The sequence below is a fragment of the Lepidochelys kempii genome, chromosome 14 (genome assembly GCF_965140265.1).
Source record: "Lepidochelys kempii isolate rLepKem1 chromosome 14, rLepKem1.hap2, whole genome shotgun sequence".
Lineage (NCBI taxonomy): Eukaryota > Metazoa > Chordata > Testudines > Cheloniidae > Lepidochelys > Lepidochelys kempii.
Window position 1 is genome coordinate 30,955,551 of NC_133269.1, and position 60,948 is coordinate 31,016,498.

At 53.5% G+C, this 60,948-nt stretch overlaps 2 protein-coding genes across 3 annotated transcripts; both read left to right on the forward strand.

Annotated features, from left to right (window-relative positions):
* Positions 1–9,429: 9,429 nt before the first annotated feature.
* On the forward strand, positions 9,430–14,090 carry LOC140898117 (uncharacterized). Its single transcript, XM_073311566.1, has 5 exons — positions 9,430–9,747; positions 10,382–10,451; positions 10,848–10,940; positions 11,051–11,061; positions 11,497–14,090. The coding sequence occupies exons 1-5, from the start codon at positions 9,664–9,666 to the stop codon at positions 12,319–12,321; spliced, it is 1,083 nt and encodes a 360-aa protein (XP_073167667.1). The 5' UTR covers positions 9,430–9,663; the 3' UTR covers positions 12,322–14,090.
* Positions 14,091–21,280: 7,190 nt separating this feature from the next.
* Positions 21,281–59,077, forward strand: TEKTL1 (tektin like 1). 2 transcript variants are annotated; one of them, XM_073311982.1, is made up of 9 exons: positions 21,281–21,915; positions 34,950–35,220; positions 41,950–42,511; positions 43,982–44,086; positions 45,249–45,447; positions 46,103–46,269; positions 55,058–55,153; positions 57,959–58,072; positions 58,765–59,077. In XM_073311982.1, the coding sequence occupies exons 3-9, from the start codon at positions 41,957–41,959 to the stop codon at positions 58,963–58,965; spliced, it is 1,437 nt and encodes a 478-aa protein (XP_073168083.1). In that variant the 5' UTR covers positions 21,281–21,915; positions 34,950–35,220; positions 41,950–41,956; the 3' UTR covers positions 58,966–59,077. The 2 variants fall into 2 exon arrangements, with proteins under 2 accessions (XP_073168083.1, XP_073168084.1); XM_073311983.1 differs by having other exon boundaries at positions 41,950–42,256.
* The last annotated feature ends 1,871 nt before the right edge of the window (positions 59,078–60,948 follow it).

Genomic DNA, 60,948 nt, shown 5'->3' on the forward strand with positions numbered 1-60,948 from the left:
CTCCTGCTCTTGTAAATGAGCTCAGTCTCAATAGCAAATTTCTCCATGTTGTCATCATCCACCGCTTCCGCTGCAACTCTGCTCTCCTGCTGATGCCATAATACCAAGGCAAGCATGGAGCCTGCTCAGCTCACCACTGCTGTTGTGAGCATTGTAAACATCTCACGCATTATCCTGGAGTATATGCAGAACCGGGCTAAGAGATACCAGCACAAGGATGATTTTGATGAGGACATGGACACAGACGTTCCTGAAAGCATCGGTTATGGCAATTGGGACATCATGGTGGCAATGGGGCTGGTTGATAGAGTGAAATACTGATTCTGGGCCCAGCAAACAAGCACAGACTGGTGAGACTGCATAGTGTTGCAGGTATGGGATGATTCACAGTGGCTGCGAAACTTTTGCATGCATAAGACCACTTTCCTGGACTCTATGAGTTGCTTTCCCACACCCTGAAGTGCAGGAATACCAAGATGAGAGCTGCCCTGACAGTTGAGAAGCGAGTGGCGATAGCCCTGTGGAAGCTTGCAATGCCAGACAGCTACCGGTCAGTCGGGAATCCGTTTGGAGTGGGCAAATCTACTGTTGGGGCTGCTGTGATCCAAGTAGCCAATGCAATCATTGATATTCTGTTATCAAGGGTAATGACTTTGGGAAATGTGCAGGTCATAGTGGATGGCTTTGCTGCAATGGGTTTCCCTAACTGTGATGAGGTGATAGATGGAATGCATATCCCTATCTTGGCACCAGACCACCATGCCAACCAGTACGTAAACCGCAAGGGGTACTTCGTAACCGTGCTGCAAGCACTGGTGGATCACAAGGGACGTTTCACCGACATCAACGTGGGATAGCCGGGAAAGGTGCATGACGCTCACATCTTTAGGAACTCTGGGCAGCTGCAAGAACGGACTTACTTCCCAGACCAGAAAATTACCATTGGGAATGTTGAAATGCCAATAGTTATCCTTGGGGACCCAGCCTACCCCTTGCTCCCATGGCTCATGAAGTCGTACACAGGCGGCCTGGACAGTAGTAAGGAGCAGTTCAACTATAGGCTGAGCAAGTGCAGAATGGTGGTAGAATGTGCATTTGGATGTTTAAAAGCTCGCTGGCGCTATTTGTTGACTAGGTCAGACCTCAGCGCAACCAGCATTTCCATTGTCATTGCTGCTTGCTGTGTGCTCCATAATATCTGTGAGAGTAAGGGGGAGACATTTATGGTGGGGTGGGAGGTTAAGGCAAATCACCTAGGGTCCGATTTTGAGCAGCCAGACACCAGGGCGATTAGAAGAGCACAGCAAGGCGCACTGCGCATCAGAGAGGCTTTGAAAACCAGTTTCATGACTGGCCAGGCTTCGCTGTGATAGTTGTGTGTATATCTCCATGATGCAAACCTGCCCCCTTTGTTGATTTTAATTCCCTGTAAGCCAACCACCCTCTCCCCTTCGAAATAAAGTAACTATTGTTTTGAAACCATGCATTCTTTCTTTATTAATTAAAAAAAAAGGGAGATAACTGACAAGGCAGCCCAGGTTGGGTGGGGTGCAGGAGGAGGAAAGGACAAGGCCACATTGCTTATTATAGCCACACTACAAATCAAACTGTTTCAATGACAGCCTTCTGTTGCTTGGGCCACCCTCTGTAGTGGAGTGGCTGAGTGCCCGGAACCTCCGCCCCCCGCATTCTTGGGCATCTGGGCGAGGAGGATATGGAACTTGGGGAGGAGGTCAGGCAGTTGTACAATGGATGCAGCGGGGTCTGTGCTCTTGTTGGCTTTCCTGCAGCTGCACCAGATGCTTCATCATGTCCGTTTGCTCCCCCATTAGCCTTAGCATCGCCTCCTGCCTCTGCTCTTCGTGCTCACTTAATGCTTTCCTAGCCTCTCACACTGAATGCCTCCATGCATTCAGCTGTGCCCTATTAGTGTGGGAGGACTGCATGAGCTCGGAAAACATGTCATCGCAAGTGCGATTTTTCTCCTTCTAATCTGCGATAACCTCAGGGATGGGAGATGATAGTGGGAGCCTAGAAACATTTGCACCTGGGGGGAGATAAAAAGGGAGAGTAAAATTTAAGATGTTACATTTCTGAGAACAAAAGGGAGACTCTTTCACAGTGAATCAAGCAATTCACAGCAGACAGCATATGTGCTTTAAGTAGAAGGTCACATTTTGCCTCTTATATTGAGCGCCTGCCGGTATGGTGACACATCACACATGGCTGGACAACAGAATTCGGTTTCCAGGCAGCCATGGTAAGGCAAAGGGTACACGGGGTTGGCTTCTTACACGTAACATATGGGAATGGTTTCAAACTGCAATGCCATCCTTTCCCATAGCAAGCAATGGGTTGCGTTTCACATTTAAAAAGAGGGGCTGTGGTTTTTGGGTGGATGTGCAGCACACACCTCCCACCACCCCCGATGAGGCTATTCTCCCTTTTAGCCAAGCGCCAACAGCCCAGCATGACCTTTACTGTTCCATTACAAAAATTCCCCTATTTCAACCAGGTGACCATGAATGATATCTCTCTCCTGAGGCTAACACAGAAAGATATAGACCGAATGTTGCTTGAATGCAACCAAAACCCAGGACCATTCGCTGCCATGCTTTGTGCTGCAATGATTCCAGAATACTTTCGGAGTACCTCCAGGAGAACTTCATGGAGATGTCCCTGGAGGATTCCCGTTCCATCCCCAGACATGTGAACAGATTTTTCCAGTAACTGTACTGGCCGCGAATGCATCCCAATTCTTCAGGGCAAATCAAACATTAAACACTATTGCCTTTAAACCCTGTACTGTAGTTACAAATGTGCACTCACCAGAGGTGCTTTCTCCAGCTTCAGGGACTGGGAACCCACCTTCGGAGGGTATTGACTCCAGTGTGATGAAAAGGTCCTGGCTGCCGGGGAGAACGGATTCACCGCTTGCCTGCTGTGCATTCTCCTCTTCCTCCTCCTCCTCATCCACAAAATCCTCCTCCCTGTTGCGTGAGACTCCCCCCTTGCAGGTGTCCATGAACAGTGGTGGGGTAGTGGTAGGGTCCCTTCCTAGAATGGCATGCAGCTGATCATAGAAATGGCATGTATGGGGCTCTGACCCAGAGCGACCGTTTGCCTCCTTTGTCTTTTGGTAGGCTTGCCTCAGCTCCTTAACTTTCACACAGCACTGCTGTGTGTCCCTGTTGTAGCCTCTCTCCAACATGCCCTGTAAGATTTTGGCAAATATATTTGCATTTCTTCTTTTTGATCAGAGTTCTGCCTACACAGATGCTTCTCCCCATATAGCAATCATAGAATCATAGAATCATAGAATATCAGGGTTGGAAGGGACCCCAGAAGGTCATCTAGTCCAACCCCCTGCTCGAAGCAGGACCAATTCTCAGTTAAATCATCCCAGCCAGGGCTTTGTCAAGCCTGACCTTAAAAACCTCTAAGGAAGGAGATTCTACCACCTCCCTAAGTAACGCATTCCAGTGTTTCACCACCCTCTTAGTGAAAAAGTTTTTCCTAATATCCAATCTAAACCTCCCCCACTGCAACTTGAGACCATTACTCCTCGTTCTGTCATCTGCTACCATTGAGAACAGTCTAGAGCCATCCTCTTTGGAACCCCCTTTCAGGTAGTTGAAAGCAGCTATCAAATCCCCCCTCATTCTTCTCTTCTGCAGGCTAAACAATCCCAGCTCCCTCAGCCTCTCCTCATAACTCATGTGTTCCAGTCCCCTAATCATTTTTGTTGCCCTTCGCTGGACTCTCTCCAATTTATCCACATCCTTCTTGAAGTGTGGGGCCCAAAACTGGACACAGTACTCCAGATGAGGCCTCACCAATGTCGAATAGAGGGGAACGATCACGTCCCTCGATCTGCTCGCTATGCCCCTACTTATACATCCCAAAATGCCATTGGCCTTTTTGGCAACAAGGGCACACTGCTGACTCATATGCAGCTTCTCGTCCACTGTCACCCCTAGGTCCTTTTCCGCAGAACTGCTGCCTAGCCATTCGGTCCCTAGTCTGTAGCTGTGCATTGGGTTCTTCCATCCTAAGTGCAGGACCCTGCACTTATCCTTATTGAACCTCATCAGATTTCTTTTGGCCCAATCCTCCAATTTGTCTAGGTCAGATCCAGTGTCTCCCTTTCAGTCCATGCTGGAGCTCGTTTGCGATTCTGGGGGGACTGCATGGTCACCTGTGCTTCTGAGTTCGCCATGCTGACCAAACAGGAAATGTAATTCAAAAGTTCCCAGGGCTTTTCCTGTGTACCTGGCTAGTGTGTTGGAGTTCAAAGTGCTGTCCAGAGTGGTCACAATGGAGCACTCTGGGATAGCTCCCAGAGGCCAATACCATCGATTTGCATCCCCACTACCCCAAATTCAACCCAGCAAGGTCGATTTTAGCGCTACTCCCCTCACCAGGGAGGAGTACAGAAGTTGATTTTAAGAGCCCTTTAAGTCGACGGAACGGGGTTGGTTGCGTGGACGCATTCATTTTAAAATCTACCTAACGTGGCTAAATTCGACCTAACCCAGTACTGTACACCGGGCCCTACTCTGCCTCGGTGCTCAGCTACCAAAGTGATCAAATTTTGCTGGTGTTGAGTTACAAATCACTTTAGCAGCTGAGCGCAGGGGGAGTGACATGTTGTTATCCTGACTGTAGGAGCAAAGGGTAGCAGAACTGTGTCCTGATTGAGGGGGTCACCCTCACCTGAACCCCACTTGCTAAGCAGATGTCAGATCCCACTGAAAGTGGGAGGGTGGTGTGCTCAGAAGTTCTTCCATGCTGCAGATTCTGCCTGATGAGACTCAGTTGAGAGCCCTCGCTTCTGTTCATAGGTTCCTAGAGCTGCAGTTGCTGAGGAGCAGGTCTAGGGGCTAAGCCTCAGCCCTAGTGTGGGGACAGTGTTGCAAGGAAAGACAACAAAGGGGCAGCAGCACAGAGAAAACCCCCCACACACACCCATTGAAATCGCTAAGAGTTGGGCTGAGTGGGGGGACCTCAGAACGGGGCATCACAGACGTGGCAGCAAGTGGTCAGCAGCAGAGGTGACAGCAAGCGACTGGTGTGACATTCGTTCATGGGACTTTCACACAGGCAGGTGGGCACCTGAGAGGACACTGCCCAACACATCATGGGGTGGAGGGTTGCTTGTGGTCCCATGCTTTTGAATCAGTGGGTGTGATGGTTTCACAAACTAATGCTGGGATCCCTTCCCCTTTTTTGTTTAAAAGTTTCTTTGCTGTGCACAGTTTCAGGACTTAAGTATTGCCTTTTAGGGGTACCCAGAGGTGTGGTTTAGTTTTCCCAGATTACTGGTGGGGGCTCGAGCTGGTTCTGTGTTCTATTGCCAAGAGGAACCCCTAGATATTGAACCTGGCCCTTGTTGCTGCCGCCTCCACCTGGCAGAAGGGTTACACGTGATTTTGCTGAGGAGAGAGAGCACCTATTGGCTGCTTCAGAAGACAGGCAGCTCTCCAAAGCAAAGATCCCTCAGGCCCAGAGGAGTTAGGAGCCTAAATACTTTGGAGGATCTGAGCCTCAGTTGATACAGTGGAGCTGGTTGGCTTTGACAACAGATGAAGGAGATATGGCACAGGCTAACATTTTCCTGAGTCTAGAACCCTTGTGATATTTTGTCACTCAGTGCCAAAGCTTCCCCTGCAGATGAGGTTTGTTGTAACCAGAGCTAAGGGGCATTTTTTGAATTTTGAAATGTTTTATAAGTTGCCACAAGGCCAATGCTGAAATTTCAAATTTTGCTTCAAATAAAAAAAATGGGACAAAACTTTTGTGAAAATATTAAAACAAATGGCATTGAGGGTTTTCTCTGTGCATGTGAAACTGCCAATAAAGTACAATTTAAACTTTTTAATTAGTTTAATTTTTTAAACTATTTAACTTTCTAAAACTATTTTTAAAACTATTTTAACCATTTCAACTTTTGAAAACTATTTTAATAATTTTTACTTAAACTATTTCTGTATGTTTTTATTTTATGTTGACATGTGTATTTTTAAACTATTTTAAACTTTTAACTCTTTCAGTTTATGCCATTTGGTGGATTTCTTTCCTTTTGCAGTCTTGCACAGAGTGGATGTGAACTTTGACTGGCCTGATCTCACTTTACACGGCATGTACATTTTTGTGCTCACGTTACACTACATTGTGAAGAATGGAGAAAAGGGCTTTGAGAAAATCAGTGTTGCCAGCACTTGCAATTTTTTTGCATTTCCTAAAGACTCAGGGCCTGAATCAAAAGACTGCATGAGAATTGCAGAACAGTTGGGCTAATCAGGGATGTATCAGTTCACTAGCAATGCTGAAAAAATAAAATAATAAAAAGTTTGATTTTGAGTTGAATGAATTTTTTCAGAAAAAATTTGACAAATCAAAAAGTGGAAGGAAAATGTTCAGATCAGAACAAAACATTTCACTTGGACATTTCCAAAATATTTCATTTTTTTCTGGCACAATTTTTCAAATAATTTCCAGCTGACAAAAATGCCTGTATTTGATTAAAAAAATCCACCCAGCTCTAAATCTCAGCTCTCACCAATGGGGCTGGAATGTTTTTTATAGTGGGGGTGGTGAAAGCCAACAAAACTATCCCCAAACTTTTTACCTTGCATCTCCCTTACCACTGTCCGCACACCCCCCACTCAGAGCTGAGGCCGGGAGCAGGGCCATGTCTTTGGAAGGGGGGGGGACACAGACAGGGGTAAGGGGGCCAAGGCTGGGGCCACAGCTGGGGGTGGATGCAGGGCCAGGAGTGGAGCCCTGCATGTGGGGCTGAGAGCAGACCTCCAGGCGCAGGGTCGGCAGCCAGGACCCCTCATAAAATCTGGGGGTGCTGCAATACCCCCTGCACCCTTATTTCCCATGCCTATGGCTCTCACTTATGAAAAGCAATTTTCTCACTCTGGAGGCTGTGGGGAAAAGCCTGAAAATGTGACCCCTAAAGGCTTGGAAACAGGAAAGCAAAGAAAAAGAAACCCCCATTTGTTATTTCAGCAAGTGCATGATTTGTAAGTGTAGCTTGTGATTTGGGGCCTCACTCATCATTTTTGAATGCTTAAAGCTGGCCATGCTCAGACTGTGCTAACAATGATTTAAGAAACAGAGGTGTGCATGGATGGTCAGGGAAATGTGTGGGGCAAGGACAGTGGTTTTGTTCCGTGTTTGTACAGCAGCAATGAGGTCCTGGGCCGGGATTGGGGCTGCTCTGTGCTAGACATTATTCATGTTAATAAAAATAATAATAAATAATCCAGCATCCCATATCCTCAGTGCTGCCAGGAGAAATGAGTGCATTGGAGCAGAGCTAGATCCGAGGCAGTGCTTAAAGTGGTCTGAAAAAGGGGAAGGAGTTTCCCTGGGAATAGCAGCTTTGGTAGAACATAAGAACTGCCATCCTGGGTCAGACCAAAGGTCCATCTAGCCCAGTGTCCTGTCTTCCGACAGTGGCTGGTGCCAGTACTTACAGTCCCCTCAGGGACGCGGCTTGACTTTTATTTATGTAGCTGTGACTGGTGCTTCCTGAGAGCCCCCTGGACGCACACACTTTAACCACTGACCTCAGCGAGGGATGCCCAGGAACTAATGATGCCATGTCAGAGGCCAGGGCCCAACTGTGCACCAGGAAGGACTTTCCATGCCTCAGAGCGCTGAACCAATGGGTGCGGCCACATCCATGGTTTGAAGTGGCTTCCATATATACAGTGTTCATAGGCTCTCAGCACCCCTTTTCCAGCCCCAAGCCTCTCTGATTTGGGTGCGCTTCCAGGGCGCTGGAGGATGGAGGGGCTGCAATTAACAAGCTATTTCTGGGGGGGCCTCAGGTGGGACACCCAAGGCCCGATTCACTTCCCATTCAGCAGGGAAGTTTTCTTTTGCTTCCAGGCCTGACCCAGCCAGCTGGGAACCAGTCGGGCTGCTCTGTCTGTGTCCCAGAGGGGTGGCTGAGGATATGGGGCCCAGTGGCAAGCTTGGGAACTGCTCAGCCCCCGGGGCTGGCTTCTAGCTGCAGCGGCCGGGGAGGAGGAGCGGTTGCCACGAGAGGACAGTGGCTGATGTTCGAGGAGGGGAAACTGGCTCCTCCTCTGCCTGCCCTGCTTCCTCTTCCGCCGGGATAGGGCTCAGCTTCCCGGGCAGAGAACCTGCAGCTGGGGCTGAGCCGCTGCCGCTGGCCAGCGGGGTCTGTGCGGGGAGAGACCTGCACTAACCCCGCTCTCTGCCCAGCCAGGGGGACTTTCTGCGGGGGCTGGAACCAGCTCCTGGGACAGCCCCGGGCTCTGCCGACACCAGCCCCTGAGCCGGAGCCTGCAGGTGAGGGGTGAGACCCGGGGAAGGGCCGGGGCCGGGCAGGAAAGTGACTCTGCACCAACGGCCCCTCCTCGCCCCAGCTCTGCTCCCGGGGGCGGGGGTCTGCGAGTCCCGGAGCTGCCGCCCTCCCCCGACCCACCCCGCCCCCCGGCTCTGCCCCCCTGAGCGCCTGCAGAAGCCGAGCCAGCGCCGGGAGAGCGAACGGGCCGGGCCAGGGACCGAGTCTCCCAGCCCGAGGGGAGGGGAGGGGGCAGGAGGGAGACAGGGGCAGAGACTGGCAGGGGCAGCAGGAGCAATCAGTGGGGAGGGAGGTTCCCGCTTCCCAGCCCTGCCCAGCCCCATTCTCTGCAGCACCCCGGGCAGATTGACTTTCCTGGGGAGAAGGGGGGGAGCAGGGAGAGGAAAAGCCAGTTCCTGCCTCTGCCTGGTCCCCACCCTGCTGGAGGGATGCGCTGCCCTGGGGACAGTGTCAGGGGGCTCCCCAGTGCGGCTCCTTTGGTTCTGCACTTGGCTAAGAGGCTCTGTGCCTGGGAGAGGGGGTACTAATGTCTGGGTGGGTTTGGTCCCAGTGGGAGGGGCTGCGCTGGAATAAAGTGAGCCAGGGTTTTCCCAGCATCTGCGGGTCTAATTCGTCTGTCTGCAGGGAAAGGCCCTGGGGGAACCGAAGTGAGAAAATGAGCCAAAGGCCCCTCCTGAAACCTCCTTCTGCTCGCCCTTCCTGGCTGCAGGATAACACTCTGGATCATGTCCTCCTCCTGCAGGCTGGGCCGTGAGATTGAGGGTGGCCCATCCAGGAGGCTGGGGGAGCAGCAGGCAGATGGGGGGAAGGGGGTAAAGCCAGCAATGATGGACCTGTCTAGTATGGCGCTGACATTCCGAGGAGAGGGGTACCAGCTGCCCCCACCCCAGAGGCCCCCACCCCAGCGGCCTGTCATGGCAGTAGCCAAGGCTCCAAGGGCTTCACACTCCGCAGTGGGGAAAGGTGTCTGGGAACCCCTCATCCCAGACAAATGAAGAATGCTAGCTACAGCAACACCTTCCTCGTGGGTGATGGATATGCCCCGGAGTTAAAGGGGAGGGCTGGGTGGGAGAGGAGGAGGGTGAGAATGCTAATAGCATGAGCTCGCCTATCACTATTTCCATCCACAGATCTCCAGGTGCTTTACAAAGGAGCTCAGGGTCATTCTCCCCCCTTCACAGAATGGGGAAACTGAGGCATGAAGTGGCGACATGGCTGGGCTGTGGGCACCAGCGGCAGAGCCGGGGCTAGAACGCCATCCCCTGGGTCGTGCTATCTGTTAGGTAGTGCCGGAAGGTGGGGCAGTGGGGCCCATGGATAAACTGCGGGGGATGGGGGGACAGCAGCTTCTGAGTGAGGGTCTCTGGCTGTTCCAGGGGCTGGCGGTCAGCAAGAAGGCCAGCACCTGCTAGTGGACTTCTGCGTGCCCAGGGCAGCGGAGTTGGAGGTCTGAGTTCCTAGGATGCCCCGGGCTTACGAGAGGAGTGTGGATGAGCTCAGCTTGTTCAGCCTAGCCAGACACAGCCTGAGAGGGGACTGCTTCTTATTGGGGGTGGGGGGGGCCCTTTTCTTTGCCTTCTGGTTTTTGAGCCATTAGCGTCATGCTCAGGGACCCATTTTCAAGGTGTTCTCTGCAGCTCCCTGTTGCGTTCCTGGCTTACATGCAAAGAAGCGAGATAGAAACATAATGCATTCTAGCTGGAAGCAACAGGACTTGCCTGCTTAGAATCCAGAACTGAAATGCAGAAGAACCAAAAACAGAGAGAGAGAAAACAGGCAACTTCCTCAGGCAGTGTGGCACAATTCACCCCAACTTGCTCTATGCTGGGCCTTTGCAGACTGACTGCTGCTAGACCTCGGTCACATGCTTCCCTACAGTGCCCACTAGCCTGCCAACAGGACCAGAAAACCTCCTGAGAATTTAAAGTGATAGCTTGTCAAGGCCCCTCACCACCTGGGCTAGAAATTTACATCTTTCATATCTCTTTTTGTAGTGAACCCTGAGATTCTTGCGCAATCTCATGATTCCAGCTGCCGGGGCTTGACGTCAAATCTCAAATATTGCAAGACTCGCGAGACGATTGCAAGGGCTGGCGACACCGTAGCATAGCTGGTGCTTGGTGCTCTGCAGATGCAGACCTGGCCCTGGGGATAGAGCAAGGCTGGTCAAAGAGGCCCCGGGGGAGTGCCAGCTGCCATTCGGTCAGGGAATAGGGAAACCCGAGCTGTGTGGGGCACACTGTGTGTAGGGACCTGTCCCCCTCTAGTGGCTTAGCCAAATAAATACCTTGGGATAGACATGGCTTCTCTCCATGTGCATCTTATCACACTGAGGGAGTGGGGGAACCCCCATGCAGCCCCCATAGCCTTCCCGGGAGGGGCTGTGGATCAAGGTGATCACAGCCCCGCTGGCAGCGAGCGAGGAGAGGGGGCTGCTGCCTAACGAGCTCTGATTTCCTTCCCCCTCCCCCCCCCCCCGCCTGACTCCCCCATGCAGAATTCCCCTTCCTGAAAGCGGAGGTGATCTCCCGGGTGGAACCGTGTCGCAGAGGCTCCAAGGAGAGGGAGATCCCAGCTGCGTCTGGCACAGGTGAGGGATAATAAACAGACTGGGCAATAAACAGCTGGGGTTCCCACCCAAGCCCTGTCAGCGTCCCCGGCTCTGCTGCTGCTCCCCTGGGTCTGGGCTGTGCCCAGCAGGCATCATCGTGGTGAGTGTCACTCATGGCTTCCCACCTAGCCTGACAACATCTGGCTGTGGCGCCATCCCTGCTGAGGGCTCAGATGGGGTGTGAGGGCAGAATTGGTCCCCTCCTCTGGGCAAGGGTTTGGGGGATTCAGCCCATGATTTTCCAATCTCTCAGGGAGCTATTTTAGTCTGTTTCCCCCCTTTCCGAGGTTCCATCTGCCCAGAGCAGGGAGTGGATTCCAGGCAGGCAGAGTGTCCAACTGGACAGAGCAATGGACAGGGACCAAGGAGACCTGGGGTGCATTCCTGGCTTAGCACTGGCCTGCTGGGTGATCTTGAGCAAGTCACGTTGCCTCAGTTTCCTTATCTGGGGAATGGGGGTTTGTAAAGTGCTTTGAGACCTAGCCATGCAGGAGTGGAGTGTGTGAGTTATTCTCTCTCTGTCACGGCTCACCAGCGGACGCCCCAGGGCCAGAAGCCCTACCGGTGCCAGGACTGTGCCAAGAGCTTCATCTGGGGTTCGCACCTGCAGCGGCATCGGCGTGTTCACACAGGCGAGCGCCCCTACGTCTGCCCTGAGTGCGGCGAGTGCTTCACCCAGAGCTCCCACCTCCAGCAGCACCAGCTGGCCCACGGCGGCGAGCGCCCCTACAAGTGCTGTGACTGTGGCAATCGCTTTGGTGACCCGCAAGCCCTGGCAACCCACCGGCAAGGCCACCTGGAGGACAAACCCTATCGCTGCACCCAGTGCGGCAAAGGCTTCGACTGGAGCTCCCACCTGGAGCGACACCGGCGCATCCACACTGGCGAGCGGCCCTACCGGTGTGGGGAGTGCGGGGAGACCTTCGCCCAGAGCGCCCACCTCACCAAGCATTGCTGGACCCACACCGGCGAGCGGCCCTACGCCTGCCCCCACTGCGGGAAGGGCTTCGTCGAGAGCTCTGACCTGATGCGGCACCGGCGCACCCACACCGGGGAGAAGCCCTACAGGTGCGGGCAGTGCGGGAAAGGCTTCAGCATCCGCCCAGCCCTCACCAAGCATCACAGGGAGCACGCAGTGGGCACGCCACGAGCAGTTGCCACTGAGAGCCTGCCCCAGGCTGCCCCCGTCCCCTCCTCAGGGAGAGGAGAGGAGAACCCGGTACTTCCACTTCACATCACCCGCTTGGGAGAAGGCCCCTGGGATGGCCCGAGGGCCTCTAGACCGAGACTCCCCCAGGACGGCCCGACGGCCTCACTACCTCTGAAAACCCCATGCTGGAAAGCACACTTCCAGCTTTAGTACCGATGTGTTCTAAAAGTGACTCTTCAAACGTGGCCGTTTCGTCACCCTAGAGCGCCCTGCAATCACAGGGGCTCCGTTTCCCAGCAATAAGATCTTTTTTCTCACTGCCAGCTCTGGGATGGAAGAGAAGTGCTGGGTTCTTTCCTTCTCACACATCGTCACCAGGAATAAAGGATTCACAGGGCGAATTTTTGCTTGTGCAGCCCCTGGCACCCTCAACCTCTGCGACCCCCCATGACAGATTTCATAGCCCCGAGGGCCATACATAGGTTGACCTGCACCCCGGTGGAGACGCAGATAGGTCGATAGAAAGATTCTTCCATCCACCTCACTACTGCCTCTCTGAGAAGTGGATTTACTGCATCACTGGAAAATCCCCTTTCGTCCGCGCAGGCAGTGTCTACACTATAGTGCTACAACATCGCAGCTGCAGCGCCGTATATGTGCTGCTGCCATGGCTGTAGAGCAGATGTGGGCTCAGAAGCAGTTCTGTTGTGGTGGCCCAGGGTGGGATGGGGCAGTTGCAGGGTAAACGGGAGATAGAGGCAGCGAGCACTCGAGGCCCGACTCTGCTATGTGCATGAAGCAGGGCAGCGGGGCGGAGAAAAGGGGCCAGTCCTGCGGGATATGTTCTCATATTGCAATCACAAGGGGAAAAATGTGCTCTCTCTACCACCAGCCTACACAGCTGGGACTCCTTTACACCAGGATGACCGAGAGGGGAACCAGCCCCTTTAAACTTTCTTTAAAGAGCATTGAGCGTTAAAGAGGATGGGCCCAGCACTCGCTGGTTGACCCTAAAAGAAAGTGGCAAATAACCAGCCGGGGGATCTGGCTTCAGGGGTTTCAGAGTCTGGCTGGTCCAAATTTTAATTTTTCATTCCATTCCAAGAATGAAATTTTTTTCATGAAAAATCTTTCGTTCCTTTTTTTTCTTTTTAAGGATAAAAAAAAATCTGAAATTCAAAACATTTTCCTCTCCAATTCAAGGGTTCTGTTTTGGAGGAGGATCGCGGGTTGTTGGTGCATGCATGCATCTTTTTCCCACATTCTCTTGCGTTTGAACTTCCCCCCCTTTTTTTCCCCCTCTGGAAGAGGAGAGCAATTTGGAGGCAGGAAAACCACTTTCTCTAACTTTTTTTCCACTGGAAAATTTAAGAAAAAAGAAAGAAAGAAAAGGTGAGGATGGGAAATGCAGACACATGTGAAAAATGAAAATTTTAGAAATAAAACAAAAAATTCAATTCAATTCACTTTACAATTTTGGATTTAAAAAAGGGGTTTCTGGGTTGATCCTCACAAACTGTTTGACGAACAAAATACAGACCTCTGGTTTTTAAAGGGCCACAGAGTGGTACCCTGGTTGGGGGAACTTTCAGAGAGGGTCACCATGATGATACATGTCTTCCTGGACATGCTCTAGGTTAGGTGACGTCATCCCGGCCTGACCTCCTGCCTTTGAATGGAGCAGGCTAGATTGCTCTAAATGCCTAGTGGGGATCTCACCAGCTTTATGTGCTGCATCTGTCACCATGGTGTCTGGGCACGAGGGCAGTGTGGGTAATGGAGTTGGGGGGTTTTCTGGCAATTCTGAAAAATCAAAGGAAAAAAATTGTTTCAGGTCAATCCCAAAATGAGTTTTTAAAAATTTTCAGCAAATTGAAAAGTTGGAAAGAAAAATGCATTTCTGATCAAATGCTGCATTTTATTCCACCCCAGACAAAACCAGTCTGTTTCAATGCTGAGCAACTTTTTATGTTTAAAAAATAATAAAATGAAAAGTAATTCTGATCAAGTGAAGCGTTATTTTGAATCAGAAAAATGGAAACAGTTCCTTTCTAACAGGTCAACACTCAATGTTTCAAGTTTGGGTAGTGGATTAATTTATTCACTGGATCAAAACAATTTTGCAAAATTAACACAGATTTGCAAAATGCTTCTGTCAAGGTTCCTCCCCCACTCTGAACTCTAGGGTACAGATGTGGGGACCTGCATGAAAAACCTCCTAAGCTTATCTTTACCAGCTTAGGTCAAAACTTCCCCAAGGTACAAAATATTACACCCGTTATCCTTGGACTGGCCGCTACCACCACCAAACTAATACTGGTTACTGGGGAAGAGCTGTTTGGACGCGTCCTTCCCCCCAAAATACTTCCCAATACCTTGCACCCCACTTCCTGGACAAGGTTTGGTAAAAAGCCTCACCAATTTGCCTAGGTGACTACAGACCCAGACCCTTGGATCTTAAGAACAATGAACAATCCTCCCAACACTTGCACCCCCCCTTTCCTGGGAAATCTTGGATAAAAAGCCTCACCAATTTGCATAGGTGACCACAGACCCAAACCCTTGGATCTGAGAACAATGAAAAAGCATTCAGTGTTTTACAAGAAGACTTTTAATAAAAAATAGAAGTAAATAGAAATAAAGAAATCCCCCCTGTAAAATCAGGATGGTAGATATCTTACAGGGTAATTAGATTCAAAAACATAGAGAACCCCTCTAGGCAAAACCTTAAGTTACAAAAAAGATACACAGACAGAAATAGTTATTCTATTCAGCACAATTCTTTTCTCAGCCATTTAAAGAAATCACAATCTAACACATACCTAGCTAGATTACTTACTAAAAGTTCTAAGACTCCATTCCTGTTCTGTCCCTGGCAAGAGCAGCATCCAGACAGACACAGACCCTTTGTTTCTCTCCCTCCTCCCAGCTTTTGAAAGTATCTTGTCTCCTCATTGGTCATTTTGGTCAGGTGCCAGCGAGGTTACCTTTAGCTTCTTAACCCTTTACAGGTGAGAGGAGCTTTCCCCTGGCCAGGAGGGATTTCTAAGGGGTTTACCCTTCCCTTTATATTTATGACAGCTTCTGTTGACCCAAATTGGCATTTTTTGCCAAAAAATCACGTGGGGTGTATTCCAAATGGCAGGGAGCTGTCTATACTGGTTTGTTTTGTTTTTGTTTTTTTGATTGATTGATTGATTGAGCAAGTGAATCCATGGGCAGGCAGCCATCTAAATGCCTTCGAAATCAAAGACCTTAGAAAAAGAGTGGGAATTGAATGGAATAAATTTATAACAAATGCCGAGATTCATCAGCAAGTTCAACAACCCCTAATCACTAACGACATCTGGAAAAGAAGATTGAGATATTGGGGACCTGGGTTATGAATGAAATCAGACTGTCTGCCATGGCAGGACTGTCTCAAAAGGGGCTGACCAGAAGACTCTATCAGACAATATTTGTAGAGGGGGGGGAAATTATGGGACATAGAGGCCTCTCCACGAGAGGCTAGACTTTGCATGGTCCCTACCAGCCCTACATTTCTATGATGCTCAAAGAGCAACCCAGGATAGCTGGGGATGGTGGAGCCCTGTTTGTGCCCACAACGACATCTGGAATGAATTCAGATTCACTCATACCCATCTAACTGCTTCAGCGCACAGCTCCAGTACAGACATGTTAAAAGTGACTTGCATGCCCACCCTGATCTTGCTACAACAATGCAAAACCCTAAATTAGCTAACATAGCTTCTCTGCCCCCTCCCCCCATGGCTGGAGCATTGCAGCACCTTGCGCCATAGGCACTGGAACTACAGGTGTGGGAGTACTCCAGCACCCCCTGCCTTGAGATGATTTCTATCATACACAGGGTTTACAGTTTGGTTCAGTGGCTCTCAGCACTACTAAAAATAGTTCCAGCACCCCGCCTTACGCAATCTTTAATAGCAGGGTGGCCTGGTAGATAGAGCACTGCACTGGACTCAGGACACCTGGGTTCTTACTCCTGGCTCTGCCACCAGCTTTGTGGGTGACCTTAGCTGAGTCGCAATTGTCACGGAGTCACCGGGCAATGCTCTGGAACTACTCCATCTGAAGCCACTCAGGACTCTGGGGCAGCCTCCTCTCTCTGAGCAGACTGTCTCCAGGGCAAGAAGCTTACACAGCTTCGACCTTCCTGGATCTGACCTCAGCATATTCAGCATCCCCTTCCACACCATGCACTTCCCACCGCGAGTCTGCCCGGGCGGGGTCCTGGGGAAGCCACAGTCAGCAGTGACTCAACCACTGTTGTAAAATGGAAAGTTTATTAGTCGATTGGGACACAGTAGAACTGAACTTGTTAGCACAGAAAACAGGAACATTCAGTAAAGTCCATCATGGGGGAGGGGAGCCCAGAGCCAGGGCTCTGGTACTTCCCCTGTGCCTCAAGCCAGCTGAGACTGACTCGCTTCCAGCTGTCTGGCCCCTGCCCTGCCTATTGCTCCTCCTCCGGCCTTTGTCTTGCTTTGTGGGACAAGAGTCACCTGATCGCATCCCCCTCCTGGGTCTTGGGTTATGAAGGGCCAGCCATAGCATCCATGCAGGCAGCTGGAGCAGCCCCTGCAAAAGTCACACACCCTTATTCCCACCACCTAGACACCACATACACAGGGAAACTGAGGCACACACAGCATTCAAGCAAAACAGTAAGACTCACATAGGCTCACATACAACATAACAAGGGAAAATCCCCACTACGTCACATCTCTCCCCGCTTCAAGACCGAACTGAGCGGGGTCACTTTAGCCAGTGACCTGGGCAAGTTCAGGCCTCACTCTCCGGGACAAAGCATCAGCTATAACATTTGCACTCCCCTTATTATGGACCACCTCCATCTCATAATCCTGGAAGGACAGACTCCACCTCAGGAGTTTGGCATTGACCCCTCTCATCTGGTGCAGCCACAGCAGGACGAGTGGTCTATGTACACAGTGAAGTGCCACCCAAATAGATCCAGCTGCAGCCTTTTAAGAGCCCACTCCATGGCCAGGCACTCCTTTGCTATGGCTGCATAGCCCTGCTCCCAGGGCAGCAGCTTCCTGCTCAGGTACATGATGGGGTGTTTCTCCCCCTTTGCATTGGCCTGCCCTGTGTTTGGGACATGGGTGAACACCATAAAGGGCTTGTCAAAGTCTGTGTTTCCCAGCACTGCACCCTTGACCAGAGCCTCCTTTGGGCCCTGGCTAGGTTCTCCCTGGCCAGACCCATGAGCTCAGTGAGCTTTTCCCAGAAAGTCAGTACATATTCCACCACTGATTCTCCATCAGGGGAGGCTTTTCCCTCTCATTCATCCCTCAGCAAGTCCAGGGGTCCCTTCACTCCCCTCCCATACAGCAACTGCAAAGGAGAGAACCCCATGGGTTCCTGGGGCACTTCCCTGTATGCGAACAGCAGGTGGGGTAAATACTTGTCCCAGTCCTGCAGATGCTGGCCCAGGAAAGTCCTCAGCATCATCTTCAGGGTCCCATTAAATCTCTCCACCAGCCCATTGGACTGAGGGTGATACGCCGAGGCCTAGGTATGCTGGACCCCACACTTTTCCCAGAAGCACTGGAGCAAGGTTGACAAGAAGCTGGACCTCTGGTCTGTAAGGACCTCCTTGGGGAACCCCACTCTGCTGGAAACGGTCAGCAGCACATCCATCACAGTGTCTGCCTCAACAGTAACAGATACCAAAATCTATGCCCACCAGAATGTATCTTTTCCCTGCCCAGGTCACCTTGCTGAGGGGTCCCACGATGTCCATGGTCACCTTCTGAAAAGGCTCCTCTATGACAGGCAGGTGTCTGAAGGCTGCTTCACCCTTGTCCCAGGTCTTTTGCACCCAGGACCGGCTCTAGGCACCAGCAAAGCAGCACGTGGTCAGGGAGGCACAATTCCAGGTGCGGCATTCTGGCCATCCCCCCTTTTTTTTTCTGCTTGGGCAGTTGTGTTCTCGGAGCTTGGGGCCGCAAATTTTTCGCTTGGGGCGGCAAAAAACCTAGAGCCGGCCCTGTTTGCACCTCTGGGCAAGGCAGCCCTGGTTGGCAGCAGTCCCATCCTGGCTGTGATTCCCCACACTCAGCTGGGGTCTTCGATCACCCTGGGCTCAGCTTTACCCCTGCTGTCCCAGTGAGGGCAGGCAGTGAGCCCCTTGCTTTGCTCACAACATCAGAGCCAGTGTGAGTCACCTCCCCTGGGTGCAGGGGGACAGGGAGTATCTCTCTGTTTCACTTAGCTCCAGGGCTCTGGTTACAGACAGGCAGGTATCCCGAACCTAGCAGCTCCTCCTCTCTGCCAGCCAGGTCATTTGCATTTTCACTGACAGCTTCAGTCTCAGCCGAATGGTTCCCTGGATTCAAATTCAAAACCTCGCCCATTACAGGAGCAGGGCCTGGATCCTGTCCCAAAGAGGCACAGGCATCCCCCAACAGGAGGTCACAGCTGATGTCTTGGAGAACCCCAACTACCAGCCAGCCTGACCCCTCCTGTGTCTGCACAGGGATCTGGGCCATAGGCAGGGCGAGGGGCTTCATCCCTGGGACCTTCACCCAGGTCACACAGCCCCTCAGCATCTGGTGGGTCTGCACCACCCGGGGCCTGACAACAGTTCTTTCTGTCTCAGGATCTTGTCACCCTAGGAATGTCTCCCCATTGACCACTACCTTCCGCTCCCACTGAGGGTCCGAGGGGCCTGAGCCCAGGAGAGTCCTCGCAGACATATATGCTGGGGCCAGGAGTGCCAACCCACCCATCTGGCTAAACAGCTCTATGGCCTTGGGACCCAGGAAGGGGGCTAGACACCGGAGCCTTTCCACAGGGCCAGCCTGGTTCCAATTGCCAGCCTTCCCAAAGGCCCCGAGACAGACATCTATATCTCCTCCCCCCTTAACCTGGGGCAGCAATTCAGTGTCGAGGTTCCTTGCAGAACTGGCACCCCGGGGTCCATCCCCACTCACCCCTGGATGGGTCCTTCTGGCTCTCAGCTCATCCATCACCAGTTCATGCTGCTGCTGTCTTTCCTGCTGTTCTGCTTCATGTCTTCCCTGTCTCTCATGGTTCTCTGACTCCTTGGATCTCAGCTTCAATTCCATCCATCTCAGATGCACAACGGGGAATTCGGTGGAGACCCCCTGCTGGTCGTGATCATGGATCTCTGGGAGGCCCAGCTGTTCCCAGACTCTCTCATGCCCCCAGCTGGGTCAGGAACCAGTTCCTTAGAGTGATCCTCCTCTTCCTCAGTGAACTTTCCAATGTGTAGCCCTCTCTCTCTGCACAGCTCTACAATGTCCTTCTTCAGGAGATGGTTATAGGCCATCTCCAAGCTGTTCCCAAGTGGTTACTGACTCACAGTCCTCTGATCTTTAAGCTCCCCACAGTCCCTGGGAGGAACCCCTTTCGTGCAACAGCCCTTCTCGGGGGTCCACTCATTCTTGGGGTTAAGCCGTAGGCTCCTCCGCCTCCTGGAACTGCACCTCTCTGAGCCTTCAGCACTCCTATGTCTCACCAATCCCCCTTCATTTTACTGCTCCCCAGTCACTTACTGCAGGATGCTATGTCCACAGGGTGCAGTTCAGCCCACCGCTGCCACCAGTTGTCATGGAGTCCCTGGGGCGATGCTCTGGAACTACTCCATTACAAAAGCAGTCCGGACTCTGGGGAAGCATGCCTGCCTCTCTCTGAGCAGACTGTCACCAGGGCAAGAAGCTTACACAGGCTCCACCTTCCTGGGTCTGACCTCGGTGCATTCAGCCTCCCCTTACACACCGTGCACTTCCCGCAGCAAATTTGCCCATGTGGGGCTCCTGGGGAAGCCAGAGGGTCCTGCACCCCAACTCCGCAGTCAGCAGTGATTCTCAGCCAGCATGTAGAACAGAAGTGTTTATTAGTTGACAGGGACACAGCGTAGAACTGAGCTTGTTAACACAGAAAACAGGAACATTCAGTAAAGTCCATCTTGGGAGGAGGGGAGCCCAGAGCAAGGGCTCTGGCCCTCCCCTGCACCCCGAGCCAGCCAAGACTGACTCGCTACCAACTGCCTGGCCCCTGCCCTGCCCGTTGCTCCTACTTCAGCCTTTATCTCGCTTCCAGGGCCAAGAGTCACCTGGCTGCAACCCCCTCCTGGGTCTCAGGTTATGAAGGGGGTGCCCATAGCATTCGTGCCCACAGCCGCCGCAAAAGTCACACACACTTATTCCCATCACCTAGACATTGGTGCAATACACAGGAAAACTGAGGCACACACAGCATTCATGCAAAACAGTAAGCCTCACACAGGCTCACATACAACATAAGGGAAAATCCCTACCTCGTCACTTCAATCCCACTATGTGCCTCAGTTTCCCCACCTGTAAAATGGGGGTAATAATCCAGACCTCCTTTGTAAAGTCTTTGAGATCTGCTGGTGGAGTGTGCTAGATAAGAGGTGGGGATGAGTGTTGTATTGATCCTACAACACCACCACCCCCACTACGCATATGTTATCTCTTTTACAGATGGGGGAACTAAAGCACAGACAGACTAAGGGCTGGTCTACATTAGTCCACAGTGCAGTGGGGTACATTCTCACACACAGCGGTGCGTAGTGCATTAACTGACCCCTGTGCTACACTAACACACACTAAGGCGCCCGAAGGGAGAGAGAGCTGTTTGGGCACAGAGCGCTACCTGGAAAAGCAGATTTGGAAGAGCGAGGAAAGGGATTGTCCCCTGCTGTTTAAACCCTCCTGTGTTCAGGGAAATAGGACTCCATGTATAAGTAAATAACCAAAGAGAATCCCTGGCTTTATCATCCATTTCTCCTAATGGAAGCAACCGGCAGGGCCCCGAACTTTGGCTAGCCCATGCAAAACACGCTGGGGGGGAAGAGGGGACTCCAATTCACTTGGCCCCTGTCCTCAGCAGCTGGGCCTGTATGGGGTTGAGTGACTAAGTGGGGATTTTCCCTTGTTATATTGTATGTGAGCCCACATGAATCTTACTGTTTTGCATTAATGCTGTGTGTGACTTTTGCTGCGGCTGCTCTAGCTGCCTGCTGGGGCTGCTCCTTCGTAACCTGAGACCTAGGAGGAAGATGAGATCAGGTGACTCTTGGCCCATGAAGCGAGACAAAGGCTGGAGGAGGAGCAATGGACAGGGCAGCTGCCAGGCAGCCGGAAGCGAGTCAGTCTCGCCTGGCTTGAGGTGCAGGGGGAGGGCCAGTGCCCTGGCTATGGGCTCCCCTCCCTGCAAGATGGACTTGGCTGAAAGTCACTGATTTCTGTGCTAACAAGTTCTGCCCTACGCTGTATTCCTGCTGTCTAATAAACCTTCTGTTTTACCAGCTGGCTGTGAGTCACGTCTGACTGCAGAGTTGGGGTGCAGGACCCTCTGGCTTCCTCAGGAGCCCCGCCCGGGCAGACTTGCTGTGGGAAGTGCACTGTGTGGAAGGGATGCTGAATACGCCAAGGTTAGATCCAGGAAGGTCAAAGCTGTGTAAGCTTCTTGCCCTGGAAACAGTCTGCTCAGAGAGAGGAGGCTCCCCCAGAGTCCTGACTGGCTTCATATGGAGTAGTTTCAGAGCATCGCCCCAGTGACTCCATGACAGGGTGGCCCACCGTTTTCCCAGCCAGGCTCTCGCAGGCAGCCATGGAAGCTACATGGAGCAGCAACCTGGAGAGGCCAGCTTCAGCCGTGTGAGAAGCGGCTCCTTCCTGCTCCCCCCGCAGGCCCGACTGCCAGAGACAGGGACCAAACGTGCTGGGGGTCAGGCACAGTGGGAGAAGGACACAGCCCCTCCCCTTGCAGGTAACATGCAGTGGGGAGAGCATGGCAGCCCTGGGCTGGGTGCAGGGCAGGGGGGTTGCTGGGCTGAGGAGACACATGGGATGGAAACATGTCCTCACCTTTAGATTGTGGCCCCACAGTATCAGAAGGCATGAGTCATCTATGTCCCAGGGTCTCTGCCAATCTGACCCGGGGAGATATTCCTTCCTAACCCCAAATATGGCAATCAGTTCGACCCTGAGCAGGTGGGCAAGACCCACCAGCCAGACACCTGGGGAAGAATTCTCTGTAGTAACTCAGAGCCCTTCACATCTAGTGCCCCATTTCCAGCGGTTGGAGATATTTGTCCTTAGTAATTACAGATCGGCTCCATCCTTAAATATCACCCATACATACATCTCGCCATGATTGGGACAAGCCTTGGGCTCCTGGTTGTTGGCGGAGAACTCACACACTGCTCTCTGATGCACTGTAATGTCGACAGAACAGGAGTACTTGTGGTAGACAGGAGATCCAGGAGATCAGGGTAGCCTCTGTGGTCTCTGCCAGGTGGCACCATGACGTCTCTGGGTCACTGAGATGCCTAGCACAGCTGGGTGCATGGAGCCCCGATCTCCCATGGAGCTCCTGCTGACCAGGGATCATGACCACAGCGGGAGAGGATTGGGACTCTATGCTTAATGGAGCTCTGTGGCCGAGGGGGGAACCTGGAGCTCCAGACTTCCCTGCTGGCCTCAGTGCCATCAGCTGATTCAGACTGTTCTTCTCCGGAAAACTGATGTGGGGAGAAAACAAACGTGGTTCCTGGGAAATGTCTGTTTGACATGGGAAAGTCTGACTTTTCCTTACAAACCTCGAATGCCCCAAACCCTTCTGTTTGGAAATGCTGTGGCGATGCACCCTGAGTGGTATAGCTTGTGCTGCCTTTCTTCTCTCTGGGTAGGGCTCCCCATCCAGATTACACCCCGCAGCATGCACCACGCATCTCATCAGGAGTGGATGCATCATGGGAGATGCCATCTGGCCAGAGAGCCCAGCAGTACAGGAGGCTGGGAACACGCTCCTGAGGCACCACCTCTGCACTTCCCAATCAAAACATTTCCCATGTCCAGTTGTCTCCAAAAATTCAAAGTGACAAAAAGCCCCATTCCCCCACATGCTCTGGCAGGGGGCTCCTGCGGGCATCCCTGGGAGGTTGGCACAGAGTTCTCCAGTGTTGATGTGCACTGGAGTGTCACCCCATGATGACTTCAATTCTCCGTTCTTGCTGTATTTCATGCCCCTGCCCCTGGAATCTCTCTCGGGCAGATAGCACAACAAAGGGCGTTCTGCTGAAGTGCAAGCTTTTGGTGTCAGTGTTTGACCTCCTGCTCTCTTCAGCCAGCTTGACCTGCCAATACCCAGACTGAGCATCTAGCACACCGAGTACGCTGGCTGTGGCTGGCCTGTGAGCAGGGTCACTGAGGCTGGTGTGTTCCTGCATTATTGCTTTGCTTAGGTCTCAAGGGGCTATGCATATTCACACCACACCCATGTTTTGGGCTTTTTCCTGTTGCAACCATCAAGTTAACCCATCCCAAAGGTTCCCCCGCCTCTTCAGTAATACCCAGTTGCTCTGTACATTGGAGCCCTTCTCTGCTTTGGGCATCACTGTTCATGGCAGGCATGGGGCTGCATGCCCTGCTGGCACTGCACTGGTAGATCGCTTGATTTTGCAATATTCTGGTAAACATCCCAACCCTTCTGTGACACAGTGTGAGTGTTCGGTAATATTTTTATGAAGCCGCAGTGTGCCTCAGTTTCCCTCCGCACTTTGCATTGTGACCCAGTGGTTGCAAATGAGTTAATGCTGCTCTACTGGGAAGCTCTTGGAAGCAGATAGGAACAATCCAGAAAAGCTCTCATCACAGCTTGGCTGGCTCGTCACAGTGCTGGCTTGGCTAGAGTGGCCCTATGGCTTAATCTCTGCCTCTCTGGGCTAACCCAAGTGTGAAGGGTTCGGTCATAAAAACCCCCTTGGGACTGTTACCTGTGTACTTTGGGACTCACATTTGTCACTGGCTTGGCGAAATCTAATTATGGAACACATCGCCAGTTTGGGGGGGTCTGCCCTGCTTCTGACAATCTGCCCTGAGCCAGGAGCAGCGGAAACGCCCTAAAAGTGTGGGGGGGGAGGGGGCGCAGAGGTGCCCGAACCATGGCTCCACCTCCCCACGCTAGGACATCCACCGAGGCCCCACTCCTGTACCACCTCTTCCCCCGAGACCCACTCCTGCTCCACCTCTTCTCCCTAAGACTCTGTTCCCCTCTCGCTCCTCTCCGCCCTCTCCTACCCATCACTCGCCCTCATGGCTGGTAAAAAGTGATTGGGCTATGGCCCCCTGGCCTCTCTTACCCTCCCCCCAGTTCCGGTGCCCCTGCCCTGAGCTAGGCACTCCAGACAGCGTGACACCTGCATTTAACCCTGCACTGTCCTGCTATGCAGAGAGGACACCCTCCATAGTCTGCCGGTCTCACTGAGCTGGCAATGTTAGAGTCACGGAGTATCATAGAATCATAGAATATCAGGGTTGGAAGGGACCCCAGAAGGTCATCTAGTCCAACCCCCTGCTCGAAGCAGGACCAATTCTCAGTTAAATCATCCCAGCCAGGGCTTTGTCAAGCCTGACCTTAAAAACCTCTAAGGAAGGAGATTCTACCACCTCCCTAGGTAACGCATTCCAGTGTTTCACCACCCTCTTAGTGAAAAAGTTTTTCCTAATATCCAATCTAAACCTCCCCCACTGCAACTTGAGACCATTACTCCTCGTTCTGTCATCTGCTACCATTGAGAACAGTCTAGAGCCATCCTCTTTGGAACCCCCTTTCAGGTAGTTGAAAGCAGCTATCAAATCCCCCCTCATTCTTCTCTTCTGCAGGCTAAACAATCCCAGCTCCCTCAGCCTCTCCTCATAACTCATGTGTTCCAGTCCCCTAATCATTTTTGTTGCCCTTCGCTGGACTCTCTCCCATTTATCCACATCCTTCTTGAAGTGTGGGGCCCAAAACTGGACACAGTACTCCAGATGAGGCCTCACCAATGTCGAATAGAGGGGAACGATCACGTCCCTCGATCTGCTCACTATGCCCCTACTTATACATCCCAAAATGCCATTGGCCTTTTTGGCAACAAGGGCACACTGCTGACTCATATCCAGCTTCTCGTCCACTGTCACCCCTGGGTCCTTTTCCGCAGAACTGCTGCCTAGCCATTCGGTCCCTAGTCTGTAGCTGTGCATTGGGTTCTTCTACCCTGCACTTATCCTTATTGAACCTCATCAGATTTCTTTTGGCCCAATCCTCCAATTTGTCTAGGTCCTTCTGTATCCTATCCCTCCCCTCCAGCGTATCTACCACTCCTCCCAGTTTAGTATCATCCGCAAATTTGCTGAGAGTGCAATCCACACCATCCTCCAGATCATTTATGAAGATATTGAACAAAACCGGCCCCAGGACCGACCCTTGGGGCACTCCACTTGATACCGGCTGCCAACTAGACATGGAGCCATTGATCAGTACCCGTTGAGCCCGACAATCTAGCCAGCTTTCTACCCACCTTATAGTGCATTCATCCAGCCTATACTTCCTTAACTTGCTGACAAGAATACTGTGGGAGACCGTGTCAAAAGCTTTGCTAAAGTCAAGAAACAATACATCCACTGCTTTCCCTTCATCCACAGAACCAGTAATCTCATCATAGAAGATGATTAGATTAGTCAGGCATGACCTTCCCTTGGTGAATCCATGCTGGCTGTTCCTGATCACTTTCCTCTCATGCAAGTGCTTCAGGATTGATTCTTTGAGGACCTGCTCCATGATTTTTCCAGGGACTGAGGTGAGGCTGACTGGCCTGTAGTTCCCAGGATCCTCCTTCTTCCCTTTTTTAAAGATTGGCACTACATTAGCCTTTTTCCAGTCATCCGGGACTTCCCCGGTTCGCCACGAGTTTTCAAAGATAATGGCCAATGGCTCTGCAATCACAGCCGACAATTCCTTTAGCACTCTCGAATGCAACTCATCCGGCCCCATGGTCTTGTGCACGTCCAGCTTTTCTAAATAGTCCCTAACCACCTCTATCTCCACAGAGGGCTGGCCATCTCTTCCCCATTTTGTGATGCCCAGCGCAGCAGTCTGGGAGCTGACCTTGTTAGTGAAAGCAGAGGCAAAAAAAGCATTGAGTACATTAGCTTTTTCCACATCCTCTGTCACTAGGTTGCCTCCCTCATTCAGTAAGGGGCCCACACATTCCTTGGCTTTCTTCTTGTTGCCAACATACCTGAAGAAACCCTTCTTGTTACTCTTGACATCTCTGGCTAGCTGCAGCTCCAGGTGCGATTTGGCCCTCCTGATATCATTCCTACATGCCCGAGCAATATTTTTATACTCTTCCCTGGTCATATGTCCAACCTTCCACTTCTTGTAAGCTTCTTTTTTATGTTTAAGATCCACTAGGATTTCACCGTTAAGCCAAGCTGGTCGCCTGCCATATTTACTATTCTTTCGACTCATCGGGATGGTTTGTCCCTGTAACCTCAACAGGGATTCCTTGAAATACAGCCAGCTCTCCTGGACTCCTTTCCCCTTCATGTTAGTCCCCCAGGGGATCCTACTCATCCGTTCCCTGAGGGAGTCGAAGTCTGCTTTCCTGAAGTCCAGGGTCCGTATCCTGCTGCTTACCTTTCTTCCCTGCGTCAGGATCCTGAACTCAACCAACTCATGATCACTGCCTCCCAGATTCCCATCCACTTTTGCTTCCCCCACTAATTCTACCCGGTTTGTAAGCAGCAAGTCAAGAAAAGCGCCCCCCCTAGTTGGCTCCTCTAGCACTTGCGCCAGGAAATTGTCCCCTACGCTTTCCAAAAACTTCCTGGATTGTCTATGCACCGCTGTATTGCTCTCCCAGCAGATATCAGGAAAATTAAAGTCACCCATGAGAATCAGGGCATGCGGTCTAGTAGCTTCCGCGAGCTGCCGGAAGAAAGCCTCATCTACCTCATCCCCCTGGTCCGGTGGTCTATAGCAGACTCCCACCACTACATCACTCTTGTTGCACACACTTCTAAACTTAATTCAGAGACACTCAGGTTTTTCTGCAGTTTCGTACCGGAGCTCTGAGCAGTCATACTGCTCCCTTACATACAGTGCTACTCCCCCACCTTTTCTGCCCTGCCTGTCCTTCCTGAACAGTTTATAACCATCCATGACAGTACTCCAGTCATGTGAGTTATCCCACCAAGTCTCTGTTATTCCGATCACGTCATAGTTCCTTGACATCACCAGGACCTCCAGTTCTCCCTGCTTGTTTCCAAGGCTTTGTGCATTTGTATATAAGCACTTGAGATAACCTGTTGATCGCCCCTCATTCCCAGTATGAGGCAGGAGCCCTCCCCTCCCAGACATTCCTGCCTGTGCTTCCTCCCGGTATGCCGCTTTCCCACTTACCTCAGGGCTTTGGTCTCCTTCCCCCGGTGAACCTAGTTTAAAGCCCTCCTCACTAGGTTAGCCAGCCTGCTGGCAAAGATGCTCTTCCCTCTCTTCGTAAAATGGAGCCCGTCTCTGCCCAGCACTCCTCCTTCATGGAACACCATCCCATGGTCAAAGAATCCAAAGCCTTCTCTCCGACACCACCTGCGTAGCCATTCGTTGACTTCCACGATTCGACGCTCCCTACCCAGGCCTTTTCCTTCCACGGGGAGGATGGACGAGAACACCACCTGCGCCTCCAACTCCTTTATCCTTCTTCCTAGAGCCACATAGTCCGCAGTGATCCGCTCAAGGTCATTCTTGGCAGTATCATTGGTGCCCACGTGGAGAAGCAGGAAGGGGTAGCGATCCGAGGGCTTGATGAGTCTCGGCAGTCTCTCCGTCATATCGCGAATCTTAGCCCCCGGCAAGCAGCAGACTTCTCGGTTTTCCCGGTCAGGGCGGCAGATAGATGACTCAGTCCCCCGGAGGAGAGAGTCCCCGACCACCACCACCCGCCTTCTCCTCTTGGGAGTGGTGGTCGTGGAACTCCCAACCTCAGGACATAGCATCTCATGCCTTCCAACCAGCGAAGTCTCCTTCTGCTTTCTCGCCCCAGACATATCATCTGGTCCACTCTCGGCAACGGTACCTGCGGAGAGAACATGAAAGCGGTTAGTTACCTGTGTCTGTGTTACTGGAACCCGGACATTCCGCTTACCTCTTCTGGAGGTCACATGTTGCCAAGCTTCTTCACTGGCCTCTTGGCTCCTCTGTGCAACCTGCTCTATATCTGTAGAGCTTTGTGCCCCTAGAAGCCTATCCTGAGTTTTGTCCAGGAAATCCTCCGTTTCTCGTATGCAACGCAGGGTCGTTATCTGTTGCTCCAGACCTTCAATCTTCTCTTCCAGTATGGAGACCAGCTTGCACTTTGTACACACAAAGTCGCTTCTGTCCTGTGAAAGAAAGACAAACATGGCACATCCAGTGCAGGTCACAACAGCTGAACCCCCCCCCTTCCATATCACCTTCCTACTACGAGCTTCCTCAGAGCAGTTTGCAAGACGTAAGCCTCACTGGGCTCACTCCAGGCAAACTCCTGCTGTGAGCTGCTCTGCTGTCCCCGCTGGTTCACTGCCGCTCAGCTGGTTCCCGAAGCTCTGGCTATTTTTAAACAGCCAGGCTTCCCTGTCGCAAACAAACAGACACCCTACTGCCCGCCCCCTGCAGGCTAGCAGCCAATCAGACACTCACTCAGGCTCTCACACTGCCCCCCCCCCCCAGCAAACACACGCTGGGATACTTCCTCAGCAAGCAAACAAACACAGACTCAGATACTTACCAGTCCCAGGCAAACTCCTGCTGTGAGCTGCTCTGCTGTCCTTGCTGCTCAGCTGGTTCGCCGCCTATGGGCGGGGGAGGCTATGGGCGGGGGAGGCTAGACTTGTCCTATATTCTGTCCCAGGGATGCAGTTTGCTTGTGCCCCGGGGTTAGAGTGACCAGACAGCAAGTGTGAAAAATCAGGACAGGGGGTGGGAGGTAATAGGAGCCTATATAAGAAAAAGTTAAAATCAGGACATCTGGTCACCCTACCCGGGGTCAATGTCGCATTTCATGGGTGTTTCTTCTGGTCCCATTGGGATAGTTACCTGTGCTTCCCCTGACCTCTTCCTCCTTCTGTATCAGAGCTAAACAGGAAGCTGGGTCATTGGTGTGAAACTCCTCTCCTCGGAGGGGTGCTCCGGTTGCATGCCCAACACTTTTCTGCTTGCCTGTGAGGTGTGGTTCCTGAAGAACGGTCTGCTTTGCGGCTCTTCCCTAGCTTTGACTGCTGCACTGCACCGGTTGCAAACCTGGGTGTGTGTGTGTGTGTGCGAGTGAGTGAAAGGGGACCTGACAGTGTTCAGTCAGCTCTACTGATCAGACACCCAAAGTCCAGTTACTATGGGCGGGGGAGGTGCTGGGTCATCACCTGCACCAGACCCTACTCAGCCAGGGCTGCCTGCTACTTGTGTCAGGTGGTTGCAGCTCCCAGCCCCAGCAAAGCATGCAAGTCCCTCCTGACCTGGGCTGGGGAGGTGGGGTGGTGGGAGGAGAAAAGCAGCAAGTAATGGGGTAGGGAGGAGGGAAGAGGACTGGATGGGACAGAGTCTCAGGGGAAGAGGCGGGGCAGGGGCAGGGCCTCAGGGGGAAGCGGTGGGGCAGGGGCGGTTCTGGCACTCCTGCTGTAGCATCCAGTTTTTAAATATTACCAAGTTGGCAACCTGTGTGTGTGTGTGTGTGTGTCTCTGATTGATTGCTGGTTGTACCTCTCTGTTCATCATGTGCACATCTTGACTTGTGTTAGTAAGTGCTTGCACTTGCTTTTTGCATCATGCATGTCTCCTGTCCTCTGGCTATTCTAAAGGCTTCTCCTGGTGTTAAATTGTCCTCCATTAGTCGTTTTTTTCTTGTATTGGAGTTTGATCCCATTCAGAGTCTGTCCTGCAGTGTGTCCTCACTGTCTGGCAAAGCGCCGTCTTTTATTCTCAGCCATAGCTGGCTTACCCATTCACAGGATGACCAGACAGCAAATGGGAAAAATCGGGACAGGGGTGGGGGGTAAGAGGCGCCTATATAAGACAAAGCCCCAAATATCAGGACTGTACCTATAAAATCGGGACATCTGGTCACCCTACCCACTTATCAGTTGTTTCAACAGGCCCCTGGTAGAAAACTCTTCTTTGTATGGAGGTGTTTTTCTTTGGAAAACAATAGGCCTGAAAGAGCTTTTCTGGATTGTTCCTATCTGCTTCCACGAGCTTCCCAGTAGAGACCCCTGCTCTGCAGATATCTTTGCCTTTTTACCCAGGACACATTACAAAGGGATTGGTTCTCCGGGCCGCACACCGCCTTTCTAATTCAGCTCCTGCAAACAACAGCTCCTTCTGCTTAGCCCGGTTCTGCGCTGTGCTTCTGGTCCTGCAGCCCCTATGCAGCACATTTCTCGCCTTGTGTGGAACGAAAGCCAGGGTCTGTTTCGGTTTTGTTCTGACTCCATGTATTGCTCGCGGTGCAGACTGTTCCCAGGAATGGCGATCCACATGGGGCGGGGGGAACTACATAGGCTTTCAAACACACATTGTACACACACTCGGAGACAGCCAGTGTATCAGACTCACTGTCGGTGCCTCTAGTGGAGAGATAGCACCCTGCATAGGCGCTGACTACATGGGTGCTCTGGGGCTGGGCCAGAGATGTGTCCACCATAAGATCCTTTAATGCTCTGCCAGTGTGGCGAGGTGAGCGTAAAAAGGTATGTTGCACACAGCAACACCTAGTGGCTGAGGAGTGTAATACATTTTAGCATTCCATTACATCTCTGTCTTTAAGTTTTACATTCCTACCATAAACACTATTGACACAATCACATTGTCTTTGAAGTTCAGTAGTGATTAGTCAGTTAAGTGTCTCTGAATCGTACTGGCTTTCTAATTACCCATCCCAAACACATAACAGCTTGGTTATCTGCCTGTCCATTGGTGGCAATGACTGGCTGTGGTCAGTCTGGAAGCCTTGAGGTTCCCTTTTCTTGGTCTTCATCTGCCATGTGTAGAGTTTGTTCTGCCAATTGTTTCTTTCTGAGGTACACACTGTAGATGTTGATGGTTCCTATTGAACTCACCCTATCAGTCTCGATCACATACAATCTGGGCATTAAATTATTTTTCTTTATGCAACTGGAGTTCTCCATCCTGTTTAACACCAAAACGGTCCAGACCCGGCAGTTCTCTAACTGAGGGATGTCTCCTGTAAAAGTGTTCGAAAACTCTTAAGCCTTTTTATCCGATTTGGCTGCTCTCTTCATGTCTGGCCACTTTCGAGATAGGTACTTTTCCAAAGTCAAGACAGTAGTTCTGAGTTGTCTTCCCATCAGGAGTAGTGCTGGACTGCAACCAGTTGCACTTGTTGGTGTTGATCTGTAGCTCAGAAGAGCAAGGAATGCTATAGGATTTTCTTGGCTGTCCGTACATTTCGCTCAGCCTATCCATTCACTTGTGGATAGTGTGGGCTGCTAGTAAGGTGATCAAAATCCTATTTCATTTGGAATTACTTGAATTCTGCTGCAGTGAATTGTGGTCGGTTGTCCATCATCAGATGTTCTGGAACACCGAACTAAGCAAAAGTACACTTCAGTTTCTTGATAACACTGTAACCTGATGTATCTTTCAAGTACATTATTTCTACATACCTGGAAAAATAGTCCTCTGAATCTGCATAAATCTGCAGATAACCTCTTCCAAGGCCTGGCTGGTAGAGGTGTTGAGTTGTTGTGTTGGTCTGTTCATTCTGCAATGTTCACATGCAGATACTTCATTTCATATGTCCTTCCTGGTGCCTGGCCACCATGCTGTCTGGTTGGCCTGTTCACATTTAGTCAATCCTTGATGTGCTTCAGGGATGAGGTTTAGGATTTGTCCTCTCATTTCATTTGGAATCACAATACCATCACCTTTAATTGTGAGTCCATTTGACTCGCTTAATTGTCCGTGCACCGCAAAGTAGTCTCTTGTCACTTCCTTAGTGTTCTGTCGCTACTTGGGCCAGCCGCCCCTAGGGTAACTTAGAACTTCCTGAATCATAGACTATCAGGGTTGGAAGGGACCTCAGGAGGTCATCTAGTCCAACCCCCTGCTCAAAGCAGGACCAATCCCCAACTAAATCTGAACTAAAACTGAAGTTGTGTGTCTGTCAAGATTGCTTTTTGGAGCTGGTGAAGTCTCTTTTCTGACTCTGCTCTCCACAGCCTCCACATATGCCTTTACGTCATCTTCGAGCTCACAGGTAATTGAGTGTGATGCTGGGCTCCATGACCGGGTGTCTGCTACCACCAGATTCTTCCCAGGAACTTAATAAGTAATTGGGTTAAATCTCATTAACCTTAGCAACAGACATGGCAGTGCTTGATCCAGGTCTGTTCCATTGATGAGGGTTACAAGCGGTTTATGGTCTGTTATCAGTGTGAAAGAATCCAACCCACACAGATATCTGTAAAAGTTCTCACATGCCCATATGCATGCCAGGCATGCTTTTCAATCGGTGCATACACTTGTCTGCTGCTGTGAGCATGTGAGAACCAAATGCAGCTGGCTTCTGCTCAGATCCATGTTGTTGCAACAATACAACACCCGGGCCATAGCTTCTTACATCCGCATTGACCTTGGTGAGTCTGTACACATTGCAGTACTTGAGAACTGGATGGTTTGAGATAATTTCTTTTACCTTTTTGAAGGCAATGGCTTGATTTGGCCCCCATAACCAAGAAATGTTGGACTTTAACAGCTCATTCAGTGGCTGGGGGGCATGGATCAGCATTCATGTCACGCTCCCCGTCAGTACCCAGCCTGGGCCAGGGAAGCTAATGATCCAACCAGTGGAACAAATTCAGTGATGAACACTGGTCACGTGCCACAGGAGGCACATTGTGCATATGCTAAAAACACTGAGTGGGTTTGTCACTATAGAAAGTTCTGGTAGGTATCGACCAAGGTAATTTACCATTCCCAGTACATCTCAGTTTTGATGCGTTAGTTGGTGCATTCAATTCTCAGATTGCTTTTACTTTCTCATGGCTAGGACTATGAACCCCCAGTACAGATAGAGGTGCAAGACTGTTTTCAGGCTCTCTGCACAGGTACTACTGCAGAGAAGGATTTGGAAGAGCCCCCTGGGAGAAGGGATCAGAAGAAGACCCCATCAGCTGAAAGACATGGGATGCATTGTGCTAGGCATGGGGGTTCTATGATCACGACTCCCAAGAGAAGGAGATGAGTAGTGGTGGTTGGGGACTCCCTCCTAAGCGGGACGGAGTCATCCATCTGCCAACCAGACTGGAAGACTCAAGAAGTGTGCTGCTTGCCTGGAGCTAGAATCCAGGATGTGATGGAGTGTTTGTCGAGACTGAACAAGACCTCGGACCGCTACCCCTTCCTACTTCTCCACGTGGGCACCAATGATACTGCCAAGAATGACCTTGAGTAGATCACTGCAGACTACGTGACTCTGGGAAGAAGGATAATGGAGTTTGAGGCACAAGTCATGTTCTGTCCATCCTCTCTGTTGAAGGAAAAGGCCCAGGTAGGGACCGTTGAATTGTGGAGGTGAATGCATGGTTATGCAGGTGGTGTTGGAAAGAGGGCTTTGGATTCTTCGACCATAGGATGCTGTTCCTGGAAGAAGGATTGCTAGGAAGAGATGGGATCCACCTAACGAAGAGAGGGAAGAGCATCTTTGCAGGCAGGCTTGCTAACCTAGCGAGGAGGGCTTTAAACTAGGTTCACCAGGGGATGGTGACCTAAGCCCAGAGGTAAGTAGGGGAGTGGGATACTGGGAGGAAACACAAGGAGGAGGGTACTGTTACCCAAAATTGGGCCAGCTAGTAAGCTTAGGGAGAACTAATGACCCACCAGAGTTTGGCAGAAAGCAGCATGTTTATTATACTGATAGCTAAGCTCAAAAGAAGGGTGGGGGTGTCACACTTACACTCGCATACTCATGCTCCCAGGACAGGCATGGCACTGGAAATGTCAGGATCCTTCAAGGTAAATGTCCTACAGCGCAGCGATGGACGGTGCAATGAAAGTAAGACTTCCTGAGGCACGATGGAATGCAACACGGTGAACCACTGGCCAGGTAGTCCGGGCAAAGGGCCTTCACGGGAGGTACAATCTTGTGAGTGCACTCCCGAGTACATGGCCCCATCCCCTTTTAAGGACCTGCTCCTCATGGCCTGTGACTAGAGATGACTTGGCCACAGCTGGTTGGTCACACTCCACCTCGGGCAGTGTCCATGCACTGGGCATGTGATCATTGTCTAATCAGAGTCCCAGACACCTTGTCTACCTGGGAGCTCTTCTGATCTTCCAGCTTCTCAAGCAGCCCATTCATCCCACCAGCATTCCAGGAGGGAGGGGGAGGGAGAAAGCCACTTCACAGGTATTCAAAGAGGGAGGGGAGACAAAAAGGTGGGGGAAAGTGTAAAAGACCTTTTGGACCTACAGGTTATACAGAGCATAGTCATACAGAACATACAGCTCACTGCTACTCCTACAAGAGGTACAAGATGGGAAGCCTCCTGATTCATATTGAGAAAGTAGGGCAATTGGCTAGTTATCTTAGGTACATGTACAAGAACGCAAGAAGCCTGGGAAACAAGCAGGAAGAATTGGAAGTCCTGGCACAATCAAGGAACTATGATGTGATTGGAATAACAGAAACTTGGTGGGGCAGTTCACATGACTGGAGCACTGTCATGGATGGGTATAAACTGTTCAGGAAGGACAGGTAGGGGAGGAAAGGTGGAGGAGTTGCATTGTATGTAAGAGAGCGGTATGATTGCTCAGAGCTCCAGTTTGAAACTGGAGAAAAGCCTTGTTGAGAGTATTTGGATTAAGTTTAGAGCGAGAGCAACAAGGGTGATGTTTCAGAGTAGCAGCCATGTTAGTCTGTATTCGCAAAAAGAAAAGGAGTACTAGTGGCACCTTAGAGACTAACTAATTTATTTGAACATAAGGGTGATGTTGTGGAGGGCGTGTGCTATAGACCACCGGATCAGAAGGATGACATAGACGAGGCTTTCTTCGGACAACTAACTGAAGTTTCCAGATCACAGGCCGTCATTCTAATGGGGGACTTCAATCACCCTGACATCTGCCGGGAGAGCAATATAGCAATGCATAGACAATCCAGAAAGTTTTTGGAGCGTGATGGGGACAACTTCCTGTACAAGTGCTGGAGGAACAGACTAGGGACTGTGCTCCTCTTGACCTGCTGCTTACAAACAGGTAAGAATTGGTAGGGGAAGTAGAAGTGGGTGGCATGCATGTGATCATGAGATGTGTTAGGGGGCTTATTCCTTCACCCACTTACTTCTCTGGTCCTTCTCGCATGAACAGAGAGCAACAATACCCAAAGTCCAAAGGTGCTAACAATTCGATGTTTATTGGGATGAACTTCCAGCAAGCATGATTCCAGTTTCCTTCCTTAGTGTCCCCCTTTCCAGCTCTGACACCACCTGTGTCCCTGTTCCCATTCCTGCCCTTTGCTAAACATGATTCCAATTTCCCCACCCCCATTCCCTGTTCCCATTCCCCACCCCCACCCACACACTCACTTCCTGATTGACTACAGACTATATAGTAAAACTTGAGTTCTGCTTAGCTATACCTTAACCTGTCATTTTCCTGAAATTTAACTAACCAATCCTAACATATTGTAATAGGATTATGTAACCAATTATATCCCACCACCTTAATTAGTTTACACCCAGCAAAATTAATTATACAGCAGACAGGAACAATCTCAGAACCAGACAGAAATTATACAGACAAATCATAGGGAAATGACAGGTTTCAGAGTAACAGCCGTGTTAGTCTGTATTCACAAAAAGAAAAGGAGTACTTGTGGCACCTTAGAGACTAACCAATTTATTTGAGCATGAGCTTTCGTGAGCCTCAGCTCACTCCGATGAAGTGAGCTGTAGCTCACGAAAGCTTATGCTCGAATAAATTGGTTATTCTCTAAGGTGCCACAAGTACTCCTTTTCTTTCATAGGGAAATGGGGACTACAGTGATAGAACAACAAAGAAATGAGGATTTCACATCCCAGCTATTGCTAAGTGAGTTCTTGCATCCGATGAAGTGAGCTGTAGCTCACGAAAGCTTATGCTCAGATAAATTGGTTAGTCTCTGAGGTGCCACAAGTACTCCTTTTCTTTTTTCGAATACAGACTAACACAGCTGTTACTCTGAAACTTGTCAGATAGGATGCTATCAAACTAAGTTTCCTTTTACATCTTCTAGGCACTTCCCTTTCTCTGGAGGTGATAGGCATTATCAGGACAGGACTGTATTCCTAACAGCCCAAAAGCACCTGATTTGGACGGGTTTGGAATGTGAGGATGTGACCGTTCACTTCCCAGCTTATGGCTGCCTCTGCTGCTTAGCCAAAGGCCTTAGCCTAAGCACAGGGCCTCAGACTGTCACAGTGAGAGAAGGACCTTACACTGGCAGACAGTGATTTTGATTCTTTCTTTTATACCTCTAGAACTAGCCAAGTGATAAGAATACAACTAAATTCTTAGAGTATAGGCCTTTACAGACAGGCCTGAATATCTATATCCTAACAAGATGGTTGAGTTCAGGATCCTGACACAAGGAGGAAAGGAGAGTAGCACAATACAGAACCTAGACTTCAGAAAAGCAGACTTAGACTCCCTTAGGGAACTGATGAGCAGGATCCCCTGGGAGGCTAATATGAGGGGGAAAGGAGTCCAGGAGAGTTGGCTGTATTTTAAAGAAGCCTTATTGAGGATACAGGAACAAACCATCCCAAAGTGCAGAAAGAATAGCAAATATGGCTGGTGACCAGCTTGGCTTAACAGTGAAATCTTCGGGGCGCTTAAACTCAATAAGGAAGCTTACAAGAAGTGGAAATTTGGACAGATGACTAGGGAGGAGTATAAAAATATTGCTAGAGCATGCAGGGGTGTAATCAGGAAGGCCAAGGCACAACTGGAATTGCAGCTAGCAAGGGATGTGAAGGGTAACAAGAAGGGTTTCTACAGGTATGTTAGCAACAAGAAGAAGGTCAGGGAAAGTGTGGGACCCTTACTGAATGGGGGGAGGCAACACAGTGACAAATGATGTGGAAAAAGCTGAAGTACTCAATGCTTTTTTTGCCTTGGTCTTCACAGACAAGGTCAGGTCCCAGACTGCTGCACTGGGCATGTCATAAATATAAAGGGAAGGGTAACAACTTTTATGTATGCAGTAACATAAAATCCCCCCTAGCCAGAGGTACTGACAGAGGTACAGAATCATTTTACCTGTAAGGCGTTAAGAAGCTAAATAACCTGGTTGGCACCTCACCGAAAGACCAATAAGGAAAGAAGATACTTTCAAATCTGGGAGGGGTAGGGGGGAAGTGAGAGGTTTTGCTTATACTCTCTTTGTTTGTTCCCCCTGGATAGAGAGAGAGAGAGAGAGAGACCAAGCAGGTAAACCATCTCTTGAAAAGATACCTTGAAACGATACACCTAAAATGACAGAAATTATAAGTAATAGCAAGGAAATGCATTAGATTATCTTTTGTTTTAGCTTGTGAATTTTCCCTATCCTAAGAGGGAGGTTTATTCCTGTTTTTGTAACTTTAAAGTTGAGCCTAGAGGGGAATCCTCTGTGTTTTAAATCTTGTATTACCCTGTAAAGTTACCTTCCATCCTGATTTTGCAGGTGTGATTCTTTTACTTTTTTCTTTATAATAAAGTTCTTCTTTTAAGATTGCTCTCGCTCCGGAATCGGTGCCTATTCAAGAAGCCGAATATTAGCTTCTGAAGAGCCACATGTGGTTCCGGAGCGACAGCTTGGTCACCCCTGACCTAGACAAATTGGAGGATTGGGCCAAAAGAAATTGGATGAGGTTCAACAAGGACAAGTGCAGAGTCCTGCACTTAGGAAGGAAGAATCCCATGCACCACTACAGTCTGGGGACTGACTGGCTCAGCAGCAGTTCTGCAGAAAACTGGGGATTACAGTGGATGAGAAGCTGGATATGAGTCAGCAGTGTGCCCTGGTTGCCAAGAAGGCCAAAGGCATATTGGGCTGTATTAGTAGGAGCATTGCCAGCAGATTGAGGGAAGTGATTATTCCCCTCTACTCAGCACTGTTGAGGACACACCTGGAGTATTGTGTCCAGTTTTGGTCATTCCACTACAGAAGGGATGTGGACAAATTGGAGAGAGTCCAGCGGAGGACAACAAAAATGATTAGGGGGCTGGGGCACATGACTTATGAGGAGAGGCAGAGGAAGCTGGGGTTATTTAGTCCGCAGAAGAGAAGAGTGAGGAGGGATTTGATAGCAGCCTTCAACTACCTGAAGGGGGATTTGTAGCAGCATGCTGATGCAAAAGCACCTAATTAGCCCCTGCCCAGTCAGCTCCGATCAGGGGAAACAGATTGGGGCTGATGGAAAAGGCCTGATGCTGGCCTGACAAGCCAAGGGCTGTAACGGCTGGGAGGGAGCCAGAAGGTGGGGGGGGGCAGCCAGGGAGGGAACTGGAGGCCTCCTAACTGAAGGCTGACTCTGCCTATAAAAGAGGTTGAATAATCGTGTAAAGCTTGTAAATAGATAGACACTGGTGGTGGAATGACTGTAGGTAAATAAAGACCGGGTGTTGCACAACTCTGAAGCCAATCTGAGCCTTATTGGCGGCAGCAAGCGGGCCCCAGGAAGAGGGGGGGGCAGGGACCCTGTTACACGGTTCCAAAGAGGATGGATCTAGACTGTTCTCAGTGGTGAGAGATGACAGAACAAGGAGTAATGGTCTCAAGTTGCAGTGGAGGAGGTCTAGGTTGGATATTAGCAAACCTAGTTCTGCTTAGGAAAGTGGTGAAGCACTGGAATGGGTTACCTAGGGAGGTGGTGGAATCTCCATCCTTACAGGTTTTTAAGGCCTGATTTGACAAAGCCCTGGCTGGGATGATTTAGTGGGTGTTGGTCCTGCTTTGAGCAGAGGATTGGACTGGATGGCCTCCTGAGGTCTCTTCCAACCCTAATATTCTATGACTGAGTCCATCTTTGTTTATTGCCTGTCCCAAAAACTCAGTCTGGGGTAGGTGAAAAATGCACTTTTCCTTGTTTAGCTTCCATCCGGACTCGCTGGTTAGGGTTAGAACTTCATTGAGAGTTTTGTGGTCTTCTTCCATCGAAGACCCATATATATCTTCTTCCATCGAAGTCCATGAACACTACAACTCCATTTGTATTGGTTAACAGTTCTGCCATCTTCCTTGGGAAAATTTCAGGTACCCCAGTAACCTCAAAAGGTCATCTTCTAAAGCCAAATCTCTGAGAGGCTGTGAGAAATTTAGTCAGCTAAACACTTTCTTTGGCTAAAGGAATTTGTGAGCTTGGAGAATACTGTCGTTCCTTTCACTCTGAGGAGGAAGTCACCCCATATCGGGAGGATATTATTTTCTCTTACAATAGCTTACAACAAGGCCCAGGTCGGAGGAGGTCAGTGATTCCTGCTGGGGTCAGGGAGGTGTGTCACTCTCTGATGCCCTCTTCTCCCTTGGCTCCCCTCCGATATCTCCTGGAAGGTGATGAACATGGCCCCTGCACACTATGAGCTCAGTGATGGCATCTGGGCCCAGCCCCTGGGTCTGCATCTGTAGGACGATCTGGACAGTGCATTCCCCTAGGGGAGAGGCGAGCCAGGGATAGGCGGGGGGATGTCCCTCTAGGGCCCCCACATGGGAGAGGGTTGATCCCAGGGTCCCCACCCTCCTCTCCCACTGTGAACCTCTTGCTGAAGAAGTTGCGGCACAATAACCTCACCGTGGGGACGATGGGGACCTGGGGCGGAAGGGAGCCAGGATGATATATAGGGGTGGGACAAGCAGACCAGGGGGAAAGCTCGGATCTGGGTCTGCATGGCCAGATGGAAGGGTAGCATGGGGCTGTTGTAGGTTCAGAGATTCCCAGGCCAGAAGGGATCTCTGTGCCTATCCAGTCTGAGTAACAGGCCGGAGAAATGCCCCACAATAATCCCTAGAGCATATCCCGTCAGGATGGGTCATGCGGGCGGAGATGTTACTGGCACCGTGGGATGGGCTGGCAGAAGGGGGCGGGTGTGTCCCCTCCAGGAGCTGTTCAGCTCAGCCCCAGCAGGCCCTTTTCAGGCTCTCAACTTGCCCCGAACACCACGGCCAACCCCTGGGTCATGGCAACTGGTCCTGCTATGCAGGGTCTGCATAGCCTCGTGTCACGGTGACGGTGTGCCTGGGCCTGGCACTGGCTGCAAGCAGGGCATCCCCCAGCCCTGGTCCTCCGAGCCCCAGGCTCTGGCCTCCTGCCTCCCAGCTGGCCAGATGGTGGGAGCCCCCTTCCCAGAGTGAATTGCTCTCTGTCCCCTGGTCCCGCTCTCCCCAGCTAGGGACACTAGGGGACGGTGGCCCAGGCTGTCCTTGCTTATGCACGGTATGCATGGGAGCTCTCCCCCCTGTTGCCGGCACCCAGCCAGAGGCGAACAACAGCAGGAGTTCGTTACCCGGTGTGCGTCACCCAATAATCACAACGGGGTAGAGAAGCAGAAAAGTTTATTTGCAGCTGCAAACAAGGTACAGGGAGAATAGAATCTCAAATCCTGCACACAGAGCAGGAAGTTACACAGGCTTTTATACATCCTTTCTTCAGCATACTTATCCAATAGCAAGCTGCCCTAAGTATCCATATAGCCAGCCAATCCAGCTACCAGCTAGTTCCCTTGTTCTCTGTACCATCTGTTAAACCATACATAAAGCTGCTTTATTCAGCATTGTTCTTCCATATCTGCCCTGTTTGGCCTTGTTTAGTTTCAGGCAGTCTGACTTTGCAACATATTGTTGCAGATCCTCAGTATAACTGCTGCGAGTGCCTCCAGGCGGGGGGGCCAAGGACACTTGGGCCTAGTATGCATAACTGCTGCGAGTGCCAACACTCCGCTGGCAGCAGTAGTGAGATCCTTACTCGCACTATGGTCACTCCAACCCCTTTCCCTGAAGAGACACTGCCCAGCCCCGCAGCTCCCCCTCCAGGATTGGGCCTGGTGCCAGGGGCAAAATCCCATCTGTCTGCTTCCCTCTGGCTCAGAGGGTTTGATCCCCCCATGGCTACCCCTTTTCCCTCCAGGCCACGTCAGACATGATCCCACACACACAACTGTATGGGATGGAGGCATTGTGAGGCGAGTACCCGCTGCCATGGCAACCGTCTCCATGGCGAGGCACAGACCCTGAGAGACGGTGCGGACGAGGAGGGAGGCGGGTGCCTGGGGGGAGCTCCCAGGATCTGGCATTGTCGCTGGCACTGGGGCATCCACCCATGGGGCACAGAGAGCTGGTATCGTCCTGATCCCATACCAGGCAGGAAGGCTCCTCGCAGGCAGGGAGGGCCACCATGGGGAAGCCAGCCTCCTGCCCCTCCCTGCCCTGACCACGAGTCAGCCAACTCCCCAGTCTCCTGCCCCTTCCTGCACCCAGGTCTGATCCACGGGCCAGCCAGCCAGCCCCATAACCTCCACCTCTCCCTGCCCCCAGCTCTGACCATGGAGCAGGCCCCTCCCTGCCCCTGAGGTCTGACCCATGGGCCAGTCCCCTATACCCCCACCCCTCCCTGCCCCCAGATCTGATCCACCAGGTAGCCAGGCCCTTATCCCCCCATCACTCCCTGCCCCCTGGAGCTGACTCACAGGGCTCTACCAGCCCCCTATTCCCTGCCCCTCCCTACCCCCGAGGTCTGACCCACTGGGTAGCTAGCCTCCTATCCCTCCTGCCTCTCCCTCAGAGCTGACCCATAGGCCCAGCCAGCCCAGTATGCCCTGCCCTGTGTCAGACCCATTCACACACCTTAGGGCTGGTCCCAGGCTGGAAGGCACCTTGAAGGGGATGGGAGACTGGGCTCAGGACCCTGGCTGTCTGTGGCAGAGGGGCTCTCCCAAGCCAGGCGGTGCTGACCCCTCTTTTCCCCACAGCTTGGCCATGGGACCCCCCAGTGAGCTGCTGCGGGGCCACGCGGGCCCGGAGGCCTGGCGCAATGAGGCCAAGGCCACAATGCGGGCGGCGCAGCAGCTGCGGGGGCGCTGCTGGCGGGAGGCAGTGGCGCAGTGGCGCCCACCTCAGCCCCCAGGCCAGCCCCAGGAGACGCCCTACGAGCGCCGCACTCGGCTGCAGGGCTGGCGCTTTAAGCTGGACGTGACGGCGGCTGGTGAGATGCTGGAGAAGCCACCCGAGGGGCCAGGCATCACGCTGTGGAAGACCAAGATGAAGCCCCCACCCTGGGTGAGCCAGCTGCCCCTGCCCTGCTTCCGAGACCACTGTGCCAGCCAGAGCAACGGGCTGGCCGCCCACTATGCCAGTGCTGTGCGCCTGGTGGTCAGCCGGCTGCGCCAGGCACTCACCGAGCTCAACGAGCAGGCCAAGTGCCTCAACCTGTCACGCCAGCACCTTGATGCCGCCCTGGCCAAGGTGCGTACCGCGCTGCTCACCAACCGGCAGAGTGCTCTGGTGCGCGGGCACCGGCCCCCGGCCGAGCAGGTGAGACCCCCCCTCGTATCTCCCGCACCCCATTTCCCCGTCTGTGCCCTCTATTCCCTCATGCCCCATATCCCCCATGCCCCATTTTCCACCTGTGCCCTCTATCCCCCGGCGCCCTGTATCCCCCATGTCCCATAACCCCCCAGCAGGGCAGGGTGCAGGCACTGGTCCCCAGCCAAGCAGATGAGAGCCCCCACCCTATATACCTCGCACTTCATTTCCCCTGTGCCCTCTATCCCCCGTGCCCCACATCCCCCCAGCATGGCCGAGTGCAGGGATGGGCCCCTAGCCGAGCAGATGAGTGCCCCTGCCCTGTATCCCCCATGCCCCATTTCCAATGTGCCCTCTATCCCCCCATGCCCTGTGTCCCCCCTATCCCAGGATGGACACTAGCCCCCCATCGAACAGGTGGGAGCTCCAATAACTTGTATCCCTGTGTGCTCCATATCCCCTGTGCCCCATATCCCCCTCACTCCTTATCCACACCCCATGTCCCCCACCAAGCAGGTGAACGCCCCCCAGATCCCATATTCACCCACACCCAATGTTCCACACACACACCCCTGTGCCCATCACCCCCTAGCATGGCCAGATGCTGGCATTGACACCCGCCCCCACTGAGCAGGTGACAGCACCCTACCTCATATCTCACCAGGCCCCATTCCCCCCAGACCCCATATCTTGCCCTGCCTGTTTCCCTCCCGTGCCCCATAGCCCCAGCACTCCATGTCCCCCCCAGTGCACCCAGACACAGGCACCTGCAGGTGACATCCCCCCATGGCCCGTATCCCTGATACACCCCATATCCCCCCAAGCCGTGCCACTCCCCCAGCCTGGCCAAGTGCGGGCACTGACCCGCCCCCCTCACCGAGCAGGTGAGAGCCCCCTGAGCTCCATATCATCCCCACAGGGCAGGCAACAGCTCCACACTGTGTCAGTGAAAGCCCCCCACCCCTTGTGTGGCCCCATGCCCCATATACCCCCATGTTGCGTATCCCCCTTTGTGCCCCACCACCTCCCAGCATGGCCAGGCACCGGGACCAATCCCCCACCAAACAAGTGAGAAGGCCCCCATAGTCCCATGCTCTTTATCCACCCCCTGTGCCCCATCACCCCCCATCACAACCTGTCACGGGCACCGACAACCCATGCACCCCACATCCCTGCCCAGCACAGGCCCCCACTGAGCAGATGAGAGTCCCCAGGTGTTCCCCATCCTCCCCATACCCCGTATCCCTTACACTCACCCCCTTCCCCAGCAAGGCCACCCATGGGCACCGCCCCATCCCCAGAGCAGGTGATACCCCCACACCTATCCACCCCATACCCCATATCTCCACCACACATCCCCAGACCCCTCCCGCCCCAGATCCCCCCAGCACAGCCAGCACTGAGCCTGGAACGGCTGGCGTTGCTGAGAGCTAAGCATTCACCCTGCCCCCGTCTCTGCCCATGTCCCCCCACCCCCAGGCCCCAGACCAGGTGGACACACTGCTGCGGTGGGAACGCAAGGAGCTGCAGAGGCTGAAGGTGGAGCTGGAAGGGCACATGGACATGTCGGAGGCGCACCTCAAGGTGGGGCCAGGGGAGGGAGGGTCACAGGCCTAGACAGCAACTAGATGCCAGGGCAGGTGCTGGGCACTACCCGGTCAGTCTGGCAGTGGGTGAGCGGGTGTGTCAGGTGGTTGCCATCCCTGCCAGTATGCCCCCTTGGGGCTGGGCAACCAGCTCCTTCCTCTGCCGCACCCCCTGCTGACAGGTGCTCGGGCTCCTCGGTGCACTCAGCACTCTGTCCCTGGCACTGAAAAGCCCGGCAACCCACAGTCCAGTATCCCACTCTGGTCCCTCTGGGGCACTGGGCCAGGTGCTGGAGCCGGGGCCCCTTCTCAGCGGGATGCCAGCTGCCCTTAGCCCACTATGTCAGCACCAGGAGTACTGTCACCTCCCTGGTGGCTGGCAAAGAGTGCACCCTGCTCTGGGCCGCAGCCTGGGGGCCCTGTAGTGACAGGTTGGGGCTGTCTCCCCCACCCATGCTACTCACTGATGTGTCTTCCCATCGTAGCCTGAGCGCTGGCCCCTCCCCTGGGCGCCCGATGTGCCAGCTCCCTGCCGGTGTCTCCCCATTTGCCCCTCTTGCCAGGCTGCCCTGGCATCCCCCACGAAAACCCAGCCCAAAGGGAGCAGCTCAGCCCAACCTGTGCCCCCTTGGGTCATCCCCTGCTGGCCTGTTTTGTGTCCCTTGCTCTGTCCCTTGCTGTGCTTTTTGCCTGCCAGTCGCCAGCCTGCCCTGTGGTCAGGGCGCCTCACCCGCAGAGCCTGCTCCACCCCAGGGATTGACCCACATCTATCCTTCCACCCCTCCCTGCCCAGGTTCCGCCCATGGCTTCCCCCTTGCTGTGCTGGGCCCTCCCCAATCTTGCGCTCAGAGAGGCGCTGCAGAGATTGGTCCCTCTGACCGCAGCTGTCTCTGAGCTGGGCACTCACACTGGCGCACTCTCTGGCAGGAGCCAGGCGAGTGCGGGGGGCACACTGACCTGTGTTTCCTGTGCCAGGCCCTCGGCGGATGTGGGGAGTGAGGGGGACACACTGACACCTGTTCCCCGTGCCAAGCACTGAGCAGATGTGGGAGTTTGAGGGTGAGGGGGACACACTGACCCCGTTGCCCGTGCCAGGCTCTGGGCAGGTGCGGGGGTTTGAGGGTGTGGGGGGGCACACTGACCCATGTCCCCTGTGCCAGGCACTGAGTGGGTGCCGGCACACCCTGGAGGCACTGTGCCAGGAGCGGGGGCAGGTGCTGGAGCTGCTGGGGCAGCCGCTGCGCATGGTGCTGCTGGAGGCCGAGCGTGACTCCTGGCTCAGCTTAAGCCGGCCCTCGTCCCCCTTCGTAATGAGGAACCCCACCCCGGAGGCCAGCCCTGTTGGGCCCTACACGCCAGGTATGGCCTGGCCCGCTCCACCCTGGGGACCCCCAGCAGCCCTCCAAGAGCCCCCCTCAGCCCCTGTGTACCCCCATTTGCCCCCACTCATAAGCTAAGCCCCATCGGGCCCTACACGCCAGGTACGGCCCGGCCCCACCCCATCCCAGGGACCCCCCAGAGCCCCTGTGTACCTCCGGAGACCACCCATCACTCAGCCCCTCTCAGCCCATGTACTCCCAGGGACCCCCACCCCATTCACTCCCAGGGACCGCCCCAAGAGCCCCTCAGCCCATGAGTACCCCCATTGCCCCCCACTCACAAGCCCAGCCCCACTGAGTCCTACATGCCAGGTATGGCCTGCCCCACTCCATTCCAGGGACTCCCTCTCAGCCCCCCTTCAGTCTTCCCCAGGGACCCTCCTCTCAGCCCCCCAAGAGCTCCCCCAGGGACCCCTGCCTTAGACTCCCAGTGTGTCCTTCCAGGACTCCACTAAACCCCCCACAGCACCCCCGTATGCACCCCCAGCTCTCCTCACCCCTTTGATCCTGACCCCCAGACCCCTTCCCCGTGTTCACCCCCCCAGGCCCATGGACGGCATTTGGGTCACTGTGTCACAGAGGGAGGGCTGGGGCCTGCCCAGCCGGGGTGCAGTTCTGACCCCATGTCCCCCCAGAGTGCGCGGTGGCCATTGAGGAGGCGCGGTGCCTGACCCTGCGCTCCAAGGAGGTGCTGGCCACGCTCAGGGCAGCCACGGCCCAGGCCACGGCCACGCGCCACCAGGCCCAGTCTGCCCTCGATGGCAGTCTGCAGCGCAAGATGGACGAGACCCTGGCACTCAAGGTACGGAGAGGGCATGCTCCTTGCCCCCCCCATGTTTCCCCACATGGAACCCCTGCCCCACACGGAACCCTGCCCCCTGCCACTCCTGCAAGCTGCCCCCCACAGAACCCCATCCCTCCCGCTGCCCCTTGCCCCCCGCACACTGCCCCCCATGGAACCCCAGCCCTCCCCCTACCACCATGGAACCCCTCTCCCTGCCTCTGCGCCCCCCTGCATGCTGCCCCGCATGGAACCCCGCCCCTCCCCCAGCACGCTGCCCCCCACAGAAACCCTGCTCCCCCTGCAAGCTGCACCCCACGGAAACCCGCCCCTCCCGCATGGTGCCCCCCATGGAACCCCTCCCCCTCCTCCTGCCCCCCCACAGAACCCCTCTCCCCCGCATTCTGCCCCCCACGGAACCTCGTCCCTTCCCCCTCCACATGTTGCGCCCATGGAACCCCTCCCCCTGCTTGCTGCCCCTCACAGAACCCCACCCCTCCCCCTGCCTCCCCGCATGCTGCCCCCTACAGAACCCCTATCCCTTCACCCACACGCTGCCCCCACGGAACCCCTCCCCCTGCTCCTGCCCCCCATAGAACCGCTCCCCCTGCCCCCCACATGCTGCCCCCCACGGAACCCCTCACCCTGCCCCTGTCCTCCACATGCTGCCCCCCACAGAGCCTCCCCATTTCCCCCCACATGTTGCTCCAGACGAACCCTTCCCCCTGCCTCATCCCCCCACATGCTGCCCCCCCAAAGTACCCCACCTGTCCTCCTGCCCCCGACTCCCACAGAAGCTCTTCACCTGCCTCTGGCCCCCCGAATGCTACCCCCCATGGAACACCTTACCCTGTCACTGCCTCTGTGGCCGCCGGTGCCACGACGCACCCTTTTAAATCTCCCGGGCCCATGGGAAATTGCCCTCTTTGCTCACACCCATCCTGTTGGCAGGCCTGCTTCCTAGATAGAGCCCCTGGGCTCCAGCCCTGCTCTATGCTGGCGAGCCCAATCTGTGCCCAGCCTCCCTGCGCAGAGCAGGGGGATCCGGTTCCCTCTGGGACACTGGGCACTCAGGGCATGGCTGGGAGAATGGCCTTCCCCTTGTCCTCGTGCATTCGCCACTGAGCCGGGGTCGGCCTTGGCCAGTCCTTTCCCTCAGTCAGCCAGGCTACATTCAGACTGACCTGCCTGGAGAGCCAACAGTCTGGCCCCACCCCGGGGAGCCCTGCACAAGTGAGGAGAAACTGAGGCACACACAGGCATCATCAAACTATAATGGAAAATTCCCACTTCCTCATACCCACCCCATAAATTGCCTGGAGCCCCCAAACCAGTGGGGCTTTCTGCCTAGCTGGGGGAGACCCTGCCCCACATTCCCCCATCCCCCAGCTCTATACCAGTCCCAAAGCCCCTGCCCCACACTCCCCACATCCCCATACCAGACCCGCAGCCCCTTGCCCACACTCCCCCATTCCCCCCAGCTCTATACCAGACCCAAAGCCCCTGCCCCACACTTGCCCACCCCCCCAGCTCTATACCAGACCCACAGACCCTGCCCCACTCTCCCTCATCCCCATACCAGACCCACAGCCCTGCCCCACACTGCCCCTGTGCCCCCAGCTCTATACCAGACCCACAGCCTGTGCCCCACGCTCCCCCAGGCCCTCAGCTGTATACCAGCTCCACAGCCACTGCACCATGCTCCCCCCAATCCCCCACCTCTATACCAGCCACACAGCCCCTGACCCAGACTACCCTCATCATCCCAAGCTCCTTACTAACCCCACATCCCTTGCCACACACTCCCCCCATCTCCCCAGCACTATACCAGACCCACAGCCCCTGCCCCACACTCCCCCCACACCCCCAGCTCTACACCAGACCCACAACCCCTGCCTCAGGCTACCCCAATCACCCCAGATCCATACCAGACTCACAGCCCCAGCCCCACACTTCCCCCCAGCTGTATACCAGGCCCACAGCCCCTGCCCCTCATTCCCCCATCCCCCCAGCTCTATACAAGCCCCACAGCCCCTGCCTCAGGCTACCCCGATCACCCCAGCTCCAGACTCACAGCCCATGCCCCACACTCCCCCCATCCCTATACCAGTCCCCCAGGCCTCCCACAGCCCCCCAGCTCTATACCAACCCCACAGCCCCTGCCCCAGGCTACTCCCATCACTCCAAGCTCCTTACTAACCCCACAGCCCTTGCCACACACTCCCCACACTCCCCCAGCACTATACCAGACCCACAGCCCCTGCCCCACACTCCCACATCCCCCCAGCTCTGCCACGTTAGGGAAGAGTGGTCAGTATACACAGTAAAGCGCTGCCCAAATAGATACGGCTGCAGCTTTTTAAGGGCCTGCACCATGGCCAGGCATTTCTTTTCTATGACTGCATAGTTCTGCTCCCGGGACAGCAGCTTCTTGCTCAGGTACCTGATGGGGTGTCTCTCCCCCTTAGCAACAGCTTGCATCAGCATTGTGCCCAGCCCTGAGTCTGAGGCATCAGTGAACACTGTAAAGGGCTTGGCAAAGTCTGGGTTTACCAGATTTACTGGGCCCTGGATTAGAGCCTCCTTCAGCACACAGAGAGCCCTCTGGCACTGCTCAGTCCAGACCACCTCGTCTGGCTTACCCTTCTCACATAGATCAGTGATGGGGGCAGCTAGGGAGCTAAAGTGTGGTACAAACCTCCGGTAGTACCCCGCCATCCTGATAAAGGCCTGGACCTGTTTCTTGGTCTGGAGAATGGGCCAATCTCTGATTGTCTCCACCTTGGCCGGCTCTGGGCTTGGGCAGCTGCTCCCCACCTTGTGGCCCAGGTACGATACCTCTGCCATCCCCACCTTAAACTTTTCAGCTTTTACTGTCAGTCCTGCCTCCTTGGGGCAGCCCAGCACCCTCTTCACCTGGGACATGTATTAATCTCAGGTCTGGCTAAAGACACAGATATCATCAATGTATGCCAGGGCCAAGTTCTCCATCCCCCTCAGTAACTGATTCACCCGGCGCTGGGAGGTGGCCGATGCCCCCTTGAGGTCAAAAGGCAGGACCAGGAACTCAGAGCCCCAAAGGGGTGGTGAAGGCAGATTTCAACCTGGTATCTGGGTCCGAAGGCACCTGCCAGTTGCCCTTGGTGAGATCCATAGTAGAGAGGTAATGAGCCCCCTGCCAGCTTGTCTAGAATCTCACGAGGCCTAGGCATGGGGTAGGCATTGGACACATTGATGGCATTAAGCTTCTTATAGTCCCCAAAGAATCGGATAGACCCGTCTTTCTTGGGGACCAGCCCCACAGGTGAGGCCCATGGGCTGTTGAACGGCTGGATCACGCTCTAAAGCCAGCGTGACCTTGACCTCTCTTTCCAGGTTCAGGGCTGTTTGCCAAGTGACTCTGAATGGGGGACACCTGATGGGAGGATTGGCTCCCATCTCAGGGAAGAGATCCGCCAGGGGGTCTTCCCGCTTCTCCTCCCAACCGTCCCGTACCAGGTCCAGGGGTCCCCTCACTCTCCTCCCATACAGCAGCTCGAAAGGGAAGAATGCTTTGGATTCCTGGAGCACTTCCCTGTACTTCAGGTGGGGCAGGTACTTCATAGAATATCAGGGTTGGAAGGGAGCTCAGGAGGTCCTTTAGTCCAACCCCCTGCTCAAAGCAGGACCTAATCCCCAACTAAATCCTCCCAGCCATGGCTTTGTCAAGCCTGACCTTAAAAGCCTCTAAGGAAGGAGATTCCACCATCTCTCTAGGTAACCCATTCCAGTGCTTCACCACCCTCCTAGTGAAAAAGTTTTTCCTAATATCTAACCTAAACCTCCCACACTGTAACTTGAGACCATTGCTCCTTGTTCTATCAACCGGTACCACTGAGAACAGTCTAGATCCATCCTCTTTGGAACCCCCTTTCAGGTAGTTGAAACCAGCTATCAAATCTCCCCTCATTCTTCTCTTCTGCAGACTAAATAATCCCAGTCCCCTCAGCCTCTCCTCATAAGTCATGTGCTCCAGCCCCCTAATCATTTTTGTTGCCCTCTGCTTGACTTTTTCCAATTTTTCAACATCCTTCTTGTAGCATGGGGACCAAAACTGGACACAGTACTCCAGATGAGGCCTCACCAATGCCGAATAGAGGGGAATGATCACATCCCTTGATCTGCTGGCAATGCCACTACTTATACAGCCCAAAATACCATTAGCCTTCTTGGCAACAAGGGCACACTGTTGACTCATATCCAGCTTCTCATCCAGTGTAACCCCTAGGTCCTTTTCTGCAGAACTGCTGCCTAGCTACTCGGTCCCTAGTCTGTAGCGGTGCATGGGATTCTTCCGTCCTAAGTGCAGGACTCTGCACTTGTCCTTGTTGAACCTCATCAGATTTCTTTTGGCCCAATCCTCTAATTTGTCTAGGTCCCTCTGTATCCTATCCTTACCCTCCAGCATATCTACCACTCCTCCCAGTTTAGTGTCATCTGCAAACTTGCTAAGAGTGCAGTTCACGCCATCCTCCAGATAATTAACTAAGATATTGAACAAAACCAGCCCCAGGACCGACCCTTGGGGCACTCCATTTGATATCGGCTGCCAACTAGACATGGAGCCATTGATCACTACCCGCTGAGCCCGACAATCTAGCCAGCTTTCTATCCACCTTATAGTCCATTCATCCAGCCCATACTTCTTTAACTTGCTGGCAAGAATACTGTGGGAGACCGTATCAAAAGCTTTGCTAAAGTCAAGATATATCACATCCACTGCTTTCCCCTCGTCCACAGAGCCAGTTATCTCATCATAGAAGGCAATTAGATTAGTCAGGCATGACTTGCCCTTGGTGAATCTATGCTGTCTGTTCCTGATCACTTTCCGCTTCTCAAAGTGCTTCAGAATTGATTCCCTGACGACCTGCTACATGATTTTTCCAGGGACTGAGGTGAGGCTGACTGGCCTGTAGTTCCCCAGATCTTCCTCCTTCCCTTTTTTAAAGATGGGCACTACATTAGCCTTTTTCCAGTCATCTGGGACCTCCCCCAATCTCCATGAGTTTTCAAAGATAATGGCCAATGGCTCTGCAATCACATCTGCCAACTGCTTTAGCACTCTTGGATGCAGTGCATCTGGCGTCATGGACTTGTTCTCGTCCAGCTTTTCTAAATAGTCCTGAACCACTTCTTTCTCCACAGAGGGCTGGTTACCTCCTCCCCATGCTGTGCTGCCCAGTGCAGTAGTCTGGGAGCTGACCTTGTTTGTGAAGACAGATGCGAAAAAAGCATTGAGTACATTAGCTTTTTCCACATCTTCTGTCACTACGTTGCCTCCCCCATTCAGTAAAGGGCCCACACTTTCCCTGACCTTCTTCTTGTTGCTAACGTACCTGTAGAAACCCTTCTTGTTACTCTTAACATCTCTTGCTAGCTGCAACTCCAAGTGTGGATTGGCCTTCCCGATTTCACTACTGCATGCCCAAGCAATATTTTTATACTCTTCCCTGGTCATTTGTCCAATCTTCCACTTCTTGTAAGCTTCTTTTTTGTGTTTAAGATCAGCAAGGATTTCACTGTTAAGCCAAGCTGGTCGCCTGTCATATTTACTATTCTTTCTACACATTGGGATGGTTTGTTCCCAGTGGTCTGTCTCAATTCTACAGATGCTGATTCATAAAAGTCCTCAGCATCATCCTCAGGGTCCATAAAATCTCTCCACCAGCCCATTGGACTGAGGGTGATATGCAGAGACCCAGGAAGACTAGACCCCACATTTCTCCCACAAGCCCTGGAGCAGGGCTGACATGAAATTGGACCCCTGGTCTGTAAGGACCTTGCTGGGGACCCCTGCTCTGCTGAAGATGGTCAGCAGTGCGTCTGCCACAGTGTCTGCCTCGGTGGAGGACAGAGCCACTGCCTCTGGGTAGTGGGTGGCGAAATCCATCACCACCAGGATGTATTTCTTCCCGACTGGGTTGCCTTGCTGAGGGGCTCCACTATGTTCCGGAAAGGTTCCTCTATGATAGGCAGGGGTCTCAAGGGAGCCGGGCCTTCCCCACGCTCTGACAGGGGTCGCAGGACCTGCAGAACTGCTGGGCTGCGTCACAGACTCGGGGCCAGAAAAAGTTCTGCCACCGCTGCTGCCTGGGGCACTGGATCCCCGGGTGTCCTGAGAGAGGGACATTGTGGGCCAACTCCTTGCCATGCATTTAAATCTTGCAGGTGGAAGGATCTTACAAAATTCACAGTTAGTATTATAGATGCTGGCAGAGTAGCACTGCATACCCTTCCAGAGTCGCTCCTTTCCACAGGATGCAGCTTGATAAAGCTGGCACCACCAGCTGCCTCCTGATTCCCCACAGTTCCACTTCCCCTTGGGGAGCCCATTCCCGGTACAGGAATCCTTCTCCCACAGCAATCTTTCCCTGCAGCCTTCCCCAAGGGGGTTTGCAGTGCTGTGGCCAGCAAGTTCCCTCAGCTTCTCCAAGGAGGCATCCTGCAGCTCGGTCTGGAATTCAGCTCTTGGGGAAGGGATGGGGACCTGTTCCCTCTCGTTGGCTGGGCCTGGGGTCACAGCCCCGTTGAGCCCTGTCCCAGCAGCACGTCTGGACCAGGCAAACCTGGTTGGCAGCTGACCTGCCCTGCCTGTGTGTCCACCCACTCAGCTGGGGTCTCAGTTCCCACCATGCTCAGCGCTGCCGTTGCTGTCCTAGTGGGATTAGGCAGCGAGCTCGCTGCTTTGGTCACAGCATCAGAGCCATCGTGAGACCCCTCTCCAGTGTGCAGGGGGGCGGGGAGCATCTCTCCGTTCCACTCAGCCCCAGGGCTCTGGTTACAGGCAGGCAGGTATCCCGAGCCTAGTAGCTCCTCTCCCCTGCCAGCCAGGTCATTTGATTTTCACTGACAATTTCAGTCTCAGTTGATTGGTTCCGTGGATTCAAATTCAAATCCTTGGCCGTTACAGGACCAGGGTCTGGATCCTGTCCCAAATAGACACAGGCATCCTACAACAGGACCTCACAGCTGAGAATCCCAGCTACCAGCCAGCCTGACCCCTCCTGTGTCTGCACAGGGATCTGGACCATAGGCAGGGTCTCAAGTTGCAGTGGGGGAGGTTTAGGTTGGATATTAGGAAAAACTTTTTCACTAGGAGGGTGGTGAAACACTGGAATGCGTTACCTAGGGAGGTGGTAGAATCTCCTTCCTTAGAAGTTTTTAAGATCAGGCTTGACAAAGCCCTGGCTGGGATGATTTAACTGGGGATTGGTCCTGCTTTGAGCAGGGGGTTGGACTAGATGACCTCCTGAGGTCCCTTCCAACCCTGATATTCTATGATTCTGTGATTCCTCCACCCCTGGAACCGCTCACCGCAGTCCCGGGGAACCCCGTTACTGCAACAGTCCTTCTCTTAGGGGTTAAGCGTAGCTCCTTCGCCTCCCGGAACTGAAGGAACTTCCCCTTTTGAAGCTCCCCAGTCACTTACTGCAGGAAGCGCCATCCACTAGGTGCAGTACATCTCACCACTGCCACCAGTTGTTATAGAGTGTGGGGTAGTCAGGGCCCCGCAGACCCACTTCCTGCAATTCACCATGACTCTCAGCCAGCCATGAAATCAGAAGGTTTATTAGATGACAGGAACACAGTCTAAAACAGAGTTTGTAGGTACAGAAAACAGGACCCCTCAGTCAGGTCCATCTTGGGGGGTGGGGAGCCCAGACCCAGGTTCTGGGCTTACCCCAATTCCCTAGCCAGCTCCAAACTGAAACTCCCTCCAGCCCCTCCTCTGGCCTTTGTGCCTTTTCTGGGCAAGGAGGCCACCTGATCTCCAACACCTTCAGTTGGCACCTTGCAGGGGAGAGGCCCAGGCCATCAGTTGCCAGGAGACAGGGTGTCGGCCATTCCCTGTGCAGACAGCATCACACTGCCCCTCTAGGGTTCTGCAACAATCACACACCCTTATCTCACCACCTAGATCCTTAATAAATGCATAGGGGAAACTGAGGCATCCACACAGTATTCAGAGAAAACATTAAGAACAGTCCCACTTCGGCACATCATTCCTATACTAGCCCCTGCCGCACACTCCCCCATCCCCCCAGTACCATACCAGACCAACAGCCCCTACCCCACACTCCCCCATGCCCCAGCTCTATACCAGACCCACAGCCTCTGACCCACACTCCCCCCAGCTCTATACCAGACCCACAGACCCTGCCCCACACTGCCCCATCCCCTCAGCTCTATATTAGCCCCACAGCCCTTCCCCACACTCCCCCATCCCCATACCAGACCCACAGCCCCTACCCCATGCTCCCCATCACCCCAAGCTCCTTATCAGACCCACTGTACTGCCCCACACTCCCCCAAGCTCCTTACTAGCCCCATGCTCCCCCATCCCCCCAGCTCTGTACCAGCCCCACAGCCCATGCACCACACTCCCCCATCCCTCCAGCTCAATAACAGCCCTGCAGCCCCTGCCCCAAACTCCCCCAACCCCATATCAGCCCCACAGCCCCTGCCCCATGCTCCCCCATCCCCCCAGCTCTATACCAGCCCCACAGCCCCTGCCCCAGGCTGCCCTCATGCCTCCATCCCTATATCAGACCCACAGGCCCAGAACCACACTGCTGTGGCAGAGGATGGCACACTAAAGGACTGATTGTGCCCCACCCCCATTGGGAGGCCAAGCAGGGGCTCAGGCCCCAGCTATGGGCTAGGGGGAAGGTCTCTGGTGTGGTCCCTGAACCTGGGGGTTGGGGTGACCTGTCCCTGCGAGGACCCAGCGTGACCCCCACACCTCACCCTGTGCTCCCTCCCCGGCCAGGAGCGTCTCTACATGGCACTGGGGGGCATGCGCAGCACCCTGAACCGTTGCCAGCGCTTCCACGGGGAGCTGGGCATCACCCAGGGAATGACCATGGTGAGTGGGTGCGGAGGGGGTTGGGGGAGGTGACCCTGTGCTGGGAGAGCAGGGGAGCTGGGGTGTGTGTGGGGAAACTTTGCTGGGGGGGCGGGCAGGGGTGTTACCCACTAAAATTCTCTGTTACTCACACACTCTAGGACATCCCACCTTTACCCAGTTCCTAGGGCTCAAGGCGTAACCCTCTTAATTTAGGTACCCCCACCCTTTCCCACTTCCTAGGGCTCCAGGCAAAAGGCACCTAACTTTACCCCTCCGTGGGCTCTGGGCAAACACCCTTTCCCTGTAGAGTCAGGGCTTAATCTTTTGAGGGGTTTATGGGATCTTTTACCAGTGAAAGAGCCTTATACAGCAATATCCTACGTAACCTCTATTTATTAACCATCACCAAAACCAAGAATGCACACGCTACACATACAATGCTCACTACTCCTAAAGAGACAGATGGACTTTTCTTGATGGCCAGTCAGGATCAGGTCATCTCGGGAACTCCAGTTTCTGCACAGTGTCATTGGCAGGGTGTTGAGTTCTGGCAGCTCTGTTCTTGGGGTTGTGTCCTGGAGTTGGTTCCCAAAGAACTTCCTTTTGGTCCCCAGTTTATATGGTGAAACTTGAGGCCTGCTTAGCTGTACCTTAACCAATCATGACACTAACCAATGCTACCACACTGTAACAACATTTTTAACCAATCCTACCACCGTAATTAATTTACACCTAGCAAAATTAATTATGTAACAAACAGAAACAATCAAAGAACCAGACAGAGATCATACAGACAAACAACAGGGAAGTGGGGACCATAATGATGTAACGGACGAGCCCCCAAAAATGTAACCCTTCTGCCCGTCAGAGTTGGCAGCAACAAGGGCCGGTTTCAATATCTAGGGGATCCATTCCAATAACACAATGCAAACCGTCTCGAGCCCCCACCTAGTGACCTGGGACAAATATATACCACCCCCGCTGGGCGCCTCCAAGAGGCAATACTTCCCCTCTCGCAAGTCTGAGTGCAGCAAAAAGCCTTTTAATAACAGAGAGAAACAATGTGGCATTATGTTGGGGAAACACCACCAACAGGATTCATAACACAACCCATGAGCAAAAAACCCACCCCAAGCAAATTGGGGCATACCCCTTTCCCTTTGGTTCTTGAGTGCAGCAACCCCAAATCACCCAAAGTCCCAAAAGTCCAATGACCCAAAAGTCTCTGTCCCTGGTCAGGGCAGCCCCAGAGTTCGAAAGTTTATCTGTGGAGCTTTACCTCCCAACCTGGGCGGAGATGGGATGGGGGTAAGAGGCACCTTACATGATCTGAAGCTGACCCCCCCACAGCTCCATAGGTCTCCGCTCTGCCAGCCACCCCACAAACTCCTTCGATCTGCTCTGCAGCCCACAAGCAGCTCCCGCCGCCCCACGAACTGCTCCACAGCCCACCAGCAGCTCCCACCATCCTACGCACTGCTCCACCAGCCTGTCCACAAGGCACTCCAGCCATGCCACAAACTTCTCCACAATATATCTTCAGGCTCCCCCACTACTTAACACAACACTCAGTGATTTCAGCTTGTAGTAGTGCTGTCCAAAGTGAGCTGAGCAGCCTGTAACTAGACTCCTAATAGAATCAAAATTAGCTCTGATATTCCACAGTAGAGAGAGGAGGAAGTGCAATTAGCATGTAAGGCCCTCACCAACAGGCCCATACCACCAAGTATTAACACTTATCCCCAACCTCTCTCCATTCACACAGTTTTAAAACCCATGACCCTTGCCTAGCAAGTGCTACTGAGTTGATGGTGACTCCCTCCATCATAACAAAAGGCCAAGTACAGTTCCAAGCACAGTTCCCATAATCAGCGTAATAACAATTTATTCTTCCTGCCCCAATAACAGAGACACTGGGGATCCCACAGCAGCCAAAGTGACCATCTGGGCAGCTATGGCCTCATTCTAGGCGGGGTGGGTGTGCCTATGCAAATGAGATCAGCCCCTGAAGTTCTTTTCCACAACTTGCCACACCTCACCACCAGATGTCAGGGTGGAGCTCATCCTGACACTGCTTACAATGACAAAACAATAAAGAAATGAGGATTTCACAACCACAACAATTGATAAGTGATTTCTTGACAGACACAATGCTATAAAACTAAGTTTTCTTTAACAACCTTAAGATTTGTTTCTTTATCTGGTGATAGTGGGTGGCATTAGGATGGCGTCTCCTTAACAGCCTGATACTACATTGTTTTAGTGTAATTTAGATGGAATGTGAGGATGTGATTTCCTGCTTCTCAGCTAATGGCTGCTGCTCTTTTAATCTGGCTGCAGAGGCAGGCCTTAGGCTTTAGGACTTGCAATATGGCTACAGACAAAGGCCTTATCCTTACGGGGGAAGGAGGTTTCAGAGTAACAGCCATGTTAGTCTGTATTCGCAAAAAGAAAAGGAGTACTTGTGGCACCTTAGAGACTAACCAATTTATTTGAGCATAAGCTTTCGTGAGCTACAGCTCACTTCATCGGATGGAGGGACCAGCTGGGGGCAGGCAGGGAGTGACACTTTGCTGGGGGGCAGGAAGGGAAGAAGGGACCGGCTGGGGGCACCTGGGGAATGGGCAGGGGAAAAAGGGACTGGCTGGGAGCACCTGGGGGATGGGCAGAGGAAGAAGGGACTGTCTGGGGGGATTGGCAGGGGAAGGGCAGACTGGCTGGGGTCACCCGAGGGATGGACATGGGAAGGAGAAACTGGCTGGGGGTGGAGGGGGCTCCCCCAGGTGAGGATGCCCTGCTCTGACCCCTGCTACATTGTTCTAGGGCCCTGAGTCCAGCCAGTACCTGGAGGCACGGGAGAAGCTGAACCGGCCCCTGGTGCGGGTGTACCAGCACCATGTGGGCACCCAACTGCCTGAGGCCCAGATCCTCACCCAGGTAAGTTCCTGGGGTCTCACCCACTGGTATGGCTGTAGGGAGCAGTGGTGTTGCCCATCTGGGGGTACCTTGCCCGGTTGTGGTGTCTGTAGTGTGGTGACAGTGTTGCTGGAGGGGGTACTTTGCATGGCTGAGATGGCTATAGGGGGTAATGGTCTTTCTGAGCAGGGGTACTTTGCCCAGTTGTATGAGGGTGAAGGTTTTGCTGGATGGGGGTACCTTGCATGGCTGGGATGGCTATGGGGGTGATGGTCTTTCTGTGCGGGGCTTTCAGGGGTGATGGTGCTGCTAGTTGGAGGAACCTTGCCCAGCTATATGAGGGTGATGGTATTACTGGATGGGGATATCTTGCCTGGCTGTAGGGGATGATGGTGTTGCTGAGTAGGGATACCTTGCCTGGCTGCGATGGCTGTAGGAGTGACAGCACTGGTTGGCAGAGATACCTTCCCCAGCCATAGGGGGGTGATGGTGTTGCTGAGTGGGGGTACCTTGCCTGGCTCTGATGGCTGTAGGGGTGACAGCGTTGCTTGGCAGGAGTACCTCACCCTGCTACAGGGAGGCGATGGTGTTTCTGGAGGAAGGGTGACTTTGCCTGGCTGCTGGGGGTGAGGTGTAGTTAGGTGGGATTCGGGAGTACCTCAGCCGGCTGCAGGGTGGTGACGCTGTTCCCTGTCTACCTGTCCCTCCCACAGGGCAGCGTGCTGCTGGAGCGTTCCCTGCAGAAGGCGGCGGCCAATGTGCAGCAGATGCAGGCCACCCAGCAGCACCTGCGTGCCTCCATCCGCGACAAGCAGACGGGCTTCCACATAGATGCCAGCGTGCAGCGCCTGCGCCGCCGCCGCATGCACCCCCGCAGCAGCCTGGGGGAGGCCTGCCAGCTGCTCTGCTCCTAGGGGGCCCCCACAGCCAGAGCACGAGAATAAAATCCCCAGAGACTTTTGACCTGCCCACGAGTGTTACCCCGCGCAGGGGGGATGCAGGGCCTGGAGCGGGGCAGGCTGGGGAGGTCAGGTGAGAATGGGAATGGGGGGATCAGGGGTATGAGGGAGGCAAGGTGGGGTGGGGGTGGGGAGGTGTCACAGAGCCACAGGATCAGTGCTAACCCCCAGCTTTTAAACAGTCCCTTGGAGGATCCACTTTTTTCAGTGAGCCAGACCCCCCAGGGGCCCCACTCTTCTGCAAGGGGAGGCCACACGGCCTTACCACCTCCTGGAGTGAGACCCTGGGCTCCAGTACTGGGGTTTACAATGGCGCCAGTGGCTCCATGGAGCCGGCCCCATGGTCAGAAGGGGCCCCGGCCTGCTCTGCTTGCACGGTGCCCCAAGACCCCACCAGCCCGCTGGCTCTCCCCGCTCATCACTTGCTCCTCTCCACCCCCTGGCCCCACCTGCCAGCTCCTCTCTGCTCCCTGGTTGGACCCAAGTGCACCTCTGGCTCTGGGCAGTCTCTGCTTCCCATCCCCACCTGAGCCTGGCCAGTCTTATCCAGTTGCAGGGGGGACAGTGCAGGGGGCTTGGCTGGGCCCTTCCAGGCAAGTGGATCCTGATGGCTCAGCCCGGCAGACACAGTCGCCTCCCAGCAGGGCTAGTGAGTGCGGCCAGGAGGCAGGGCATGGGGGAGTGGGTCTCTGGAGGGTCTGGAGGGGGCGAGGTGCTTGGCTGTGAGGGGCGGGGAAGATCTGCGTGTGTTGGGGCACTAGGGAGGGGGTTCTGTGTGGGGTGCTTGGTAGTTGTGGTGGGGCTGTGGGCATGGGGGCGCTGGGCAGGAGTGGTGTTGTGCAGGGGATTGTGCATTTGTGTCAGGGTCTGGGGGGGGCACTGTGCATAGTGGGTTCAGGGGGGCTCTGGCCATAGGGAATCAGCGGGCTGGTCTGGTGTTGGGGGGGGGAGGGGCTGTGTGGTGTGGCATGGGCCCACCCCTGAGGGGAAGGGGCATGCTGGCAGCACAGGGCTGGGCGGGCCAGTGTGTGTCTGGCAACTGCCAGTTTGTAAATAGTGCCCTTGCACTGGGCTGGGCCGAGCGGGGCCAGCCCTGCCATGCCATGCCCCATTGCCTCTGGCTGGCCCCTCGCTCTCGGAACTGACCTCCCCGTCCCATGCTCAATTGCCTCCATGGGGGCCCACAAATATGTTTGGCGCCAGGCCCACAAAAGGTTTATCTGGCCCTGCTGGGCTCCAGCCTTGCTGCTTCACGCCCTGAGCTCTGTCCAGCGAGTCCAGCTGAGCCAGACTCCTGGGCAGAGACCTGCCTGCTCTTCAGGGCCCAGTCAGCTGTTCCGTGCTAGGGTCTCCAGTTGGCTTTCCAGATCCTCCATTGATCCGGGTCAGTTTCAGCCAGTCCTCTAATGACCCAGGCAGCGAGGTGACACCCCCTCCAACCTCTCCTGCGCTGCCCCAGGAGCAGAGTTAACTGTCCTGGAGCCACTGTGTAGCACTGTAAAGTACTGGGGGAAACTAAGGCACTCATTGGCATTGGAAAAAATATTACAGAAAATTCCCACTTTGTCACATGGAGGCCAGGAGGTGAGGTTGGGGAGCAGAGGGGAGGTTGGGTGGGGAAGGGATCTGGGAGGGAATAGGGGACAGGGAGGCCAGGTGGGTTGGGGCTTGGGAGGCACTGGAAAAGCTAGGTATAGTGGGGGTTGGGGAGGACAGGGGGCACTGTGGAGGCCATGTGGGGTGAAGGTTGGGAGACACTAAGAAGTCTGGGTGGGGTGGGGGGTGGGAGGCAGGGGCTGCTGGGGAGACTGGGTGGGATGGAGGTTGGGGGGCAAAGAAGGAGGCCGGGCAGGGTGGGGGCTGAGAGGGGGGGACTGGAGAGAGTGGAGGGGGCGAGGGTTGGAGGGGGACAGGGGAAGCTGGGTGGAATGAGAGTTG

Bases quoted from the DNA above. Each gene is read 5' to 3' on its own strand.
- TEKTL1 (XM_073311982.1), top strand. From the start codon at position 41,957: ATGGGACCCCCCAGTGAGCTGCTGCGGGGCCACGCGGGCCCGGAGGCC. The intron at 42,512-43,981 runs GTGAGACCCCCC...CCCCACCCCCAG, and splicing joins ACCGGCCCCCGGCCGAGCAG to GCCCCAGACCAGGTGGACAC. The intron at 58,073-58,764 runs GTAAGTTCCTGG...TCCCTCCCACAG, and splicing joins AGGCCCAGATCCTCACCCAG to GGCAGCGTGCTGCTGGAGCG.
- LOC140898117 (XM_073311566.1), top strand. From the start codon at position 9,664: ATGGATAAACTGCGGGGGATGGGGGGACAGCAGCTTCTGAGTGAGGGT. The intron at 9,748-10,381 runs GCCAGCACCTGC...TCATGATTCCAG, and splicing joins GGCTGGCGGTCAGCAAGAAG to CTGCCGGGGCTTGACGTCAA. The intron at 10,452-10,847 runs GTAGCATAGCTG...TCCCCCATGCAG, and splicing joins TTGCAAGGGCTGGCGACACC to AATTCCCCTTCCTGAAAGCG.